At 38.4% G+C, this 72,089-nt stretch overlaps 1 protein-coding gene and 1 long non-coding RNA gene across 4 annotated transcripts; one reads left to right on the top strand and one right to left on the bottom strand.

Annotated features, from left to right (window-relative positions):
• Window positions 1-16,514: 16,514 nt before the first annotated feature.
• LOC137049377 (uncharacterized) lies at window positions 16,515-45,890 on the top strand. Of its 3 annotated transcripts, none has more exons than XM_067427925.1 (12): window positions 16,515-16,602; window positions 18,250-18,315; window positions 22,075-22,110; window positions 22,249-22,348; window positions 22,825-22,899; window positions 23,926-23,954; window positions 26,688-26,759; window positions 28,036-28,113; window positions 43,336-43,410; window positions 43,836-43,907; window positions 44,700-44,756; window positions 44,894-45,890. In XM_067427925.1, exons 1-11 carry the CDS (start codon window positions 16,534-16,536, stop codon window positions 44,742-44,744), a joined length of 717 nt encoding a protein of 238 aa, XP_067284026.1. In that variant the 5' UTR covers window positions 16,515-16,533; the 3' UTR covers window positions 44,745-44,756; window positions 44,894-45,890. The 3 variants fall into 3 exon arrangements, with proteins under 3 accessions (XP_067284026.1, XP_067284025.1, XP_067284027.1); XM_067427924.1 differs by having other exon boundaries at window positions 22,072-22,110; window positions 44,894-45,880; XM_067427926.1 differs by lacking the exon at window positions 28,036-28,113 and having other exon boundaries at window positions 22,072-22,110; window positions 44,894-45,882.
• Window positions 45,891-69,260: 23,370 nt separating this feature from the next.
• LOC137049425 (uncharacterized) lies at window positions 69,261-70,288 on the bottom strand. The gene is made up of 4 exons (XR_010899585.1): window positions 70,013-70,288; window positions 69,845-69,904; window positions 69,596-69,733; window positions 69,261-69,425 (listed from the first exon to the last, which is right to left on the bottom strand). It is a non-coding gene; the product is annotated as an uncharacterized lncRNA (long non-coding RNA).
• Window positions 70,289-72,089: the final 1,801 nt, after the last annotated feature.

Raw genomic sequence — 72,089 nt, 5'->3', positions numbered from 1 at the left:
CCCAGGATAGAGTGTGTGTGTGAATGTGGTCTGGACTGAGTGGATGAGGCTCATTGTGTCTCCAGAGACGCTGTAGAAGGACAGAGTTCCTGCTCTGGGATCCACATACACTCCTGTTCTATAGATATCAGTTAACTTTTCTTTATACTCTCTTCTACTGGGATCAGGATCTCTTCTAATGCTGATGGGCCGTACAGGGAGATCAGTCTCTCTGCTATTGTGCAAGAATGAGTATCTGGAGGGAAAGCAGCCCAAACTCCAGGACTGATCATTACGTCCAAACCGACACTCATGACCCTTCCTGCTGATGCTCTTATATGACACTGATATATACACAACACCTCTCCACTCAATCTCCCAGTAGCAGCGTCCACACACACTCTCTCCACACACACTCTCTCTACACAACACCTGAGGCCACTCATCAAATCTGTCTGGATGATCAGGATACCGCTGATCTGTGTCAGTGTGTGTAATCTTTCTGTTCCTCTTAGACAGACGGAGGAGTCTATTCACTGTGTTCAGATCCAGAGTGAACTTCTGATAATCTGATGAAGAGAAACCATCACAGTCAGGAATTATGAATCTCATCTTATAATGAATTATTGAATATGAATTATTCTTACAGATACTCTCTTGAGTTGAGATCTGACAGTTTCCCCAAACTCATCTCCAGCAGCAGATCTGAGCCTGATTTATGATTCTTATCCTGTCTATAAATCTCATCTCATCTGTAGCTCAGCGCTCGACTCTCAGGTCTGAGCCTGATTTATGATTCTTATCCTGTCTATAAATCTCATCTCATCTGCAGCTCAGTGCTCGACTCTCAGGTCTGAGCCTGATTTATGATTCTTATCCTGTTTATAAATCTCATCTCATCTGTAGCTCAGCGCTCGACAATCAGGTCTGAGCCTGATTTATGATTCTTATCCTGTCTATAAATCTCATCTCATCTGCAGCTCAGTGCTCGACTCTCAGGTCTGAGCCTGATTTATGATTCTTATCCTGTTTATAAATCTCATCTCATCTGTAGCTCAGCGCTCGACTCTCAGGTCTGAGCCTGATTTATGATTCTTATCCTGTGTATAAATCTCATCTCATCTGTAGCTCAGCACTCGACTCTCAGGTCTGAGCCTGATTCATGATTCTTATCCTGTCTATAAATCTCATCTCATCTGCAGCTCAGCGCTCGACTATCAGGTCTGAGCCTGATTTATGATTCTTATCCTGTGTATAAATCTCATCTCATCTGTAGCTCAGCACTCGACTCTCAGGTCTGAGCCTGATTCATGATTCTTATCCTGTCTATAAATCTCATCTCATCTGCAGCTCAGCGCTCGACTCTCAGGTCTGTTGCCTGATTTATGATTCTTATCCTGTGTATAAATCTCATCTCATCTGTAGCTCAGCACTCGATTCTCAGGTCTGAGCCTGATTCATGATTCTTATCCTGTCTATAAATCTCATCTCATCTGCAGCTCAGTGCTCGACTCTCAGGTCTGTTGCCTGATTTATGATTCTTATCCTGTCTATAAATCTCATCTCATCTGTAGCTCAGCACTCTACTCTCAGGTCTGAGCCTGATTCATGATTCTTATCCTGTCTATAAATCTCATCTCATCTGCAGCCCAGTGCTCGACTCTCAGGTCTGTTGCCTGATTTATGATTCTTATCCTGTCTATAAATCTCATCTCATCTGCAGCTCAGTGCTCGACTCTCAGGTCTGAGCCTGATTTATGATTCTTATCCTGTCTATAAATCTCATCTCATCTGTAGCTCAGCGCTCGACTCTCAGGTCTGAGCCTGATTTATGATTCTTATCCTGTCTATATGGCTGCGTCCGAAATCGCGTACTTCCATACTATATAGTATGCGAAAAACAGTACGTGAGCAGAGTAGTATGTCCGAATTCATAGAATTCGAAAAACAGTATGCGAAAAGTACCCGGATGGCCTACTACTTCCGGCGAGATTCTTAAGTGCGCATATGATGGACACTTTACTATCCCATGATGCCACGGGAGAGAGGAGCTGGCGTTATATTTGAAAATGGCGGAAAACGGAGATGCAGCTGTTTTCAAGTGTAAGTACTTTAGAAACAACTTTTTGTTTATTTGTGGTTAAATTGTATTTGTTTAACATCATATAAGTAAACGACTGTCTTGTTAGAAGTTTATATGATGTAAATTAAGGTTGTCCTTTTCCAGCCAATTCAGAAAAATTATAGTTTTATCATTATTAGTAGACTAATGTAAATCAGCTACCGATAGCACTGTTTTCACAAAACGAAGACGTTCGTTGTTTAGCAGTTTAATGAGATAATTACACAACTTCAGTAAATTAAAACGATGTATTTCTCCTTTACCAGTGTTGATATTATCAAAATGTTGTTGGTTACATAGCAAACTACTGTTAACAAGTTTAAATTACCTCAGCTTGTCCATGTAACGTTACCGTTAGCATTAATAGACTGACCATGGTTCATCACATGTTAATCTCTGTGTTGATTTTGCAGGGGCTGATGAACACACCCAACCGTGTTTTAACCGAGAAGTGAGAGAAAGAAAAGATTCCTTCGGCTACTAGAAATAATTGCTAAACAATGGTGTTAATAAAGAAATCAAATGATACAGTGTCTCTCTTCATTTGTTTGTAAATTCACCGTCATGCTGTTTAGCAAGTTATATTACAACACACTTAATTCCTAGGGCTTTATAGTAACGTTAGCTAGATTGTCAGTGGTAAAGTGCTATATGGCCTTGAGTATTTTTTTTAAAGCGTTCTGTATGTGTTTCTGGTTTTTGAAGCAAGCTAATTGCACGTGTACAAAATATGCTGTCTATCTCTGAATACGAGAGCTGCACTGTAGAGAAAAAAACGCACACTCCAGACACCATTAAAATGTATTTGCTTTATTTTTGTCTATTTAACTTTCAAATGGATACGTAGGCTACAAAGCTTAAAATAAAATCACTTAACTTTGGCATAAAGTAGTATAACAGAGCGTAAAACACCACCAAAAGGAAAGGTATTAAAATGTTTTTTATTATAGTGTCATCACGATGAAAGAAGTTTAACTTCAGCAGCTTCGGTAAGGTCACTTTCACAGGTTTCAAAAAGATCTAAAAGGACTTTGATACTAGCAATCTCATTTATAGGGCATCACTTTAAAATAGTTCAATAACGTTAAAGTTATATGTTTCTTTTAAAGCGTGTACAAGATGAAGACTTTACGGTAGATTTTTACGGAAGATCTCGGTAATTTTTGGATTTACTCTTGAAGTAAATAGTTTGTAAAACATGAAGCTCAAATATGTGATATGCAGCTATAATTTCAAATGTTTGGCTCACAAATTCACACTCAGCTTAAGCCATTGTGCCAGTGGTGGCATCTAGGGACCACTGTAGCTCCAATAATAGAGACGAGCACACACATTTGTTTCTGAGGTAATATTTAAAAGCTAAATACATTATAATACTTGCATTGTTTGAGAAATTCCGCACAAGCTCTCGACGTAGGCGTGACCTGCGAGGAGCTGACCGACGCCTCCTCTGGATTGTGAGCTCGAACGATGTAAAAACGCTGATAAAAGCGAAGCAGATCTAAAAACATCGCTGGCGAATGTGTGCAGTCGGTGGAATGGGCTCTTTAAATCTCCGCGCTGTCATGACGGCGTCTATCACGTGACAATTCCATCATGGCGCATGTAGTACGTCCGACTCCATTCATACTACCCGTATTCATACTATATAGAACGTACTTTTTTAACGGTCGCGAAGTACGTTCTAATTCAAATGTAGTACCTACTCACATAGTACGCGATTTCGGACGCACCCTATAAATCTCATCTCATCTGTAGCTCAGCGCTCGACTCTCAGGTCTGTTGCCAAGCAACCAATGATATCAAAATCTATCACAGAAGACATTTATTATGAAAATCTTCATAAAGTGTTTCATTCTTTCATTCTCATTTCATTTCATTCTGTCGTTCTGTGATAGATTGAGTCATAACTGAGGCTCTGACTGAAATCACCATGGTTACCAAACACATCAGATAGCATCATGAAGTATGTGTGTGTGTGTGTGTGTGTGTGTGTGTGTGAGAGAGATAGATTGTGTGTGTGTGTGTGTGTGTTGGGTAGATTTAGGGGTAGGGACAGTGTGTGTTTGTGTGTGTGTGTGTGTGTGTGTGTGTGTTGGGTAGATTTAGGGGTAGGGACAGTGTGTGTTGTGAGTGAGTGGGTGTGTGAGTGTGTGAGTGAGTGAGTGAGTGAGTGTGTGTGTGTGTGTGTGAGTGAGTGAGTGAGTGAGTGAGTGAGTGAGTGAGTGAGTGAGTGTGTGTGAGTGAGTGAGTGAGTGTGTGTGTGAGTGTGTGTGAGTGAGTGAGTGAGTGTGTGTGAGTGAGTGAGTGAGTGAGTGTGTGTGAGTGAGTGAGTGACTGTGTGAGTGAGTGAGTGAGTGGGTGTGTGTGTTGTGAGTGAGTGAGTGGGTGTGTGAGTGTGTGAGTGAGTGAGTGAGTGTGTGTGAGTGAGTGACTGTGTGAGTGAGTGAGTGTGTGAGTGGGTGTGTGTGTGTGTTTGTGTGTATGTGTGTGTGTGTGTGTGAGTGTGTGTGTGTGTGTGTGTGTGTGTGTGGGTGTGTTTTTGCTACCTCCTGGGGACATGGATGTGTTTTTTAACCTTCCAAGTGGGGACACGATGACCAAGTGGGGACAAAATCCGTGTCCCCATAAGGATGAGCATTGGAACTGATAGAAAATAGCATGCTATATAGCCTGTGCAAATTTCATAGTTCCTTACTTGTGACCCCAGAAGGTGGTTTTACCAGTGTTGGAGTGTGAGGGTGTGTATTCGGATTTGCCCCTGGAGCCGGGTCTTGGTACTGCAGTGTGCATATTTAATAAATCTCCGCCTCATATTTACATGTATGGCGGGAAACTTAGAAGACGTGTTTCCCCCTATGGTTCGGTCCTGGCACAGCATTGAGCATAATAAATAAATGCCAGATATTACATATACAATAAATACTACATATTTGGACACAAGGAAGTTATCTCAGGTTAACTGCTCAGCTTTTGATGGAAATCAATCATGTATTGTAGTAAATTAATAAAGTATGATGAATATAGACTATCCTACGCTTTGTCTATAAAAATTGATATCATTTTCAGACAATTTGTATGCTATAGCCTAGTAGGATGTTTAGATCTTGTTCTACAAGCAGCCATATAATATCAAATTGTTTTACCAAAACGTTGAAAAACCAACACCTGCTAAACATAGTAAATTACTAGTAATGAAATCATGTTAGTAGATCGCGTCGCAGATCGCTTAGGCTAGCTAACAATATAGCATCAGTGATTAGCACTACCTAGGTAACGTAACAGCATGTCCACGCACTAACGTTACAATAACCCCACACATTTGTATAGCGGCCAACACAAAGTAATGATAAAGCTATGAAACAACGTAGATTATGCAATTATTGTTATCCTACCTTAGACATGTTGTCCCCCGCACTTTTACTCGGTCTCACTAATCCTACTCGACCCGCTCCGAACGGGACTCGAACCGGCTTTCCTGCGCCGCGGCGGGGACAGGGACGCTAAGAATAGCCTTCTCTAAACTCGGTTGATAGCGCGCCTCTTAAAGTCACGGACAACTGTATTTACATGAAAACTGAAAGCTGAATTTATCATCATTATTCCAGACTTCAATGTCATATGATCCTTCACTAATCATTCTCATATGATGATTTCATAATCAAGAAACATTTATGATTATAATCAAAAAAAAATGTTGAAAACAGTATGTTGTGAAATGTTGTGGAAACTATGACAGGCCTACATTTTATTTTTCAGGATTATTTGATGAATAGAAAGTTCAATGGACAGGAATTATTTGCATTTATTAAATAAATTATTATCTTTTGTATAAATAAGTAAAAGTAATAATTTCTCTATTTTTGAATTTTACCACAAATGTTAGAATGGTATGGTTGTTTTCAAAAAAAATTAAGCAGCAACATGAGCAGCAAAACTTTTAAACACTGATAATAATCATAAATGTTTGTTGAGCATCAAATCCTCATGAGAATGATTAGTGACACTGAAGACTGGAGTAATGATGATAAATGCAGCTTTGATCACAGGAATAAATTGCACATTATTATATATTAAAGAGAACAGCTGATTTACATCAGAATAATATTTTACTGTATTACGTTTTTATATATATATATATATGCTGCATTTATTATTATTATTTTTTTTACATTGCATAAAATCTATGGAGACTTAATGTACAAGTGTTTGAAGTACATAAATACTAAAATTGGCATAAAATATAGGAGAATAATAGATATTAGTGGTTATTGTTCAGCAGTGTATTTGATATCTTACCAAATTAAAAGCAAGTGATGCGATAAATTATATCGGTAAAAAAAATGGTATTACAACATTTCTGTCCCCCTCACTTCTGAAAAGATGGCTACGCCCCTGCAGAAGCTCTTCTTGAGACTGTCACTAATTGACTTTGCACACTGACTAAAAATAGTTACAAAAAATAATTGTAATGAATACACATTTGAAATTATTTGTATGCTTAGATTACATTTAGGTGTGTATATTATAATCACATGGATTTCTTTCATTGGCTTTTCGTTTTTTTTTTTTTTTTTTTATTAAGTCATATACAGTGGAGAGAACAAGTAGGCCTACTTGATAACCTGCAAAATCGCCAGTGTTTCCCACAAAGTATATAGGAGTCTGTATTTTTATCATAGGTACTCTTGAACTCTGAGTGACGGAATCTAAAACAAAAATCCAGAAAATCACATTGTATGATTAAAAAAAAAAATCATTTTGCAGTTTATTTCATGATATAAGTATTTGATACATCAGAAAAGCCAAACTTAATTTTTGGTGCAGAAACCTTTGTTTGCAATTAAAGACATTATACATTCCCTGTAGTTCTTGACCAGGTTTGTACACACTGCAGTAAGAATCTTAAGCTCCCTCCAAACATGCTCTATTGGGTTCAGGTCTGGAGACTGGCTAGGCCACTCCAGGACCTTGAGATGCTTCTTACCACTCTTTACCCACTAAGCAAAGTTATGTCCAAAAGACGTCTTTTCAATGTCTTTGCCACTAGAGACTGACATTGAAAAGGCGTCCACTGAGGAGCCAGAATGAACGCTTTTATGACGTGTGTTTTGGATATGATCTGCACGTCTGATATATATGCTCATGGAACTCAAACACTAGTTCAAATCTGCTCATTGTGGACATATGTTCTATCTGTAATTGCAAATCAAATCACAGACAATGTGTGTTTATCCAAAAATCATAAAAATAAAAGAAACTTCACTCACACCTTTAGACACTTTAGACAACTTATCATCTGTAATTCACACATCTTTGGATCGTGAGAGAAACCAGACCTGAAGGAAAGACTCTCTGGCGCAGGATTCAATCCAGGATCTTCTTGATGTGAGGAGCCAGTGTTTCCCACTGAGACACTGTGCTGCCCTTAATCACAGATATAAGACACACTTTGACTATTTCTGTCAGAGTCAGACAGTGGCATAACTTTGTTTTAAAAAGTGGGTGGGACATAAATTGCATATCATATGCACGCAAAAAAACTGCCTACTATATGCACGCCAAAGCTCATTTTGACGTATAAGGGGCGCTCATCCGTCAACATGAGCTTTGGCGTGCATATGGTAGGCAGTTTTTCGCGTGCATATGATACGCACTATATGGCGTGTTAAGGGGGGAGCATTGCTGATACAATGTTATATCAGATGTAAAATATGTACAATAACCATTGCAGAAAAATTTGTATTAAAATGTCCGGAAATCAATGAAATAGTTCATTTATTGATATAGATCTCGTTTAATTATTGCATCTAAAGTGCAATTGTTGTGCCAAGAATTTTCACGTGAATAAATGCAAATAGATTTGCACACTTGGTCTAGTCTGTTAAACTTGTCAGAAGTTCTCTTTTTTTCTAATCTGCCCTCGTGGTCTATTTTTTCTCTCATCAAACCGAATATCATCAGTACATCAAGAGTAGGGACAGTTTTTGTGCATTTTGTTTTGTGATTTGACCTGAACTAATAGAAAGTCTCTGCAACGGCGTTATTAGCGTTAGATTAAAGCGCTCGTCTGTGTGAAGACTGCATGAGCCGCGAGAGAAATCTGATAACAGCAGCAACGAGCGCCAGATCTTATTTAACAAACGAACAAAATGATAGTGACTACTCTTCTAGTTAACCAGAGATGTTTTGTTTGTATTAGGTTCATCCGTGAAGCAAGATGTTTTCAAAAAAAAAGTGGTGGGGACATGTCCCACCCGCAAATTACGCCTATGGAGTCAGATGACTACAGAAGTGCTTACTGACAATGAACAGATATTTAGATGTTGATAAGTTATGGTTCATTTGAAGTCACCATTGTGGAGGGAAGCGTTTGCTTTAGTTGTGCTCTTGGTCCCCATACGTGTGTTAGTGTTTCTTAGGCTGCTGTAACTGTGTGTGTGAAACACAAGAGTTGAGGCTGAGAAAGCAAAGCTTAAGTGACTTCAGAGGCCTGTTGCATGAAACTAGCTGAACAAACTCTGAGTTTCAGAGTAGGTTTAGAGTTGACAAATCCAGATAAATCCAACCTGGTTTAGATCAAGTTCAACCGTTTCTCAAAGCTCGGTATAAACTTTCTCTGTCAACTCAAGGTTTAATCCAGAGTTAGCGATTAACTCTGAAGCGTGTGCACCTGAAAGTGTGAAGTGCGGCAAACAGCCAATCACAGCGTCTGTGTGATTTACTTCTCTTCTGAAGATTGAGAGATCATTTTGAAAATTATCATGAAATTAATTGCATTTACAAAATAGAAATAAATGAAACACAGAGAAGACAGCTTAAAGAATATCTGACTATATCAATGTATGATGTGAATCAAAGAATATGCCTAATAATTATAGGTTCACAAAGAGCTCAAATGAATACATTAAAATGTATTAAAAGTAATTTGTATAATAAAAATATAATAAATAATTAGCGCCAAAGGATGTGCAGTTTTGATGAGCAAACGTTTTTTTTCACTATAAACTGCAAATTTGGAAGAGATACAGGGGGTGTGGCTTTAGTGCGTCTTTGCTTGCAGCTAATTGGTCCAGTTTGGGTTCGCGATCTCAAACCCAGAATAAAACGGGCTCAGAGCAGGTTAGCCATGTAGTGTCATTTACCATGGTGATGACACATAATAAAACACACAGATAAAAACCTATCCACATTCTTGAGCCCGAAAAAGAGTTTGCTCAAACTAATCTCGAACTTACCTGGGTAACAACTGAAACCAGCTTTGAGGAACAGGCCACAGGTGTTGCAGCTCCTTGTTGATGATCACTAAAATCATCAGAAAGTGAGCATCTGATGTTGTTTTTTGTGTTCTTGTTTGGTACAATAGTAATGTGTTTTTAGCCTCTATAATCTTGTGAATCTGCAGTATTGGCACCAATAGCAATAAAATGGCCACCTATCCTGAAGGATGAGAAAAAAGTATGTGTACCCAATGTTTTGAGAAAATATTTCACATGGTCACACACAGACATCAAGATTTGGCCTATGATTCACAACAACGGTGACAATCAAATCACGCATCAGTTTTGTACTATGAAGCCACCTCATGAAGCCACTGCATGTATTGAGGCATGAAGCTTTTTTTGTCACCGTTGTTGTGAATCATAGGCCAAATCTTGATGTCTGTTTGTGAGCATGGGAAATATTTTCTCAAAATGTTGGGTGCTTACACTTTATCAATCTTCAGGATAGGGCTATTGGTGCCAATACTGCAGATTCACAAAATTATAGTGGCTATAAACAAATTACTATTGTGCCAAACAAGAACACAAAATCAGATGCTCACTTTTTGATGATTTAGTTATCATCAACTGACATAACCTGATGTCACTTAAGCTTTGCTTTCTCAGCCTCAACTCTTGTGTTTCACACACACAGTTACAGCAGCCTAAGAAACACTAACACACATACGGGGACCAAAGCCCAACTAAAGCAAACGCTTCCCTCCACAATGGTGACTTCAAATGAACCATAACTTAATAACATCTAAATATCTGTTCATTTTGTTTTCATGATTTTTGGATAAACACACATTGTCTGTGATTTGCTTTGCAATTACAGATAGAACATATGTCCACAATGAGCAGATTTGAACTAGTGTTTAACCTTGAGGTCCATGAGCGTATATATCAGACGTGCAGATCACGTCCAAAACAGACGTCATAAAAACTTTCATTCTGGCTCCTCAGTGGACGCCTTTTCAACGTCAGCCTCTAGTTGTAAAGACATTGAAAAGCAGCTTTTGGACATAACTTTGCTTAGTGGGCAGTTGTCCTGGCTGTGTGTTTCAGGTCATGCTGGAAGACCCAGTAACAACCCATCTTCAATGCTCTTACTGAGGGAAGGAGATTGTTGGCCAAGATCAGCCTTTTATCTCTTTGTCCCGTTTCTCTTGCCACATTCTGTTTAGAGCAAATTTTATTATTACTTTAACTTCAGTTTTGTTTTACTCAGTGAGACATTAATATCTATTTCAGTGTTTTTTTCAAAGATCTCTTTGCCAACAAATCTACCTCCTCATTTCCCTCTACCCCCACATGCGCTGGAACCCATAAAAAGGAAATGTTTACTCCTATTCCATAAATTATGTATAGATATTGTAGTATCTCATACAATATATCCTGCCAAGATGATGATCTTCCACTGCTTAAACTCATCAAAACTGAAAAGAATCTGAACAAATCACTACATCCGTGGGGTGCACTTCTTCCACCCATTGAAGTGCCATTAAAATTCCAATAATTTCTGCTGTATACTGAAACATGATCTATAATTCTTTTTCCAACGCTGTATTTTAACTGATTTCTCAACCGCACGGTAGACCTTACTTTGAGTGTTAAAAAATGCAGTCAAAAGAAGGAGATGAGACAAAGTTCTTCTACAGCTCTGTTGCTCCACTGATTTTGGGGCATGTCTGATTTTGGCATGGAGGGATTGGACTTTTCAGTCTTCAGGTGACAGTATCCGTTTGCACACTTCAATCGGTCACACAAAAGAATGAGGTTGCTGATCAGTCATCAAATAATGGGATCAAACAAGATATCAGTTGAGTAGGAAATCAAACCATAATAATGTAGTTAGTAGTCTGGAGTCCAAACAATAAAAATATGACAAAATATAAGAAAAATGCATAAACACCTGTTTGCCATATTTTTCCAAAAGTATGTGTGACTATTCGGTTTGATATGTCTGTGAAGGGATAAAATAGCCAGATAGTAGGACAGACTGAAGTGTGACAATAGGGCCTTCTAAGAGTGGATTGTGAGGATGTCCAATGGGATATTTTATTATTTTCAAAAAGCAGACATAGTAAAATATATACATATATACACAATATCAATAATATTTCTCACACATACACCGATCAGGCATAACATTATGACCACTGACAGGTGAAATTAATAAAACTGATTATGTCTTCATCACAGCACTTATTTGTGGGTGAGATATATTAGGCAGCAAGTGGAAATTTTGTCCTCAAAGTTGATGTTTTAGAAGCAGGAAAATGGCATATGTAGCAAGCAAGGTTTTGAGCAAGTTTGACAAGGGCCAAGCTGTGACGGCTAGACGACTGGGTCAGAGCATCTCCAAAACTGCAGCTCTTGTGGGCTGTTCCCGGTCTGCAGTGGTCAGTATCTATCAAAAGTGCTCCAAGAGGAACAGTGGAGAACCGGCCACAGGGTCATGGGCGGCCAAGGCTCATTGATGCACGTGGGGAGCGAAGGCTGGCCCGTGGGGTCCGATCAAACAGACGAGCTACTGGAGCTCAAACTGCTCCAGAAGTTAATGCTGGTTCTGATAGAAAGCTGTCAGAATACACAGAGCAGCTCAGTTTGAGGCGTATGGACCAGTCAGGCTGACCTCTGACCCCTGACCCCGCCAAAAGCACCAACAGTGGCACGTGAGCATCAGAACTGGACCACGGAGCAATGGAAGAAGGTGGCCTGGTCTGAGGAATCACGTGTTCATTTTCATCACGTGGATGGCCGGGTGTGTGTGTGTGTGTGGCTTACCTGGGGAACACATGGCCCCAGGATGCACTATGGGAAGAAGGCGAGCCGGCGGAGGCAGTGTGATGCTTTGGCCAATGTTCTGCTGGGAAACCTTGGGTCCTCCATCCATGTGGATGTTACTTTGACACGCTCCACCTACCTAAGCATTGCTGAGACCATGTTCAGCCTTTGATGGAAACGGTATTCTGGTGGCTGTGGCTCTTCCAGCAGGATAATGCTCCTGACACAAAGCACAAATGCTTCAGGAATGGTTTGAGGAGCACAACGACCAGTTTGAGGCGTCGACTCGGCCTCCAGATTCCCCAGATCTCAATCCAATCGAGCATCTGTGGGATGAGCCGAACAAACAAGTCTAATCCATAGAGACACAACAGTGCAACTTATAGGACTTAAAGGATCTGCTGCTAGCTTCTTGGTGCCAGATACCACAGCACACCTTCAGGGGTCTAGTGGAGTCCATGGCTCGACGGGTCAGGGCTTCTTTGGCAGCAAAATGGGGACCAACACAGCCAACACCAAACCAATCAATGCCTGATTGGTTGTATAGTACATGTACAATAAATGTATACTGTACTGACATTGTTACAAATTTAATTCAACATTCAAAAAACATCATAAACTACTGTAAATGTAAAACAAGATTTACCACAAACGGACATCTGAATTTTAAGAAAAATATTTTTTTCATTAGCTCCTTCCAGGGGTGAGAGTTAAAGGGTTAAAAAGGGGAATGTAAACCGCTGCAGCTGTATGTCCAGAATCTGGATTCTTTGATCCATCTATGAATATTCGAATACTATTAAAATATTCCTGACTTAGGTGCTGCTTTACTACTATATCTTTTGATATTAATATATCCTTTGTTTGTATCTTGTTTTGTATTGTTAGATCTACATCTAGTTCAGGGAAAAGCCAAGGAGGTATTGTTGGTATTACCACTGTGGTACTTAGATCTATCTTATTTATTTTTATATTCTGGGCTTCTTTTTCTACATTCCATCCAAAGTAACGAGTTCAAACCAGTGCAGTTAATAAAAAGGGGAGAAAAGGAGGGCTTCCTAAAGAAAGACTAACAGGTCTGTGAGAGCTGGAATTGTTACTGGTTGGTAGGTGATCAAATACTTATGTCATAAACAATAAACTGCAAAAAGATTTTTCTTTAATATACAATGTGATTTTCTGGATTTTTGTTTTAGGTTCTGTCACTCAGCGTAGAAGAGTATACCCATGAAATATAAAAGTATAAAAATGACAGGCTCTTACATAGTTTGTAGTGGGAACCTGCACAATCCCCAGAGTATCAAATGCTTTTTCTCCCCACTGTAGAGAACTGAGGGGAACACTTATTTTAAAAGTGCCATGTTGACACTGTTTTGGAGCAACACTGAGTTCAAATGACTGCAAACAATCCCATATGATATTCATCTGGTGCCAACTCTAAAGCAAAACTATATTAATTTCAGTAATTAATTTAAAATAACTTTCATATTATCTGTAATCGAATGTGTTCCATCCTACAATTAGTTTATTTTACTAACGTGATTGTTTCTTTTATCAACATGACAAAATATTTTGTCTTTTTTATTTATAATTCAGAGCTTAACTATAGAAACCTACATTTCAGTTGGATAAAGAAGGGTACATTAAATAACCAATATCAAGAGCGTACGTTGGTTGATTTTTGTAAGTTTTTCCATCTTATACACACACACACACTCGAGACCGGCGTATGTCCTGGTTAGAGATACCCCTCGCTGCAGACTGTAGCGCGCTGACGTCACGAATATACGTCACGAATATTACGTATCGCATATCTTTAAAACGCATGCGCAATAACGTGGTGACAGCGCATGCGTGTACTATTTGCGTTATGCGGTGATGTCACATGTTTTGATTTCTTGTTTGACGTCCCACGTCTTTAAAATGCATGAGAAAACTTGACTTAATAGGTTAATAAAATGTTAAAAACGCTAAAGTTATAATAAAAAACAGCAAAACGGAGTACACATATCCTTGGTTTTGACCATGCCATCTGAGGTAAAACAATATAATTATAAAGAATTACAGAGTATACTCTGTAATGGCTGTGTATTTTATTTAAACTAAGTGTAGTTTAGATTACAACTCTTTATTGTCCACGCAGGTGGAAATTCATCTTCACCCTCACAAAAATTATTAATTTGAATTCCCAATTCAATACAGCAAACACACGAAGAAACTTGCAAGAATTACATGCCCCATGCATTACAAACGTATAAACTAATTACGCTAAGACCATAAATAAAATAAGTAATATCACTAAATAAATAAATAACCACCCTTAGTAACATAATGTACATAGATCATTAATTGTATAAAATAATGGCAGATGGTATAAATGTGTTATTTTCACATTATGTTGTAGCCTACATTGTTCTTCTTTATTTTTGTGTATTATATTTTTTGGACAGTTTCTGTTGCTTTGACAATACGGCATGTAAAACATTTATGCCAATAAAGTAGTTTGATGTTAAACTGATTACATACAGTACATTTTCAGTGTCTATATCCCATATTATAACTCATAAGAGTGACAACTTTCTTTTATTTCAAAGCAAAGCAGACATCGCTTTTATCATTATAATTACAGAATTATGTACACATACAGATTATCATACACACATATACAAACATTCAACCCGAGCAATAGCCCTCATCCTCGTTATCTGGATGAAATCACCTCAGGTCTCCCCATCCGCCATCAGGAGCAGACCCGGGTGGGCAGTCCTTCGATAGTGCAGAGCAAGCACAGTGTCAATGAGCAGGGCACCCCAAACTCTTGTTTGTGTTCTGTGGAAAATGCACACCAGTTCTAGACACCTAATTTAGATAAAATATAGAACAAACAATGTTGAATAATTTTGAAGAAAGGCATTAACATCGTACAGGGTCATACCAGGACAATATTTTAAAATGTATTATTGGAAGAAGTTAGACAAAGATATGCTTGAGTGTTATTAGCTTTGTCTGTAAAGTACCTAAGAGACTTATTTTATTAAGAATAAAAACAAGAGAAAAAAATTCTCAAGACAAACTTTAGATTGAAAAAGCCTAGCCTGAAAGTTTGAAATAGTTTCAATAGCTATGAAGTTTGAAGATTCATTAGTTCAAAGTAGTTTACAAACTGAAAGTTTACAGTCTATCAGAAACAAAAACATGATAAATAGATAGACACAGACAGACATAACAGACAAACAATATATATATATATATATATATATATATATATATATATATATATATATATATATATATATGTTTTTTTTTTTTTTTTTTTTTTTTTGGCAAGACAAACATTACAGACAGACACATTACAGACTGGCATGACATGCAGGCAGACAGACACATTACAGACTGGCATGATATGCAGGCAGACAGACACATTACAGACTGGCATGACATGCAGACAGACACACACATTACAGACTGGCATGACATGCAGGCAGACAGACACATTACAGACTGGCATGACATGCAGGCAGACAGACACATTACAGACTGGCATGACATGCAGGCAGACAGACACATTACAGACTGGCATGATATGCAGGCAGACAGACACATTACAGACTGGCATGACATGCAGACAGACACACACATTACAGACTGGCATGACATACAGACAGACACATTACAGACTGGCATGACATGCAGGCAGAGAGACAGATATTTGATTTGTTTTCAACATAAATTCCCATAATTTTATTAATTCTTTTGAGACTCCAATTTACATTTGCATTCCATGTAAATGCATCTCTGTTTAAAGATATTTAAATATCTATTTGGAAAAACAAGACAAAAATTAGGATTTTTATTTTATTTAATTTTTGCAATGCATGCAACAATCAATGACATGACTTCCTTAATTTAAGTCTTTCTGCTCTATTTTAAGACATCTTCAAAGCATTAATTTGTTTAGAGGCACACATGTTAAACATTAATAAATTAAACATTTATGACGCTCTATATGGCATCCCTAACAATTAAAAGCTGTTAACACAAACACACAATTGTAAAAAACAACATAAATACACTGCTTATTGACTTACTGTCATGGAATCCATACCTTTCGAGCGAACGCTAACATCATCCTCAGGTGATTGAAGTTGAAAATGAATGTACGCGCATGCGCGAATACACAAAAGTGACATCATCGGCGCGCATGCGTATTAAATACCGACGAAACGTCACTTTGCGCATGCGCGCTAACACATTCGTGACGCAATATTCGTGACGTCACCGCGCTACAGTCTGCAGCGAGGAGTATTTGCCTGGTTAAGACTATCCGGGTCCCCACACGGTCAACCCTTCCCCCACACCGTTTCGCGCGCTCTGGAGCTAATGATGATCGCATCTCGTGACTGGACGACAGGTGCGAGTGCAGCGTCAATCAACTTGTTCATCTTCAAGGTAAGCTAAACACTTTTATTTCAAACATAATGTGTTTACTGCATAACAAATGCCACAACCATATATTATGGAGAAGGTTATAACAAAGCAGGCCTTGCTAGCGATAAATTTAACTTTGCAGTTTTCTGTTGGAGTCGGGTTAAGTCAGTAACGTTATCATGTTAACGTTAGGTAGTTTGCGGGAAACTATTTAGCTAACTACCACTACCAAGCTAATTGACTTATTAGCTAGGCACAGCTGAAACTTAATGAATGCCATAAATCCCAATTTTTTTTTGCGTGTTGTATAATTTAATTACTTAAACGCCAAGACTTTTGGGGGATTTCCGTCTGGATTTGGCCGACCCAAATGGAAAAGCTTGCCCTACACACACATACAGTGGCCTAAGTTCAAAATGTTGGTGTAATTTTAAAGGAAACCCTTTGAAGTTACATTAAACACTGCTTAAAGTGATAAACAAGTAAGTATATGTTTGTCTAAGCTGTTATAACCACCCCACCCCAAAAATAGGTGCTTTTTGATTATTATTTTTTATAAATTCATTTGTGAAAGTGTGTAACTCAGCTTAGACAACATATACTTACACGTTTATCACTTTTAGCAGTGTTTTATGTAACTTTAAAGGGTTTCCTGTAAAATGACACCAACATTTTGAACCTAGTTTAGTGGGACACTAAAATTATGATCAAAGTTATTCATCTAAATATACAAATAAAATATACGAATTAGGTTATATTTAATTCTATAAACTATAATACTGATCTGCCAACATTGTCTCTCTATGATAAATTAAAATAAGCTGATAACATCACTGTTTACTCCAGAACTACTGTACAGCCAAATCTAATTCTGCTGCAGTATTGTCCTGTTTAACACTGAAGCTGCTCTGACACAATCGTGATTGTAAAAGCGCTATATAAATAAAGTTGATTGATTGATTGTATGTGTGTATGGGAGGCTTTTAAATTTGGGTAGGCCAAATCCAGGCGAAAATGGTACCAGAGTAATTTAGTGTAAATACATTACTTAGTATTAAACAAATGCAAATTATCTTTGGTCCCCTGATGCATATCTCCAGAAAGCAGAGACTCTAAGCTTTCAAATGGTACCACATCCATGGAGTTTAGCAATTATAGAACAATTACTCAGTCACCCTTTGTCGTTTCAAATAACGGCACAACGGCGAGAGCACGTCGAGTACACTTCCCCAAACAGACAAGCAAAGTCATATAATTTCATGATTTTTGATGTTTACAAACATAAACCTCTAAAATTAGAACAACATTAAAAAAAAATCATGAATTCAAAACCCATTTTGAAGTTCGGACCTCTTCATAGATGTAAGATCCTTGGAAAGGGCAATTGTGGCATTTTTATAATTTAATTTGCCTAATGCGCCATCTCTCAACCACAATCGGCCCAGCTCCGCACAGCCATAACCTAGCCAAATCTGGCAACCATTACTGGGCCAGAGCTGGCTCACTTCCAGTGAACCGCTGTCAGTACACAGCCGAGTGCGCTGACACTCAGCCACGATTGGCCCGATTCCACTGGCTGCTTGGGATCTGACAGGATAAGAACTACTTTGTCATACAATTGGCAATGGGTTATTTACTGCATTTAAACGTATGTCTATTGTTACTTAGGTTAATGGTAACTACTTAGGTTTTCACTCATGGAGAGAAGACGACGACTTCGACCAATCCAAGATGGTGAGTACCAGGATTTAACCAGGTAGGCCGATTGAGAACAATTTCTCATTTGCAACAGCCACCTGGGGACCAGCTGGGATTTGAACCCAAGATGTTGTACACACAAAGCTTGCACTCTACAACTGAGCTACCAACTGCTAATTTAATAATCTTTTTAATCAGCACACCTTCACAGTGACGGTTTCATACTTTTCAGCACACCTTCACAGTGACGGTTTCATACTCTTCAGCACACCTTCACAGTGACGGTTTCATACCCTTCAGCACACCTTCACAGTGACGGTTTCATACCCTTCAGCACACCTTCACAGTGACGGTTTCATACTCTTCAGCACACCTTCACAGTGACGGTTTCATACTCTTCAGCACACCTTCACAGTGACGGTTTCATACCCTTCAGCACACCTTCACAGTGACGGTTTCATACCCTTCAGCACACCTTCACAGTGACGGTTTCATACCCTTCAGCACACCTTCACAGTGACGGTTTCATACTCTTCAGCACACCTTCACAGTGACGGTTTCATACTCTTCAGCACACCTTCACAGTGACGGTTTCATACCCTTCAGCACACCTTCACAGTGACGGTTTCATACCCTTCAGCACACCTTCACAGTGACGGTTTCATACTCTTCAGCACACCTTCACAGTGACGGTTTCATACCCTTCAGCACACCTTCACAGTGACGGTTTCATACCCTTCAGCACACCTTCACAGTGACGGTTTCATACCCTTCAGCACACCTTCACAGTGACGGTTTCATACCCTTCAGCACACCTTCACAGTGACGGTTTCATACTCTTCAGCACACCTTCACAGTGACGGTTTCATACTCTTCAGCACACCTTCACAGTGACGGTTTCATACCCTTCAGCACACCTTCACAGTGACGGTTTCATACCCTTCAGCACACCTTCACAGTGACGGTTTCATACCCTTCAGCACACCTTCACAGTGACGGTTTCATACTCTTCAGCACACCTTCACAGTGACGGTTTCATACTCTTCGGCACACCTTCACAGTGACGGTTTCATACCCTTCAGCACACCTTCACAGTGACGGTTTCATACCCTTCAGCACACCTTCACAGTGACGGTTTCATACCCTTCAGCACACCTTCACAGTGACGGTTTCATACCCTTCAGCACACCTTCACAGTGACGGTTTCATACTCTTCAGCACACCTTCACAGTGACGGTTTCATACTCTTCAGCACACCTTCACAGTGACGGTTTCATACTCTTCAGCACACCTTCACAGTGACTGTTTCATACTCTTCAGCACACCTTCACAGTGACGGTTTCATACCCTTCAGCACACCTTCACAGTGACGGTTTCATACTCTTCAGCACACCTTCACAGTGACGGTTTCATACTCTTCAGCACACCTTCACAGTGACGGTTTCATACCCTTCAGCACACCTTCACAGTGACGGTTTCATAGTCTTCAGCACACCTTCACAGTGACGGTTTCATACTCTTCAGCAGACCTTCACAGTGACGGTTTCATACTCTTCAGCACACCTTCACAGTGACGGTTTCATACTCTTCAGCACACCTTCACAGTGACGGTTTCATACTCTTCAGCACACCTTCACAGTGACCGTTTCATACTCTTCAGCACACCTTCACAGTGACGGTTTCATACTCTTCAGCACACCTTCACAGTGACGGTTTCATACTCTTCAGCACACCTTCACAGTGACGGTTTCATACCCTTCAGCACACCTTCACAGTGACGGTTTCATACTCTTCAGCACACCTTCACAGTGACGGTTTCATACCCTTCAGCACACCTTCACAGTGACGGTTTCATACCCTTCAGCACACCTTCACAGTGACGGTTTCATACTCTTCAGCACACCTTCACAGTGACGGTTTCATACCCTTCAGCACACCTTCACAGTGACGGTTTCATACTCTTCAGCACACCTTCACAGTGACGGTTTCATACCCTTCAGCAGACCTTCACAGTGACGGTTTCATACTCTTCAGCACACCTTCACAGTGACGGTTTCATACTCTTCAGCACACCTTCACAGTGACGGTTTCATACCCTTCAGCACACCTTCACAGTGACGGTTTCATACTCTTCAGCACACCTTCACAGTGACCGTTTCATACTCTTCAGCACACCTTCACAGTGACGGTTTCATAGTCTTCAGCACACCTTCACAGTGACGGTTTCATACCCTTCAGCAGACCTTCACAGTGACGGTTTCATACTCTTCAGCACACCTTCACAGTGACGGTTTCATACTCTTCAGCAGACCTTCACAGTGACGGTTTCATACCCTTCAGCACACCTTCACAGTGACGGTTTCATACTCTTCAGCACACCTTCACAGTGACGGTTTCATACCCTTCAGCACACCTTCACAGTGACGGTTTCATACTCTTCAGCACACCTTCACAGTGACGGTTTCATACCCTTCAGCACACCTTCACAGTGACGGTTTCATACCCTTCAGCACACCTTCACAGTGACGGTTTCATAGTCTTCAGCACACCTTCACAGTGACGGTTTCATACCCTTCAGCAGACCTTCACAGTGACGGTTTCATACTCTTCAGCACACCTTCACAGTGACGGTTTCATACTCTTCGGCACACCTTCACAGTGACGGTTTCATACTCTTCAGCAGACCTTCACAGTGACGGTTTCATACTCTTCAGCAGACCTTCACAGTGACGGTTTCATACCCTTCAGCACACCTTCACAGTGACGGTTTCATACCCTTCAGCACACCTTCACAGTGACGGTTTCATACTCTTCGGCACACCTTCACAGTGACGGTTTCATACTCTTCAGCACACCTTCACAGTGACGGTTTCATACTCTTCGGCACACCTTCACAGTGACGGTTTCATACTCTTCAGCACACCTTCACAGTGACGGTTTCATACTCTTCAGCACACCTTCACAGTGACGGTTTCATACCCTTCGGCACACCTTCACAGTGACGGTTTCATACCCTTCAGCACACCTTCACAGTGACGGTTTCATACCCTTCAGCACACCTTCACAGTGACGGTTTCATACCCTTCAGTACACCTTCACAGTGACGGTTTCATACCCTTCAGCACACCTTCACAGTGACGGTTTCATACTCTTCGGCACACCTTCACAGTGACGGTTTCATACTCTTCAGCAGACCTTCACAGTGACGGTTTCATACTCTTCAGCACACCTTCACAGTGACGGTTTCATACTCTTCAGCACACCTTCACAGTGACGGTTTCATACCCTTCAGCACACCTTCACAGTGACGGTTTCATACCCTTCAGCACACCTTCACAGTGACGGTTTCATACCCTTCAGCACACCTTCACAGTGACGGTTTCATACTCTTCAGCACACCTTCACAGTGACGGTTTCATACTCTTCGGCACACCTTCACAGTGACGGTTTCATACCCTTCAGCACACCTTCACAGTGACGGTTTCATACTCTTCAGCACACCTTCACAGTGACGGTTTCATACTCTTCAGCACACCTTCACAGTGACGGTTTCATACCCTTCAGCACACCTTCACAGTGACGGTTTCATACTCTTCAGCACACCTTCACAGTGACCGTTTCATACCCTTCAGCACACCTTCACAGTGACCGTTTCATACTCTTTCATACGTTTTTATTTCTATCTCCAATATGCCACCTTCCTGGAGAAGAGTTTATTTTTCATGCAATTTGTTGCAGACACTCCAAACAAGAAAGTGGTAGTTGAATTTGTTTCTATCTTGGTTTACTTAGCAGGTTAACAAGGATGTACTACCTAGCGTGGAACCTGAGGTAGGAATTTATTAAGCGCATACTGTTTAAATCTTATCAAATGCAAAAATACATGTGAGTTGTTGTGGAACAGCTGTTGAACTTTTAGCTGTGGCCTATGCAATTGCACATTACAACTTGTAACATTTCCCTTTGTAGATTGGGAGTATAAAGTCTGCTGCTGCTATAGTACATGCTGATTCAGTAGAGACTGAACTCACCACAGTCACAACTGCAGACTCACAGCCTGCTGACACAGGTATAGACCACTACAACTCTAAAACCCTTTCCTTAAACGCTGCTCTTTAATTGTTCAGGCCAATTTGTTTTTATGAGATGCATTTCCTATGCCAAAGGTTTGATCACACCAACTGGTTTTTATTTATAGAAATACCTTTATTTCCACAGTTTTAATGAATTGCATTAGGTCAGACGTCATAGTGGATTCTGTTTTGGATTTATCTATTGTATGCACCCATTGTGTACACACAGTTAGAACATGCAAAGTTGTAGAAAAAAGTTAATTTAACTTCTGTTGCACTCATGTATCCATTAAAATGATTGAATTGCATGCTTATATTACAAAGATTAGAACCACGTATGGGGAATAAATGCAGTGGTGCTGTCTGATCAATACCTATCGTCCTCTGCGAGGATGTCCCATGTTTTTGTCAGTGTAAATACCCTCTTACTATATTTCACTTTTATTGCCATCTGTGTGGTTTCCTCTCCTAGCCCCCAAAACACACTTCACTGGCACAGACATGTCCCGTGACATGTTCCAGACATGTTCCAACATGCCCGTCTCAGGTAAAAGCAACTGCCCCCTACCCCATCACACATATAACGGCCGTTTCACACCGCAAGCGTGAGCGGCGCGTGAGCAGCGCGTATTTTTTTCGGCGCCCATGTTAATCAATGAGTGCATTCACACCGGGAGCAGGAGCAGCGCGTGAGCGTCAAGCAGGAGCGTCGCGTGAGCAGCAGGGAAGCGGGGGTTTCGGCTGCGAGCCTATTTTTGCTGCGCTGCTGACGCTTCTGACGCTCAATTAAAGTGAAAGCACACTTTTAAAGGACAAAATAAATGTGATTTCACACAAAAAGTGCCTAAAATGCACACAGGAAGCACGTGTAGTGTATTTGAACAATAACTGGAGTATGTCAGAGAAGAAAACGAAGAATAAAAATATCTGTGGAAGATTTTAGCAATTTAAACTTGTTTTGATTATTCAGTTTGGGTGAAAGTATGGTTATGATTATAAAAAATAAAGTAAACTAGCCAGAAAATATAACAAACTTTCGTTTAGTTTAGTATTTAATACTCAGACAGGTAAAGGCTCTCGGTCTGCAGCTGCAGTCACGGTGCAAAGCGAAAGCACACTTTTGATGGACAAAATAAATATAATATCACAAAAGCGCTCAAAATGCAGAAAAAGAAAACGAAGAATAAAAATCATGTGTAGAAGATTTACCCATTTAAACTTGTTTTAATTATTCAGTTTGGGTGAAAGTATTATAAAAAGTAAAGTAAACTAGGCAGAAAATATAATAATTTATTTTAGTTTAGTATTTAATACTCAGACAGGTATAGGCTCTATCATTGTGGGAGCCGCTGCTGTGACGCTGCACCAACGCTTCCAGTGTGAATACACTCGCGCGTCTGCAGCTGCAGTCACGGTGTAGTTACGCTGGAGTGCAGCTCACGCGCTGCTCACGCTTGCGGTGTGAAACAGGCGTAACTGTTGCAGGTCGCAAAGTCTAGACTGATTGGTTAGTTATTGTGTAAGGGAAGTGAAAAGTATAAATAAGGACTTACAAATTATGTTGTTCTTGCAGATGATAATTTGCAGAGTGAGCGCTCGAAGGTAAGCACATAAGTTCCCCAGACTGGGTCAGTTTGTGGATCTGCACTATGTATTCATGATTGTCAAAGTTTCCAGTGTCTGGTTCCAAAGTGTTCTGAACATTGAATTATACTCTTGCATAGCCCAAAAACGTCACTTCTACAGCTATTTGTTGCTATACTAATACTTAGGGATGGGTATCGTTAAGGTTTTAATGGTATTACTACTCTTATCGATACTGCTTATCGGTCCGGTACTTTAACGGTATTCTTATCGGTACTTTTTGAGATTTTTATATTATATATATATATATATATATATATATATTCTAGTAATCAAATGTAAAATAACACTGCATATTTTATCATATAAAGCCTAAATTAATGCTTATTAAAGCTGAAGTTACTCAATCAAGAGCTGTGAGTGATTTTCTCTCTTTGCATTTGGTTGTTTAATTCGCAGTTATCCGTCAGCATGTTTATTTACACTGCTGCCTCTTTAAGACAGATGTGCAGATCCATGGGCGTCGCTAGGCCCTTTTTAGGGGGGCTTCAGCCCCCCTAAACTTATGCCTCAGCCCCCCTAAAAAATATGTGATTAACCTTTAAAACATATGAAACTGGCGGCAGGCTTCGCCCCGTTTTTTAGTCTGTCTCTCCAATCCGCAGCGGCTCTAAGCAGAGCGCAGCGCACGTCAGAAGCAGAGGTGTGTGTGTGTGTGTGTGTGTGTGTAAATCTGAGCGTCATTGGTCTGTCACCGCTCGTCGATGTCAAAATATTTGATAAAACCAATCAAATCAGAGTAGGCGGGCTTTATGGTCACACAGAAACTGCTGAGGCTGAGCGTAAATTTTAGCAGCGCAAATCGACGTCAAGTAGGCTACTAAGATAATTATATGCTGCTAAACTAAACATTCATGTTTGACAGCTGCTGCTTTAAGTCAGAAATGTTAATCAAAAGAAAAAAATATTTAGGCAAATGAATAAACTTGTTGTGTCTAATTTTTTGACATTTTTAACTGGAAATATGCCAATGTGATTCATAATGTAGGCCTAATTAACGAACAAGAAATATGAACAAAGCCATTTTCATCAGATTAGGCATAAGATTAATAATGAATGTGTATATATTGTAAATTAATATAATTCTATTTGTAACATTCAGTAAATAATAAAAAATAAAAAACTCAGCTTTTTCAGCCTGTATTGAGCATAAGATTAGTAATGATAATGAATGTGTTCATATTGTGATTTTAATAAACTTAAAACTTTGATAAATAGTAAATTAAGTAAATAGATTATTTGAGATAAGAAAGACAAATAATCTGCCCAGTGACATGGTTTTCAAGCTATTGTTATCAATTTTTTTGGCCTTCAGAGCATCTTGAAATGCTCATATGTAGATCATAGAAATCAAAATTTTCTCGGGGGACCATGTTAGAACCCCCTAACATTTGGGATCTTGGTGATTATAAACCTGCCTACATTATTGGGTATGATTAATATGCATGTACAGTATGGCCATGCAGTAAGGTGTTAATATTTGCTTTATAAGGTATGATAAACAGCCAATATCTTAGGGGTATGCATGTTTGTAAGCTATTAATTAATAGCGCAATTTGGACCCTAAACTAAATAGTGTAACCATTTTTTCTACAGGCCTACCTCACTGGGGGCTGAGCCCCCCTAAAATGAAAATCATAGAAACGCCCCTGTGCAGATCTATAAGCGACTGATAATAGGCAGATACACTACACTTTCTCCCGACTATATCCATAATAACAACGTCCATTTTAGACACAAACTGTGTAGTGTTTAAGAGACTCTCCAAGCCGGTCATTTTGACATAGATGTTTGTGAACATTTGATCGTTTAGACGCGAGTGTGAAACCGAAAGTGTATTTTGCTCGTCTCGCTGCGAGCTGTTTCAGAGCGCACTTAGGAACAATCTCTTGCGGACATTTTTATGGTTTTAATCGCTCTTTTTATTATTAAAGGCATCCCACAACCAACAGTAGCTAGACTGAATTTAACAACAATCACTGATCGTGCTGATTCTGTCAAACGTTTGCGTTTTAGGGAGAAATGGCAGCATTGCTGCAAAGGGAATTAAGTTGCGCTAGACATAAATATTATTTTTATAATCTTTGGAAGCCAAAACCTCTCTCTCTCTCTTTCTTTCTCTCTCTCTCTCTCTCTCTCTCTCTCTCTCTCTCTCTCTCTATTTTCAAAAGTACCGACAGCAGAACCGATAACGTCCGAGCTTATCGATACAACGGTCTTTCAAAATGTACCCCCGGGGCCCGTTTAATACCGGTTTTCGGTACCCATCCCTACTTATACTTTCTCTAAAGGTAATTTCGCGTCTGATGCCATGTTGGATCCATAAAACTTCTTCGATGTGTCGCACAGATGTCGTCATTGTCTTGCTGATTCCTCCCTGTTCTGTGATTGGTTCCCTTTTTCAGGGGAAAATTTAGTCCTTGGTGTCCAGGCTTCCTTAGTAGTGTGAATTAAATTGTGTGCAAGGCAGCCTGGGAACACCCAGGCTAAGGTAAACCAGGATTTGCATGAATTGAAAATAAGATTTACTTACTGCTAATAATAGATTTGATGGAACATATTTTAAACATTACTGTTTGTAATTGATAGGCATAAGGGATAGGGAACAACAGTGATTTTATAATTGTATGTACTTTAGTTAAAAATCATTCTACACTTTCTGTAGCATTGACTTTTTTATTTTATTTTTAGCTGGGCCCAGAATCACATCCAGTCACTCCACCAGCAGAAGATTCTGTGATACCCTCACCAACAGACACACAGGTAATAAGACAAGTTGTTTTAGAACCATTTAGTTTCAGAGCTGCACAGTGTACATTATATTGTAGTAATAATTATTTCCCAGCAACAATGTTTATCAGAATAAGTTTGACAGAACGATGCGAGGATGGCATTATTACAGGCTTTGTCCCAACCCTGTTAGTGCATACTGGATTTTTTTGCACACATTTATGATACCTATCTACATTTGTGAGTTATGAATGACAAATCGTAATATAATTATATCGATTTCTACATTTTAAACGACTTACCACAACGATGGATACAAACACTTTCTAAACAAACCTGAAAGTTTGGTCGGCACTATAACCTCATAGGTAGTGATGAGTATTTATGATAAAGTGGGTCCAATTGGCCCAACTCACGCTCAGCCAACATGAAATTGTAGGCTGTTATTTTTGCTGTTGTGCTCATTTATGAATTGAGGATAGAGCGAACAAGCGATGTGTGATGTTATTTGATACCTTCTGGGGACATTGACCTGTATTTTAACTGTCCTTATGGGGACACCTTCTCTTAGTGGGGATTGCATTATATGCATGATACCTTCTGGGGACATTGACCTGTATTTTAACTGTCCTTATGGGGACACTTTGGCTTTGTTTGACACTGTGAAGCTGCTTTGACACAATCGTGATTGTAAAAACGCTATATAAATAAAGTTGGTTGATTGATTGATTAGTGAGGACAGAATCCTAGTCCTCTTAAGGATAACCATTGGAACTGATGTAATTTCTTACTGATATAATTTTTGTATATTTATACTATAATGATCCTGCTACTGTTTTTTTTTAACCATAAGGTGCATCGTAGCAGTTTTCCTATATAGTTTATTGGGTACATCCATCAGTAAAAAACATTATAAATCCTAAAATATTGTTTGTCTAATTACTTTGTCCGCTGAAATTTGGAGACCATGTATTTAAATGGCTACCCTCATACACTGTCCATAAAAGATGGATAGAAACATTCTCTAAACAGAAGTTGGTAATAGCCTCAGGTCTTTATTTCAAATCCACTGTGCTTGTGTACAGAGCAAAACCAATAAAATATGTGTTTGGCCCAATACTTACAGAGCACACTGTAGATGTGTTAACTGGTTCCCGGATTTGAATTTTTGTTCTGTCACTCTAGCAAAAGGAAAAGCTTTGTTTCCCCTTGTTTTTGTTTTTGTTTTGTTAAGACTGTTATTCAGTCTCAAAGTGCCTAATCTTTTTTGTAATTTCATATCCTCAAATGATGATTATTTTTGTTACAGGTATGGTCAGAAATTGACCATGCATCTCCTTCAACCAGTGAATGTGTACCACCACTGGAAAGAACAGAGAGTGTATTTGTAAGTAACAACATTAATTACTTGCCTAAGTCTGTCAATTAGGGTTACATAAAAAATCTACCTTTATTTATTTCTGCACGAATATCACATGGATACAGTACAAGGGGTGGAACGAAGCCCAATTGGGTTTATACAGAGTTCCACTCCACTTACATGAAAAAACAAAAAACACAAGAAAAGACACGCAGACAAATAAATTGAATAAAAAATAAAAAAAGGGTGAAAAACACATTTTCAGAAGCCTGATTATCCTTTTAACTTAAGGTTACAGATGTTGAAGGGTAATGGTAAAGGAGGATCAAAGGAGAAGAGCAGCATATGAAATATACTGCAGGAAACTAAGACAAAAGACTGTCATAGTAAAATTAAAAGATCTTTCAACTGTTTTTTAAAGACGAATAAGGATGACATAGATCTTAGGGACAAACTCAATTTACTCCATAATTGAGGACCCCTAAAACTGAGGTCAGTTTTATGACCTGAAGTTCTAGAGAACGGTAAAACAAGATTTATTTCTCTATGCCTTGTTTGATGGATATGAGTATCTGAAATGAAAGTAAAAAAGTGTTGTAATGTTGGTGGAAGGTCTTCTCTCTTATAAATGAACTTATGAATAAATATGCATGATAAATAAACATTGACTTTCTCAATTGGAAGAATCTTGAATCTAAGAAATAGAGGTGCAGAAGGAGCATATTTAGAAGAGTTGGAGATCATACGCAAGAACTTTTTCTGAATTTTTGAAATTTTTGCGAGATAAGTGGGAAAAGTAGCACCCCAGACAATGTTACAATAATTCATAAAGGGGAATAAAAAACTATAATAGAGTGTTACATGAGCAGATGAGTGAATTGAAGGTAAAACGATTCTTAAAATATTTAACATTTTAGAGGATCTTGTACAAACTAGATCAACATGTTTGGACCAAGTTAAACCTTCGTCAATCAGGACACCGAGAAATTTTGTTGAAGCCACTTGAATAACTGGAGCTCCATCAATTTCTATACAAGCATGTTCTTTGGGATAAAATTTATTAATATTGTGAAATATCATAAAATTACTTTTTTTGACATTGAGCGTTAGCCTGTTAGTACGAAACCAATTAGATAATATTTTTAACTCGTCATTAACACGTTTGATCAGGGTGTCAAAATCCTCGTGCACTGCAATGAGATTGGTGTCATCAGCAAATAATAAGGGTAAGAAATGATTACAACAGAGGAATAAATCATTAATATAAATTAGAAACAATAAAGGACCTAAAATAGAACCCTGAGGAACCCCACATGAAATTTTAGAAGTTTTGGAAAAGAAACCATTAAAGTAAACAAATTGTTCTCTATTAATAAAGTAATTGCAGAACCAAACTAAAGCAATACCCTCCACTCCATATCTATTAAGCTTAGAAATCAAAATATCATGTGAAACAGTATCAAAAGCTTTACTTAAATCAAGAAAAACACCGAGAGCAAATTTTTTATTATCCAGGGCATTTGATATATAATTTACAAGCTGTATTAATGCATGTTCAGTTGAGTGTTTTTTCCGAAATCCGTATTGGTGTTTATATATAATGTTATTAGCAATTAAATGTTTGCTTAATCGTTCGTAGACGAGTTTCTCAAATATTTTAGAGATACAGGGCAAAATGGATATGGGACGATAATTGCTAAACACCTTTATATCACCTGATTTAAAAATGGGAATGACTTTTGCAATTTTAAGAGCTTGAGGAATAATTCCAGATTGAAATGATAAAGAAATTACGTACGTAAGAGGTTGAATAATATGATCAATGGTCTCCTTGAGGAGGATACTCTTAATGCCATCGTGGCCAGGGGCTGAGTTTTTTAAAGAAAAAATAATATCTCGAACCTCCTGCGTAGTTGGATTATCAAGATTAGGGAGGGAAGAGTACCGCCCATTTATTAGGCTACATGGATCATTATCAGTCTTCCGGATATTGTGTACTAAATCAGAACCAATTTTGGTAAAAAAATTATTGAAGCCATCAGCTATATCAGTGGGGTCTGATAGACACCTATCATAGTCCCTCATCTCTGTGGGTGCAGATGCAGCCTTCCTATTACGACACAGTACCTGATTTATAATATTCCAGGTTGATTTAATGTCATTAGAGACACGATTAAACTGGTCTGCATAAAACTTTTTTTTAGTCGACTTAATTAAACTTGTGAATTTGTTCCTATATTTTCTGTATGTTTCTAAGTTATGCGGAGTGGGCTTGGTGACAGACTTGCGATACAACCGATTTTTCTTTCTAGATAGTTTCCTCAATTCACCGGTAAACCAAGGTTTATCTCTAACTCCTCTGGATTTCACAGCTATCAGAGGAAAACTGGATTCCAGAGCAGAATTAAAGAGAGTCAAAAATAAGTCATAGGCTTTAATAGCATCCTGCAACAACATGACCTCATCCCATATGATAGAGCTGATGGCTGATTTGAATATTCCAATATTTTTATGGGAGAAATTTCGATATTTTGCATGCACATTATTATTAGTACACAAATCAGAAACAGAATGTATCATTTGAAACACTGGAAAATGGTCAGACACGTCACACCATAACAGTCCTGATGACACTTTATAGTCACATGAGTTGAACAGAATATTATCTATAAGAGAAGCTGAGTGAGTGGTAACCCTAGTAGGTTTTGTGATTAAAGGGTAAAAATTTACAGAGTATAGGGTATTAAGAAAATCATGTGCAGCAGTGTGATCTGCATGTAAGATATTCAAATTAAAGTCACCGTGTAACAGACAGAGCTTATGTTCCTTTGAAATGATATCTAAGGTTGAATCAAGCGCATCAATGAAAGTATTCATATCTGTAGCAGGCGGTCTATAGATACATCCAATCACAATGCTTTTCCCTTTAAATAAATAACAAGAAGGAATTTCAATAAATAGAGATTCTACTAATGTTAGGTTGAAGTCATTACTTAAATCCTTTCTGAGAATATACTTTAAAAAATCAGACACGTACAGAGAGACTCCTCCTCCTCTTTTCATTTCTCTACAAGAGTGAATAGCATTATAATGTGATAGATTATAGAGGTGTGATGTGTCATTATGGAGCCATGTTTCCGTAAATGCTAAAACTGAAAAGGAGTGTGACAAAGTAGATAAGAAGGTTTTAAAGTGATCGAAGTTTTCTCTGAAGCTACGTGCGTTCACAAGAATCGTAGAAAACGAGGTTTGATCAGAATATGTAGGAGACAAGCAAGACAAGAAATTAAACTGCTGTTCGGTATAATATTCACACGACAAGTTAATAGAGTTCAAATAATTATTATTAGAGTCAGGATTAAAAAAGGTTTCATAAATTCGAGAGTTGTTGTCCATGTTCAGCTCAAATGGATTCAGAGTCCGTGAATCTATTACATGTGCTTTGTGATTCCAATCACTTGTTATGAAACTAGAGTCAATTGTTGTCATAGAAGAAAATGATAAGATAATACCTTATAAGAACGACATCACACCAAAATGACTCACGGTTCACCAACACACCAGGGTTAATCCTTTCACTCAAGAAATCCGAACAATCCATCCATCGGCAACAGTGAAACAAGAGTTCTTGAAGCTGAGATGATTCATTTATATTCATCCAGCTGATTTGATTCCCGTATCTCCAAAACCTTCACATCCTCTGGCCGTAATCCATTCGTCTTGATCCACACTTTGCAGTTCCGGGTCCATGTCGACTGAATCTTTCCATTCTTACGTAGCAATCTAGCGTCCTTAGCAATATCGGCGTTCTTTTTAGTGAGATTTTCATTGAGGTAAACTTTCGTGCCCTTCAATTTCCTCCCTTGTGCCAACAGCGCGACTTTGTGTTTGTGGTTCACAAAGCGCACAATGATGGCAGGAGGCCCAGGAATCCTAGAATGACTCTTCCTAGGTATAAAGTGACAGGCGGAGAAGTTTTCACTCTGAACTTCTATATCTTTGCTCACCAAGAATGAAACAACCTGCTGTTCTAGGGATTGGGTCTCTGGTACACTAGCATCGAGGGCTCCTGCCACTGGATCCGCCACCCTCGCATAGGTACGGTGTTTCGTTTCCAAGCCAGTTATAATGAGGTCGTTCATTCTCGTGTGCTGTTCAAGATCGTCTATTCGTTTCTCCAACATAGCTATTTTCTCATCTTTCTTCATCAGTAGCAACTTAAGCGACTGAATATCAGCTGACAGTTTCTCATTCAGTGCCGTCAAATTTTCCTGTTTAGTTACGTTTCTCAGCGTTAAGCTGATCAATTCCAATTGTTCCTCCACTCTTTTCATCTGTGCAATCGTGGGCCCCCCCATACTTGCTTAGGATGTTTTCAAAAGTGTAATTAATAAATTAATGTGGTAAAATACCAGAAAAGCCAGAGCTCCATTCACCTGTTTGAGCTGTGCTGCGTGCCGCCATCTTTTTTTGCAATTGTTTGCCGATCGATTGGAAACGATTCTTGAGAACTGCTGTCACAGTATCAGCATACTGTTGACTTAACCTGATAACCGTCACGAGGACGAGGACGCACTGAAGGTCTCTTTGTTTAAATTAGCTCAAAATTACTATCAGATGTAAGTAATTACCTTGACAAACTATACATCATTAAAAAGATCTAAGACTAAAGTTTAATTTTTTTACCTCTGTTTTATTCTCAAAGTCTTATAGTGACCGTAATGTGTTAATATGTTCCAGGAGTTATGAATATGATCTTGGGCGTCGCTACCTTTTGATTGTAATATGCGCGTCATTTGCTCCCATTCATAAAAAAATCCTCCTTGGTCGTCATGAAGACACTCGACAAAACAACTTCCCTCAGGGCTTTTACTTCAAAAGTGTGCAGATGTGGAGAAATATTGATAGATTCTCACACGTTTGAGTCAAATTTCTATACAGAGAAGTATTATTTATTCAATCTTTATCCAAAATCCGCGGATGTGTGATTATGAGAGCAGTAGGCTGTGATATGCTGTGTTTTCAATTCATTCTGGCAGCCGGAGGGCGCTGGAAAGCTGTACTACTGAAAATTCACCCCATGGGGAACACATGAAGAACAGACACACCATGTGACATTCAGGAAGTATCTGACATATGGACATATCCACACAGCTCCCTGGGATCGTCAGATCGCTATTTTATGCAGATAGACACGTTTTAAGACAATAAACACACAATCGCGGCAATATATGGTTGGTCTGTGTTCTTTATGCCATGTTGGGTGGTTTCATAATAGATGATATTTATAATGCAATGCTATTCCACATAGCTTTTAGCATTGTATATTTTCTGTCAGATTTTTTGACCCGAAGCTATATGAGATCACCTATTGTTATATAAAACACTCTACATATAAAATATAAAGTGATATGAAGCAAGTTTTGAATAAAACATGATTTTAATCGTATAAATTGTTGTTTTGCTGGTGTGCTAAGCTAACATGCTAGCTTGCCCTAGATGCACCTGCCACTGAGTAAATACTTTATTTTTATGAACATTTTCTAAATGTAAAACTACTGAAATGCTTATTTGGACGAAATGCATTCAATAGAGTCTCAGTGAGGGTAAAGTGAGAGGTTTGATTTAGAAATGAGGTTTGAATAGAACAGTTTGAATAGAGAATCGTTAGTAATTATAATGCAGACAAAAGAATAATAATTGGAGCCATAACCAGTCTGCAGAAGTGTGAATGCCGGGGAGACAAACTGAATGGGGCAGTTTGCACCTCTAAACAATAGAGGCAATACAGCGACTGAAAGCTGACAAGATGTGGCAATAAACATCAGTTGATATTTCAGCGATATCTCAAAATAAAATCACATGAAACGATCTTGTAAAACGTTTAATAAAATGCAGAGTTTTAGACTGATCATCTTCAGATCTGAAATATAACATGGTCAGACTTGTGGCTTTAGCTGTAGTGCATTTCTAGATTTCTCCAAGGCCCACTTCAATTTTATTTTCATAAAGATATATCATACAAATAAATTTCTAATAACTTTACAAAACTTTGAAGCTTATTATAGCTTTTTTTTATTATAAAAAATATTATCATTTTGACTTTACAGTAAACTGCCAGGTGTCTGCTTTCAAATGAGACCATAATTATGCTTTTAGTGCAAAGGATTCACAAACTGTATTTGTTTTAGTCTGAGTATACATTTCTTAGGATTTTTTCAAAATTTAGAAATCAGCTTAACAGGTTAACTCACTATTCTTGAAAGTTTGTGGTCTGAAGATCACATTTAACTGTGACAGGGTTAAAAGTATACGACTCGCCAATAAATATTTTGATTGTGTATTGCTCTGCATACAACTGTATAATGTCTAAATGTTAAACCAATATGTCTCTAATGATCTCTTTGTAAGGGACAAAACCACAGTAAGATTATTTATCGAAATGTCATGATAAGAGTGCATTATACAAGATTGCCCCGACTCGCGCTCAGCCAACATGAAATTGTAGTAGGGCTGTCAACGAATATTCTAAATTCGAATATATATTCGAATAGTTTTTAAAAAACGAATTTTGAAGGTGAAAATGAATATTCGAAAAAAAGAATTTAAAAAAAGCGACGACAAACCCCTGCATATCCGTAGTAGAGCCGCGGCTGTCTGCTTTCCGAGTGGGCGCGCACATTGGGGTTCAGGGACAGGTCACAGGAGTCACTGCTGAAAGTGGACGCGTCTTGCAGTGAAGAGGGCAGAAAATGCAGACCCCAACTCGACCGCAGCAAAGAAAGAGATTTTAACCCTATATAATCTAAAGCCATGTCTGGAAGTACTTTGGATTTTGGTCAGTAGGAGGTAAAATTGTTGAGCTGCAAGATAAAGTTGTATGCAAGCTATGTAATGTAAGATACAGTTAGCATACCATGCCTCATTTTATTTAAAGGTCCCATTCTTTGCGATTCCATCTTTCAAACTTTAGTTAGTGTGTAATGTTGCTGTAAGAGCATAAATAATACCTGTAAAATTATAAAGCTCAAAGTTCAATGCCAAGCGAGATATTTTATTTAACAGAAGTTCCCTTTCAAAGCCGACAGCGAGCGGCCGGTTTGGACTACACCGCTGCACTTCCTGCTTTAATGACGCAACTAAAACCATCTGTTGACGAACCCTCCGCCCACAAGAACACGCAAATTTGGGGGCGTTGTCCTTTTGCTCTCGCAGGTCGAGAATAGGAACGTTGTTTTTGTAGAGTGTATTTGTCGCCATGCCATTGAAACGCTGTTATTTTCATCCCGGAGTCAGATCACCTTTGTTTGGCCTTCCCACGGACGCTGTACGTAGAGATCAATGGCTACAGTTTATGGTTAACTCAGTTCCGGAAAATTATAATCACAATTTAAAACTATGTGCGGCACATTTTGCTGAGGACTGCTTCCTCAATCTCAATCAGTTTAATGCCGGATTCGCAGAAAGATTATTCTTAAAAGATGACGCAGTTCCCTCTTTGTTGTTTATGAGCCACAACCGGTAAGTGTATTTTATTATTTAAGTCGGTCCGTTTAACAGTTTATGTAACTCATGACACAAAGTGCATCGCTGTTTAGCTTTGTTAACTAACGTAAGATGGTAATTGAAACTAATCCGAAAAACTTAGCATATAAAAGTATAGTAATTCATTCAGACACCATCGATTGTTGGTGTTTGTAATGATCAGTTTAAACTCCTGAATAGACAGCTTATTCTGAAACATCCAGCAAAAGCCTTTCCTGAGCAGGTTGTAATCGATCCTCTTCGATATTCTCCGGGTCTGATTCCGGCTCAAACTGATAAGGCAATATAGACATTTTTGCAATAACATTGAGCGCGCGTATCTACCCGTTATGGTAAGAGGCGGGACCTTTCCGGGCAACGTGCGCTAAGCTGCTGTCCAATCACAGCGCGGGAAGCGCTGGCCCAATCAGAACTCTTTACGTGTTTCTGAAGGAGGGACTTCATAGAACAAGGAAATCATCAGGCCGTTTTTAGGACAGAGGAAACAGCGGTATACAGATAAGACAACTTTGTGAAAAATACTGTTTTTTTTTACACGCAAAACATGAACTCATGTTATATTGCACACTGTAAACATAAAGCTTCGAAAACACGCGAAGAATGGGACCTTTAACATTAAACAGAAACATTACTGAAGTGTAGGCTACTGTACTGACTAAAGAGATATTACATGAAGCCTGCTATATTTGGGACGAGTCGCGAGTCTGGCGACTAGGGCTGCCCCCAAATAGTCGACTAAACGTTAGTCGATATGAAGAGGGCTTGGTCGAATAAATTTTCATTAGGTGGTTAGTCGGGGAAAAAAAATCCCCTGAAAAAATTATGCAATCAGGGGCTGTGCAGTCACGCCCGTTTCACACACACTCCGTCTGCAGTGCGTGTGCTGTGCGCATTTGTTCCCGTACCCATGTTAACAGCTTTCAAACTGCACGTGGATGCAGTCCTGCAGCAGTGCGACGATCGTTTTCGTACCCAGTCTATTTTGTGATGCTGTTTTTTAATAGCCTATTGTAAGTTTCTAATTTAAAATGTTTGTTGTTTTTGGCTAAACCTATGTTTAAATGTTTGCCACTTGTGTGAGCTAAATCTAAAGTACTAGGCTATATAAATATAATAAGAATTAATTAATTTAATAAAATGTTGTTTAAATGAAGGCTATACGTTATCCTGACTTCTATGAAAGAGTAAACAAAGAGAATTGTAATTCTGACGAGCCATGTTCAGTAACAACTTTTGGATTTTAAATAAAAATGAATAAATGCTGTTTGTGGTATGCAACAGCGGATCAGTTGCGGACTACAAGCGCAGCATATGGGAAAGCACAACAGGGCGTGCGGATCCTGTACCGCATACACAACGCAACACGCACCGCACACGCACTGCAGACGGGGTATGACATGACATCAAAGCAACGATCGGTCAACGAGACCTCGCGCCTCGCGGTATACCAAAGCGCACTTGTGGGAGAGGTGTCTGGCTGATGCTAATAATAATGTCAGGAAAAAAGTCCAGGGATCATTTTGAAAAGTCGAAGAACGACCCTAAAAGGGCTGTTTGCAAACTCCACAGGCAAACATTTGCCTATCACGCGTCAACATGGAATATGTCTTATCATTTAAAAACATGTAAGTAGTAACGTTTCCTCTTTGTAGTGTTTCTGTTTGCTATACCTGTTTTTATAACGGGTAGGGTAGGCTATACAAATAAATAAATACATATTTTTATTTATTCGTTTTTATAAAATGCAGAAGTTGTTTTTTAATTCTGTAAGAAAAATTAGTCTGATGTTTGCAACTTGTTGTTTCAGTTCAAGACTCATCCGTCGTCTTAATGTCAGTTTGCGCATTGCTCTGATATTTTTGATCTGTATTAGTGTTCTTTAAATTATTTGTTCTGCATTTTGTCTTAAATGTAGTTGTTCTAAACAATTAAATCAAACATTTGTGGGCTGTTGATTTGTTTGCCGCCTTCTTTTTTTTTTATTCTAAGTTTTGGCGTTGTGCGATGTGCCATGTGCATTTATTAAATTATTAGTTTTTGTTAATTTTCCTTTTGAACAATATAAAAAGTATATTAATTTTCCACTGTATTTTTATACCAAACAGCGTTTTAGCTACAGTACTTGTTTTGTACTAGGCCTAAGTTATAATACGTTTATTTAATTTATTTTAAAGAATGAATTTTAGTTTATTTTATTCAAAACCGTTTTTTTTTGGACATGTAACTGTTACAGGTTGCATTTTTGATAATAAATTATTAAAATGCACAGGCAGTCTGATTGCTGTTTTTAATGTTATTTTTAGCCTATAACGTTCCGGCCACTGATTTTTGTGTACGTAAGCGCTGTATACTTTAAACGCTTTACTATTCTGTTTTAAGCGCTTCATTTTTATTTTGAACGCGTTAATATCATGCTTTAGCATTTTCTGTCATAAGGAAGTGTTAAACTTCAACTTGGACTATACCTTTCCTTGTATATACGCAAGTTTTTATATTAATATCATAAATGAATGATTATTCGACTAATCGCTAAAATGCAGTAGTGTTAGTCGACTAGGAATATCTTTAGTCGGGGGCAGCCCTACTGGCGACCTTAAATTGCTTGCACAAAAATCTTGATCAGCACTCAAAGTTTGTTCATTGAGAGAGAGAGAGAGAGCTGCTCTCTGCGGTCTTGGCCATTAGTTAATTTACTTGTTTTTGAGTAAGTAATACATTGTCAAATATGTATAAACTTAAATAGACTACCTATACCATAAGTTATGTTTCTTTGTATTAATTTGTCCTGTTATTGGCGTAATGCGCATCATTGACAAAATGAGCAACCAGATGTTCGAATAGTTCGAATATTTGTGTTTTTTTTTTTTTTTTTTAGAGGGAATATTCGAACGTCATTTTTGAGCAATTTTGACAGCCCTAAATTGTAGGCTGTGATTTTTGCTGTTGTGCTCAGGCCATCCTTAAAAATAATCTTGTTTGCCGTGACCCGACCGACCCTGTCAATTTAGGGCCGACTCAATTTTTTTCTTTATTTTTTTTCTTTTAGTCTTTAGACCTGCCGGTTGTAAATTTGCTTTGAGACCGACCAATTTCTTTTTTTACTCTTCAAACAACTAATACAACAGTAATAAAATAATATGAAATATATTTTAGTAAGTATTATAAATGTATAAATTGCCTGGGCCATACAAACGAAGGCTACGTTCATTCTTTTATAGAAAACCCCGTGACGTCATCTATGTTTACACTATGGTTAACAGATGTCACACTACGGCCTGTGCGTTCGTTTCGGCTCATTCTCTCATTCACTGTAACGTTAGACTATTAAAGCCCTGTCGGAGATTTCGCCGCATTGTGTGACAGGAGTCAGGACCATGGACACGTTACACACACGTTACACACACCAGGCAAGTGCACTGCAGAGGGGACGGCTTTGAGCCCCGGCCCTTTCTGAAAATGAATCAAAAGTGCCCCTCTCAACATTCATCATTACTATATTGTGGCCAATAAAACAGAATTATAATTATAATTAATATAACAACGTGTACAAAACAGTAACAAATGGCAGAAAAGCCGTTTATCTTGTCTCTGTCAGTCTGAAATGTCGTTGTCCTAACGCGTTGCTATGGGTAGTGTGTGTTTTGCTCGACTGCGTGTGGTGGGAGCAGCGGCACTGGTTGTAACTTGAAAAATAATGCTTTATGTGCGGTTCTGTCGATGGATACATGTGCTGGCTCCTCAGTGATAGGCTACACTACAACAGCAATAATAAAAGAAAAACGTGGGCAAAACGGTCTGTCTTTGTAAACTGTGTTCAATGCATGCGAGTGCTGCCGTATGACCAGTCATTTCACCATCATCACCCAGTATATTCACCAGAAGACGCGAATGAGAACTCTGCAGTGAGAAGATCTGTCTCTGTGCTCGTCCAAAAGCACACACACGTCTCACAGCGCGCAAATATTGAGTTCTTCAAGTCTTGCGCTTGAACGGACAAACTCACACAAAAAGTATGTCAACATGTCAATCTTGATGAGTAGCCAAGCAGACATAGTCTGAATATGCCTTAAAAGGACTGTATTCAGTCGAGAAAGACGAGCATATCCCTGCATTAGGTGTTAAAGGGGCAGTAGCCTTTACTGCTGTCTGTCTAACAAAAGATAAGGACATCACTCACTGCTCTTGATTGAATAGCTTTTGTAAGTTTAATAAGGATAAATTTTTTATTTAAACAGTTAAATGTGCAGTTATTTTACATTTGATTAAAAACTAATGTTAGACCTACCTGAAAAATCTGAAAAGCAATGTTTATTTTATTAGTATCTTTGCTCAGTAGTATTTATTTGTGCTGCTGCTTGTATTTAAGTGTTTTGTTCTTATTTTCTTTATTTTAATTTGACAGTAGTTCTTTCTGTCCCTGAGCATGGCAAATACCAAACCGTACTGAAACCGTGAACCTGAAACCGTGATACAAACCGAGGCGTGAGCAATCTGTACCGTTACACCCCTAGCGTAACATATGTACTCAACATTAGAACATTTCCAAAGGGTGCCATGACTGAAAAAAGGTTGGGAAACACTGATTTAGTGAATGGCTGTGGCTCGACGGCAGGAAAAACAATCCAAACAATCACGATTTTAAACCTTTTTCATCATTAACGTTAATCAAAGCTATTATTGTAAATGTAGGCTGTCAAGAAGGAGGAAAGAGGGGCAGTGTCTCTTCAAAACAACTGAGACAAAACATAATATTACAAAAATAAAATAACGTCTGAAAAAAATGCTCTGCCATTGTCTGCGATGTTTGTTTGTTTACTGTAATATTTACCAGTAAAGAGTTGGTTATAGCTGCTTAATTAATTGAATTCAAAAAAACAACTTTTTGCTTTTTAATATTCAAATGCACTAGTCTATATCACCAGATGCGTTGGTCTGGCAACAAGTGCAAGCCACTTCAGAGACACAGATAGTTGCGTGTTCTGAGTTAACACAATCGAGCGTAAAAATAAGAAACATATCACGGGAAAATACTCAAACGGGAAGACCGCGGGAAAAGAGCTAAAATACCTGAGAAACCCGGAAAAAAAGGGAGGGTTGACAGATTTTATGCAATAAACATGTTTTTGACAAATATTTCAATCTGTTTGTGGTCTATAGCCTGCAATTAGCCCATGCGCCTGAAGGCACGGCTTGAAGACCCAGTCAGTGACGTCACGATATGCCAATTTGTTTAAATTCATACCTACGTAATCACCATCATCAAAAATTAACTTTTTTTTTTTTTATTAAAATGGGAAAAAATATATAGACCTACCTACCGTAGGTCGGTTTTTATTTTATTTTATTTTTTACTGTTGCTGCAAACCAAAATATTTTTAAGGATGGCCTCATTTATGAATTGAGGATAGAGCGAACAAGCGATGTGTGATGTTATTTGATACCTTCTGGGGACGTTGACCTGTATTTTAACTATCCTTATGGGGACACCTTCTCTTAGTGGGGATTGCATTATATGCATGATACCTTCTGGGGACATTGACCTGTATTTTAACTGTCCTTATGGGGACACCTTCTCTTAGTGGGGATTGCATTATATGCATGATACCTTCTGGGGACATTGACCTGTATTTTAACTGTCCTTATGGGGACACCTTCTCTTAGTGGGGATTGCATTATATGCATGATACCTTCTGGGGACATTGACCTGTATTTTAACTGTCCTTATGGGGACACCTTCTCTTAGTGGGGATTGCATTATATGCATGATACCTTCTGGGGACATTGACCTGTATTTTAACTGTCCTTATGGGCAGGGCCGTGCACAGACATTTTGAGGGGCAGTGGCCCAAACCAAAAAAGGGGCACTATAAGGGGGTTGAGTATCATCTTAATATAGAGAATGAATACAACTGTTAGGCTTTAGTACTAATTACATTTATGTTGTTCTAATTATTCTTCCAAAAAGTTGATTCTGGGCTAATTTGATCTCTTTTCTATTTTTGTTTTTTATTGGAGATTTAAGTAGCAAATAAGAATCATTTATTGAATATATTTTGAGACAAAGGTCTTGTTTATGATTTATGTAAATCATACGCAACAGTTTTTTAATAACAGATTGTTATTTTATTCATCAAAATAAACAGAAAATAATGCAAACGTTGCTAGATATTTTTTGCACAAGTATGAACTTTTTTTAAAAATAATCACATTTTTCTTAGGGTGTGCTTTAGCCCCATTGTAGGCTACCCTGATACAACTCATATCTATAATAGCCTTTATTACCTTTTTTTTTTAAAAATTGTGTATACAATTAATATGGTCTAAATAAAATATCATAAACATGACATATGTTATAGATACAAGTGTTAACTCACAAAAATGTATTATAATCGGAAATCTATTTTACAGGAGTTAAATAGCCTAGTGACAAACTGTCAGCTATTCAGTATACAGTATATGACGATTTACCCGCTGGCATGCTGGAGCTTTTAATCTATGTTTGAACTGTTGAAAGAAACAAACTAATAATTCCGCGGATCAACCACTGTCTGTAATGTAGACTGTAGTTTGTGATTTACCCATTAATGGGACTACATTCTGAAACTGCCGTCTCCACAGAGAGCGGACCCCGCTGCAGATTGTGAGCGATGCTGCGGAGGGAGCGGGAAAACACGGAACGGATTAGCGGAATTAGTGGATTTTTAGCGGAACAGAGCGCTTTTAATACGCTTTTATGGGAATCCTCTGAGGGTGAGGGAGGGAAGGGGGCAAGAGGGGCACCTTAGCTGATGAGGGCAAAGGGGCAGTGGCTCTAGCCACTAGGCCACCCCCCTGTGCACGGCCCTGCTTATGGGGACACCTTCTCTTAGTGGGGATTGCATTATATGCATGATACCTTCTGGGGACATTGACCTGTATTTTAACTATCCTTATGGGGACACCTTCTCTTAGTGGGGATTGCATTATATGCATGATACCTTCTGGGGACATTGACCTGTATTTTAACTATCCTTATGGGGACACCTTCTCTTAGTGGGGATTGCATTATATGCATGATACCTTCTGGGGACATTGACCTGTATTTTAACTATCCTTATGGGGACACCTTCTCTTAGTGGGGATTGCATTATATGCATGATACCTTCTGGGGACATTGACCTGTATTTTAACTATCCTTATGGGGACACCTTGGCTTAATGGGGATTGCATTATATGTTAGTGCATACTGCCTGTTAGTGCATACTGGATTTTTTTGCACACATTTATGATACCTATCTACATTTGTGAGTTATGAATGACAAATCGTAATATAATTATATCGATTTCTACATTTTAAACGACTTACCACAACGATGGATACAAACACCTTCTAAACAAACCTGAAAGTTTGGTCGGCACTATAACCTCATAGGTAGTGATGAGTATTTATGATAAAGTGGGTCCAATTGGCCCAACTCACGCTCAGCCAACATGAAATTGTAGGCTGTTATTTTTGCTGTTGTGCTCATTTATGAATTGAGGATAGAGCGAACAAGCGATGTGTGATGTTATTTGATACCTTCTGGGGACATTGACCTGTATTTTAACTGTCCTTATGGGGACACCTTCTCTTAGTGGGGATTGCATTATATGCATGATAATATAATTTGTGTAAAATTATCAAAACCTTCTTCCTTTGTATTTGTTATGTTTGACTGATTACAGGTTGCCTTCCAAAACCACATGGACACAGATTCCAGCTCTGCTGAAGATGGGAATGTCTCCCACTCTAATCCCAAGGTAAGAAATTATAGATGATGGCCACAGTTCATAAAAGTTTGGGGAATAGTTAATTTTATCTTTACTGATTTTCGTAACAGTTTTAAAGGCAACACTTTCAGTGTTTGTTTAATACTTTAGACCCATTCATACTTGATAACTTGATTTTTGCAATAAGATATTAAACTAGATTATTAATCTGTTCTGGTCCATGCCTAAATTCTAAAACAGTCACATGGCAATTCAAATAAGTTGGATCATTACTTGAGAAAAGTGACTACTAATTATAAATGTAAAGAACAGAAAATCATTGCATGGACATAACAAAAATTATCACTCTTACTTTTTTTTTTTTTTTTTTTTTTTTGCAGTTTATAATTGTATGTACTTTAGTTAAAAATCATTCTACACTTTCTGTAGCATTGACTTTTTTATTTTATTTTTAGCTGGGCCCAGAATCACATCCAGTCACTCCACCAGCAGAAGATTCTGTGATACCCTCACCAACAGACACACAGGTAATAAGACAAGTTGTTTTAGAACCATTTAGTTTCAGAGCTGCACAGTGTACATTATATTGTAGTAATAATTATTTCCCAGCAACAATGTTTATCAGAATAAGTTTGACAGAACGATGCGAGGATGGCATTATTACAGGCTTTGTCCCAACCCTGTTAGTGCATACTGGATTTTTTTGCACACATTTATGATACCTATCTACATTTGTGAGTTATGAATGACAAAACGTAATATAATTATATCGATTTCTACATTTTAAACGACTTACCACAACGATGGATACAAACACCTTCTAAACAAACCTGAAAGTTTGGTCGGCACTATAACCTCATAGGTAGTGATGAGTATTTATGATAAAGTGGGTCCAATTGGCCCAACTCACGCTCAGCCAACATGAAATTGTAGGCTGTTATTTTTGCTGTTGTGCTCATTTATGAATTGAGGATAGAGCGAACAAGCGATGTGTGATGTTATTTGATACCTTCTGGGGACATTGACCTGTATTTTAACTGTCCTTATGGGGACACCTTCTCTTAGTGGGGATTGCATTATATGCATGATACCTTCTGGGGACATTGACCTGTATTTTAACTGTCCTTATGGGGACACCTTCTCTTAGTGGGGATTGCATTATATGCATGATACCTTCTGGGGACATTGACCTGTATTTTAACTGTCCTTATGGGGACACCTTCTCTTAGTGGGGATTGCATTATATGCATGATAATATAATTTGTGTAAAATTATCAAAACCTTCTTCCTTTGTATTTGTCATGTTTGACTGATTACAGGTTGCCTTCCAAAACCACATGGACACAGATTCCAGGAGGTCATGAAAGTAACATCAGGTAAGGAACCTGTCCAGTAATAGTTTTTTTTTTGCTTTATTTATAAAAGGTCAACAACATAAAGAATAGTATAAAAATAATCCAGTCTTGCTCCTACAACACATGCAGTGCAATTAATGTAATTTTCTTGTCATTAGTTCCTAGGAAGAGAAAGTGGAGTGAGGTGGAGATTGCGGCTGTAGAAGAAAAAATGATGAAATTTATTCACTCGGGAGTTACTCCTGGAAAATTCGACTGCATTGCATGCATTATAGCTGCCCCCAAAGCCCTCGGTGAACGAGACTGGCAGTCGGTAAAGTATTATATAAAAAACAGAATCACAGCATATGAGAGAAAGACCACTAAAAAAGTAAGGTGACATTTGTTTTTTTTTATTCTGTTTTTGCAATTTAATTGAATCATATTATCTGTTTTTTTTTGTGTGGAAACATTAAAATTTAAATAAAGTTTTGAAAGAGTTAAAACGGCTCGATGTTGGTTGTAAATTTGGTGCTTGGACTTCCTTGTACAGTAGCCATACGACAGAGTGCCTATAGTTTTCAATGCCTTTATTCACGCCCCTTTATGTTTCACATTTTTAATTGTGTTGTGGATTTAATTTTAAATTTCACATTTTGTATGGCTCCCTATTTCTGACACACCCATTTTAGGTTTTGAAGTCTCTACTAATGAGCTCATGAGTTGTATCGGGCGTGTTAGATGAGGGGGACACACAAAATGTGCAGAGCTGGTGTAACTCCATGACAGGTTTGAGAACCACTGTTCTAGAGCAATACAATCAGTAAATATTACTTGTTATACATCTTGACATCTGATTGTATTACTTCAGAACACCTGGAATAAATTACTGGATTCACATGCAATATATGTATATATATTGTAGGTTCTGAACCTAATTTAGTTGCATTGTATGGATTGTCTATGAAAACGTCTCTGTTTGTATTCTAGAGAAGAAAGGAAGACAAATGAGTTTGAGACATCAAATAATAATGAATAATTTAATTTTTGGGGAACCACCCCTTTACATATTTCTCACAGAAACGAATAAAATGCATCAATAATTGCTACAACTATCACATACAAATCCTGTTACACCACTTTTTTTTTTTAATAATAAATAATACAATTGATTCAATAATGCATTACTAAAATTAAACACTGCAGTTAGAACAGTTTTAAAAAACAATGAATACTGAGTAAACAAATAAGCATTTATTTTTTTGTTAATCCAAGACTAAGTCTTAAAAATGTTAAATGCCCCATTCCTACAAAGATGTTCTGCATTGCCTCAAATGTATATTTGAATCCTCTTGTATACTCAATATTAAGCATATAGAAGTCCAAAGAGTACCGTGAAAGCAGTGGGAAGGTCAGATAGGTCCTCTGTGACCACAGTTTCCTCCAAGAAGCTGAAGTTTAAACATTTCTTTGTTTACGGTGTGAGGTTGTACTCCATGAAGTCCTAAGAAGTATATGAAAGAAAATAGTTGAATGTGTAAACTTAAATATCAAAACTTAAATACACTACAAACAAAAGATGGCGCATTGTGGTAACCTGATGTAAAGACTTCAGGATTTTTTTTTTTTTTAATATTTACCAACCATTTCATTAAAAATGGAGATCAATGAAAATATGAGAGAAACAAAAGTTGACTTACCAGACAAGTCTTGAATATTGCATCACACGTCCTAAAGGGTAGTCCCTGTAGAACTGTAGTGTATCTGTGTCATAGGACGTCTGTAGGAAAAAATAAATAATTGCATTAATGATTATTTACTTCTGCATGATTACTTCAAATCATAATTGAGTGTCACTGAAAATGTTCAAGGGATAGGAAGAGTATCAGAAATGAAGGGAAAAATTCCACAAAAACTTATATCTCTCTTCAGGTACTTAAGAAGAAATGACTGTCACATTAACCACTAACTCCTAGGCATTCAGATGTATAGTAAAAATCATACCTACTTATCGTAGATTATGATGGAGTCATTTTGTTGTTTTGAGGTCCATATGAAAGTTGAAAAAAAAAAAATCTTAACGGTAAAGTCTAAAAACAACCAAGTTATTTTAATAATGTGCAGCTTAGCTCTGAACTGGGAGGACAAGAATTAGTGTGGAGCCTATGTAGACAAGTTTTCAACATACCTGGTCTATTTAAAGTGCAGGCACACTCAGACACATCAGTGGTACGAGTCGTCCTGGGGGCCAATACAGATGCAAGTTAGTGAGTTACCAACACTGCATGAAATGTGCGCGCAGTGTAGATCTGTATTTACAAAAACCAATGTGAATGATCAGGTTAATAAAGACAAAATTAATGAGAATAATTAAACGTTTAGTTTATATAACGTTACTGCAGCACAGCTTTAAAATTATATAAATAAACATTATCTATTCAAAACTTTCCATAAAGAAATCTAATGTACAATTATAATCCTTTAACATTCAATATTTAAAAATGTTTGAGTGCTGCAGCTGCCCTGTGTATCGTTAGCGTTAATAAGAATTATCAGATGCCCTCAGTTACAGTAAAGATGGAGAGTCGAGTAATAAATCTTACAATGCAACCGAAGTCATATGCACGTCTTCCAAACACACGAGCAGCTCGATTTAACCATTCAGGAACGTTAAAGGAAAGGAAGTAATGTCACATGCAACGTTAACTGTACTGTTATGCATTTTTCATATTGGTAGCCAATATCGACAAACGTAATGTAAAGGAGAACTGACAACAGAGAAAGGAAGAACAACGATCATCAAAAACAAAGGAAGCGCACTCACCATGAAGTTCTTCTGAATTATTGCCCACGTCGTGCTCTCATGAATATTTTCCTCCAGCCATTTGCAGAAACACTCCCCATTAAAAAGTTGATGTAAGTTGACGTTGAATTCAAAAAGTAAGCGTTAATGTCCACAAGGGCCTGGTTAAGCGCAAGATCATTTTTTTTCCATCTTTTTGAAAAAAATTCTACAAATATATATTTTAAAATGTATGTTTTATTGAAATATAATTCAATAAACAGAACGGTCCACTCACGCAAATGTTTTTTGTTCTGTTTGTGCAGGGTATTACACACATGAGAGGATGCTTACTCCTGTTAATGAAACTGCACAGTTAAAATCTTCCTGCTCCCAAGGCTGTGCAATAAGCATGTTTTAATAATAATTTATAATTATTATTAGTAGTAGTAGCTTAAATATTTTTATAAATTATATATTAGGCATAGTTACGTTCTTTTAAAAATAGCAACAATTTTTCTCTTCAATTTTCTTTAGTATACATATTTTTTTAAATCCACAATAGCACTTCACTATATGGGAGGGCAGTTCCTAAATTTGATTGATTTAACTAAAATTAATTAGTTGGCAGGATGTCTTTTGGTAGCCTAGAAATCCTAGCACCCTAGCGGCAGCAAATTTAATCTGCCCGCAAGTGTCGTCTAGCAACTCTCAATACCCTTCTGAGCTGTATTCCCCTAACTCTGGTCAGGCCAATCACGTCGTGTATAGAGTCAGTGGGCGGGGCCATAATGACGACGACCGAGTTGCGTTTGCGTGCTTCTAGTAAACACAGAAACTGGCGAACGGCGGCGGTCTTTCGAATCAGCTTTGACCTCGACTCTGGAAGACTTGAGTTAAGCTTTTACTAAATAGTTTAGCTCCCCGGTACTTAAGCGAGCTCTTAACACATTATACTCCATCACGTCGATTGCGGTCTCAAAACTCTGGCCAGTTGATAATACCTAGAATATCTAAATCAACTGCAGGCGGTCGATCCTTTTCCTATTTAGCTCCTAAACTGTGGAATAGTCTTCCTAGCATTGTTCGGGAAGCAGACACACTCTGTCAGTTTAAATCTAGACTAAAAACACATCTCTTTACTATGGCATACACATAGAACATTTTTAACTTTCATTATTCAATTCAATTGACTGATTGTTAGGCTGCATTAACTAGGTCAGCCGGAACCGGGAACACTTCCCATAACACCTGATGTACTCGTTACATCATAAAAAGAGTGGCATCTACGCTAATGTTGTCTCTCTGTTTATCCCGAGGTTTATCCCGGATCTGGGCCCTGTCCGGATCGGATGGTGGACCTGCCTGGACATGACCAGCTCATCCTGGAGTGTCTGCTGAGCCGTGTCAAGTGGTGTCTCCTCCGAATTTGCCTCACTGGCACGACATGCTCAAAACCCGTCTTCGGCGCAATAATTCGGATCTTTCATGTATTCATACTCTTGTGTAATCGACGCCCCATCCTAAATAAACCCGTCTCTTCCGTGATACCCTGAATATTTTGAATAATCCGATCCAATATGATTTCTGACCTGTAAGGTTGCCAGAATAATAATCTTACACAGTGTGTTAATAGGCCAGAGGAGAACTGGCACCCCGACTGAGTCTGGTTTCTCCCAAGGTTTATTTTTCTCCATCATGCCCTGATGGAGTTTTGGTTCCTTGCCACTGTCGCCTTTGGCTTGGCTTGCTCAGTTGGGGACACTAAAAATATGATTAAAGTTATTCAACTTATTATACAAATAAAATGTATGAATTAGGTCTTATTTAATTGTATAAACTATAATACTGATCTGCCAACATTGTCGCTCTCTGATAAATTAAAATAAGCTGATAACATCACTGTTTACTCCAGTACGACTGTACAGCCAAATCTAATTTTGTCGCAATATTATCCTGTTTGACACTGTGAAGCTGCTTTGACACAATCGCGATTGTAAAAGCGCTATATAAATAAAGTTGATTGATTGATTGATAAGCTTTTCTCTGAGAAAAGAACAAAGAACGGCTCTGAAGTCATTCTTAAGAAGGGAAGATGTGTTCGAGTTTAGCCGACCGGATACGGCGAATGTTTAATCAGTCAGCGAGCTCTGCTTCACCTTCATTGCTCTGGTTGGTGTAGCGCTATCCTATCGCGTGCAGAGGGAGTTTGACTGACAGCCGTTTATCCGTCCCTCAGATTGAGCCGTCAATGGGGAGTAAGAATTGAGATTTAAGAATTGTAGCTCTGATCTACTAACCTTCCCAAATGTGTTATTACTGGTTAACTACAGGATATTTAACTTTACCTCAAACATAATACATACTTTTAACAGTAAGCTTACCACGTATACGTTTAATTGGTTTGGTAATTTTAATTTTTTTTTGTGTATCTACTTGTGTGGTCTGTAGGGTTTTATGGAGGACCAACCCTGCAAAAATTAAAAATAAATAAATCAATGAATGAATAAGTTAATAAATAAATAAATATACACATGTAAATTAATATAAACATAAATAGATAAATAAATGTGATAATAGGAAAATAAATAACAGAATAAATGTCTTGATAAAATAAATGATTCATTTTTAATCAAATACAAGTTTGTATTATCTTTCCCTTAATTTATTTTTTCTGCTTTTATAAAAATATATCTTTAACTTTTATTTATTTGTTAATTAAATTTAACATTTATTTTTACATTTATTTTTTACATTTATTTTTCCCTCATGTATTTATTTTTACATTTATTGATAGATTGATTCATTTCTTTTTCCGTTTGCAACATGTAAATGAGGAGGGCGGTCCTTGTGTAGCTTCAGCGCATCATTGGTTGAGAGCTCACCACAGTCTCTGAAGCTCACGCACGCAGAATCAGACCAGCTGAGGAGGGTTGTCAGTAAATGACGGCCGCATAATGTTAGTTCTTTCACTAAACAAGCGTATCAGTGTTTCCAGCAGTTTGACCCATTGAGAGAGAAGTTCCAGTGGTACTTATCAGAAGAGTGCGATGGTCGTCCCCCCTTACTACCATCTGACTCACGGGTTTTGAATGTGCTGGGACATACAGTGTTTTGCAGCGTGTCTATTAATTATCGCGGCAACATTTCAGTCTTTACTTCCACATCCATATCGGAATATAACCCTCCTAAAACATCGATAAGCACATCTAATTTTAATAACAGTAATTTGATGTGTTGTTTTCAGCTTCATTCGCTAAGCGCAACTCTCTAACTAACGTTAGCTGTTTGTGAAACGTCCCCCATAGTATACACATGCAAGAGCTGAACTTACAACCTGTCGAGTTCAAAATCACTACTATAAGGACCACTGGAACTTCTCTCTCAATGGGTCAAACTGCTGGAAACACTGATACGCTTGTTTAGTGAAAGAACTAACATTATGCGGCCGTCATTTACTCACAACCCTCCTCAGCTGGTCTGATTCTGCGTGCGTGAGCTTCAGAGACTGTGGTGAGCTCTCAACCAATGATGCGCTGAAGTTACACAAGGACCGCCCTCCTCATTTACATGTTGCACAGGGAAAAAGAAATGAATCAATCTATCAATAAATGTAAAAATAAATACATGAGGGAAAAATAAATGTAAAAAATAAATGAACGCATAAATATAAAAATAAATGCACAAATAAATATAAAAATAAATGTTAAATTTAATTAACAAATAAATACAAGTTAAAAAGATATATTTTTATAAAAGCAGAAAATAATAAATTAAGGGAAAGATAATACAAAATTGTATTTGATTAAAAATGAATCATATTTATTTTATCGAGTCGTTTATTCTGCTATTTATTTTCCTATTATCACATTTATTTATCTATTTATGTTTTTATTAATTTACATATGTGTATATTTATTTATTTATTTATTCATTCATTCATTTATTTATTTTTAATTTGTGCAGGGTTGGTCCTCCATATGGTTTAGTGTGGGTGTTTGTAAAAGCACTCTGTGACAACTTTGTTTTAAAGGGCTTTATAATATAAATTAGATTGACTTTGATAAGAGCAGCAAAATCACCTTCAATGTACGGCTCTCTTGTGTCATAATCAGTAAATGTAGCAACCTAAATGTGTAAGAATGAGTTAAATGCAGTATATGAGTGTGGCAGTCTTGGAGACTGAAATGACTTGCAGTTGAAGATTGCATGTTGTTCAAGTTCATTTTTGAAGTGAAGCTGAACTAACTTATTAAACCACCCTATTTTTAACAAACCAATGTAACTTCCTGAAATACCATTATGAATTGGCCAGCTGGCCATATTATGACCTTTCTTTGTCTGTAGATTACACTGGTTTGTCCCCAGATAGGACATCCATGTGTACTTATTGATACACTAGTTGGTCAGGGTTTTGTCCCCAGATGGTACTTCCTGTTAATGCCCATATAAGGAGTTGTCCCTGTGTCCCCACATGTTTCAACCTGACCTGTCCCCAGATTACCACCTACCCTTATTTTAATGAATTAATTACATTTTAAGAGAGGTATTTATTAAACTTATGTTTTTAGATTTTTTGATGTTTTTATCTAGTCTCTAGGATGTCAGGAAAGTGGTGTCCCCAAAATGTGGTAAATAACTGGTGTCCCCACGAGGCACCCCAAACAAGTATGTGTGTGTGTGTGTGTGTGTGTGAGTGCGTGCGTGCGTGCGTGCGTGTTGTTTATCTGTGATTTCAATTTCTTAAAGTCTGTCTTTAATATGAAATATGAACCTCTTGTGCATCCACTGTGGGGGAAAAAACTCCTGTACATTGAAGAAAAACATGGATTGTCCAATAAAAGTATAATTTTTTAAGTTTATTAAGTTTTAAAATGTATTAAGTATAATTTTTCTTATTATTGATTATCCAAAGTTTTTAATTCATACTGAAAGCTAGAGGGCGCCCTTGAGCAGAAAACACCACATTTGCCTCAGAGAAGTAATGACGTTCTGTAAACAGAAGATAGAGACGCTTTGATTAAAGATGACGACAATAAACACGACTGCAGCAAAATGTGGTGTATTTGAGTTCTTCAAGCCGTCAAAGGTATTTTCATAGTAATAAAGTGTATTATAATGCAGTGCTGATTGACATAGAATACTATAAAATAACGCATCGTCTGCCTCACTCTGATGAGAAGCCACATCAGCTCACACACACTCGCCTGACGATATAAAGTGAGGTAAAACATGTTATTAAACGTTGCCTTTTGCTGAACAAGTTTATGAGCGCTTCACTAGTTTGTGAAGATGTTTGACTCGTGTTGCTTTTTCAAACGCACGTTATAACTTAAACGACTCAAACTCGCAGTCTTTCAGACGGAGCAGCGTTTATCACAGAGCTGCTCTTCTCTAACACACTGGGCATTTATTTATTTAATTTAAATCGCAGCCTTTGAGCTTTCATAATCGCACACAAGCCAAATCGCGATTGCGGTTCGATTTCGATTAATCGTGCAGCCCTAATATAAATATATATATATATATATATACATCACTTAAGTGTACATCAAAATTGTTTCTTCAGAATAAGAATATCTGCTGAAGTCTGGAAGCCAAAAAAGAGAAAAATTTCAGATGAGCCCAGAATATGACCGCAACGCGTTTAATTACACATCAAGCGTTTTCCTCCCATAGAAACCCCTCATTAAATAAAAAAAAGCTTAATGTGGCTTAATATAGCGTTGCATTCACATTCTGGGCTCATCTGATTTTTTTGTACATAGTATACTTTATTAGTATTATGTTTCCTGAGTTTGATCTGTTAAGAACACTGTCTTACTACCTTAAGCCACATTAAGCGTTTTCTTTGAAATGAGAAGCACCATTGCCTTTACGTGATGTCACAACACACACAAAGATCGATTTGTCATGTCTGATGACTCTTTAACTTCAAACCAATCAGTGCCAAGCACCGCCCACTACCTGTTGATTGGCATTTGTGAAATGTCCTCTATTATTATGAAAATCTTTGGGAAAATCGTGATTTGGAAATGCATGATTCGTCAAATAGGCCCCATTCGTAAATGCAGCATATTATTATGAAAAACGGCTTTTTGAAAAAGCACATTTAATAATGAAAAAATATATATTTTTAAACATAACCGTAGTGTGTGTGAATTCTGTGAAAGAGGTGATTGTGAAATATATTAAATAATTTCATGTTATTTTACAAAATAAATAGATACATTTATTTATTTAATTATTTAATTAATATTTAATTAAATTAATTATTAAATTAATTATTTAAGTAATTATTTAATTATTATTTTATAATAAACTGATGCATTTAATTGTTGTTTTATTGAATTCATTATTTATTTAATTATTTCATTTTGAGTAATTTGGTCCTCCATATAAACATACTACTTGAATTTCAAGTGCATTTTTTAATAGTATGAGTGTGCAATCTTGGAATGTACGCCAAAATGAGTTTTGGTGTGCATACACGACACAGTTTTTTGCATACATATGATGCGCACTTTATGGCGTGTATATAATACCCTTGGGTAGGATGGGGGCGGGGTTTGAGCATAATACGGCATAAAGTGTGTATTATATTCACACGAAAACTGGGTACCATATGCAAAAACTCATTTTGCTACATTCCAAAACATTGCACACTTGTATTATTTATACGCATTTTTGTGAGAGAGTGCTTTTTAGTAATACAGGTAAACTAAAATGTTCTACAAGGTGTCTGAAAATAGCTCTGCCATAGCACTTCATTGATCTTTCATTTATTATAATGTATTTGTCAAGATAATATGTATGCTGCTGTACTTTTTTAATGTACTCAAGGAATTTATTTTGTAATGTATATGATATAATGTACATTAAAGTTTTCTATATTTCAATGTGTCTGTCTTAACATTTATATTTAATAATTTTGCACTTTTTAAACCATTTTGAATGCTGAAAAAAACAGCATTATAATATACTAGTAATGTAAAAATAATGTATTTCTGATATGCTGAACTGCTATTAAAATGTTCTTGAAGTCCATTAAAATTAATTATTAAAAATATATTTTAAATACATTTTTAAAGAAATGCATTTAAATTGCACTAAATGTACTTAAAGTTGTTCCATTTTAGCACAATTTAATATATTAAAATATATTGCAAATAGCATAAAATTGAACTTAAGCATATCTTAAACTACACTTAATATACTTAAAGTTGTTTCAAAATAATACATTTAATATGCATTTAGTATAGTGTAATTTAAATATAATAAATATGTCCAAAAAAAGCACAATTTATTTATTTTATTTTATTTATTTATTTATTTTTATTTTTATTTTTTATTATGCAAACAGACAAGTACAATATTTACAAAAGAGAAGTAAGATGCAAAATACAAATACAAGGGCCAACAAAACATAACATGCCAGTACGATGAGTGCGTGTGTATGTATGTGTGTGTGTGTGTGTGTGTGTGTGTGTGTTTGTGCGTGTAACTGGTGTGGGAGTGTTAATGTATGAATAAAGAATTATGTAGGGAAGTACAACAGACATAACCAAAAAATATATGTGTATAAATAAGGAAATAAAATGGGGTATGAAGAAGGTGACAACAGCAATAGTAATAGCAATAATAATAATAATAATAACAATAATAATGATAAATCCAATTAATTAGAAATGACAAATAGTATTAATAGTATTATCAGTAGTAGTAATGACAAACATATATACAAATATACTCTTTTCATCCGGAATGAGGGGAAGGTTAAAGGGGTCAGGAAGAGGACAAATAAAAACAATAGTAGTAATAGTAATAATAATATTAATAATGGTAGATATTGATAAAGTCATTAATAGTGATAATAATAGTAGTGGTAACAATGATTTTAATAATAATAACAATAAAAATAATTATAATAATGGTAATATTGATCAGCTATTAATAACAAGGTATTATAAAGCTTTGATACCCCTCATGGCCATGGCATAGGATAGACCTCTGCCAGAGTCGTAATGCAATGGGCTATCAAGGTGAGGTGCTGCCAGGGTCCCGAGATCCATGCCCATCCCCCAGCTGTTCCATAGATGCCACGCTGACCCTATCTTTGTGTTTTTTGTTGTTGTTGTTGTCTGATGTGTTTGTCAACTAGTGTATAATGCATTAAAACAAACATGGCGTGTAGCATGGAACCTGCCCAGTGCAAAGCCCACGCAGGCCGCCATGTCCACGCCACATTTACCCTATATATGTGCCTTTTTTTTTTTTTTTTTCCTGATTTAAACTAGTTTTATGCTCCAAATGAATGTGTGTGCACCTCACCTAATATGTAAAGCATTAAAACAGCGCGACAACTACTAGCTGGAGGGCGAAAGACCAAGGCCCCCGGCCCCACCTCACCCCCACCCACGACTAATCAGAACCGCACATGACAGGGATTAGTATGCCACAACCATCCAGGGTCCACAAGCGCAGAGAGAGATAGAGAGAGAGAGAGAGAGAGAGAGAGACAGAGAGAGAGAGAGACAGAGAGAGAATAGAAAGAGAGAGAATAGAAAGGGAGATAGAGATAGAGAGATAGATAGAGAGAGAGATAGAGACAGAGAGAGATTCCAATATAATCTTATAAGCAATTTTATTTATTTAATAATAGTCTGTGTTGCTACCTCTTCCTGAACTCCCCCCCCCCCCATTATTGATGGTGTATCATTAAGGATGGCTTCAGACAAAGAAGGTGAGTGGATTCATGACTGTTGAAAGTTAAACAGAGCTGACCAAGAAGGGTGTAATTCTGATGTATCATTTTGAGTAGAGGTAGACAAGTTTTCCATGGCGATGTACTCTATTAGTAAATTTTTCCAAGTTGTAATGTGTATGGTGTTTCTTGATTTCCAGTTCATGAGGATAGTTTTCTTGGCGATGGTTAGGGCCACTAGGAGTAACTGACTGTTTGTACTGTCTAAACTGATTATGGATATGTCACCTAATATACAGAGAGAGGGAGATAGTGGGATGTGACAACCCATAAGGTTGGATAGTGAGTCAGTAACGTTCTCCCAAAATGTTTTAACTGAGGTGCAATGCCAAATAGCGTGTAAATAGGTGTCTGGGGTGTTTTGTGTGCAATGTGAGCATGTTTCTGAAGAAAAACCCATTTTAAATAATTTCTGTCCAGTTAGGTGGGATCTATGAAGAACTTTATACTGTATAAGTTGTAGGTTGGCGTTTTTTGTCATGAAGTAAATATTTTTACAAATTTGTGACCAGAAAGCGGCATTGGGAGTAATGGATAAGTCTGATTCCCATTTAGCATTGGGCAGGCTTAATGTGTTGTCTGATTTGGATATTATTTTATATATTTTGGAGAGTAGTTTTTTGGGGGATGTTATATTAATTAGCTCTAAGATTGGAGGAGGAAGATCTAGATTAATTGTCTGAGTGTCGATTTTTGATTGAATAGATGACTTGATTTGTAAATAAAAAAAGCACAATTTAAATATATTTCTTTTTGACCTGGGGCTAGCATGTTCAAAACTTTTTTAAATAGTTTTTGTCTAATTGTGTTAATATTAAGCATTTTGGTTATACTATGTTTACTCAGACTGCTCTTGAGAATACTCAACAAAACGGGCATTTTGGCATAATTGTGTTATTGTTCGTTCAAGCGTGAAAGAGAACTAGATTCTGTCTGTGTGCTTGATCTTTCTGTTTGTCAAGTGTGTGACCAACAGCACATTATCTTTTGACTTGTCATGCCTGAATGTTTGTCATTTTTGTAAAAGCATTTGCTTGAATAAGAGCGTGATCATATGAATGTATTAGAATATATATAAAATGTAAGTGTATATTAAAGTAACGTATAAACCAAAAAGTGTCATTTTAACACAATTACACAAAAACTATTTTAAAATAAGTTTCATCACTAGAATATAATAAAATTATTTTAAAAAAATAAAAATAAAAATAGACAGACATACCACTCAGTCAAATTCCAGAAGAAGTTGTCGATGACTGATTGAGAAGTGACCTTCTCCAGCTGTGGTACAGAGAGTTTTGCAGCTAAACGGATCGCATAGGCCAGTTCTCTGTAATGGTCTGACTGAACTCCAGTATTACAAGCCATTGTAAACGATCATCAAACACCAAATACTGAGGAAGAATGACTTTACACCGAGACTGCAGAAAGCGATGGGCTCCAGGACTCCTGCAGCGTCAGTTATAGTGTGTTCTGACTGTGACATCACAATAGCGATGGGCTCCAGGACTCCTGCAGCGTCAGTTATAGTGTGTTCTGACTGTGACATCACAATAGCGATGGACTCCAGGACTCCTGCAGCGTCAGTTATAGTGTGTTCTGACTGTGACATCACAATAGCGATGGGCTCCAGGACTCCTGCAGCGGCAGTTATAGTGTGTTCTGACTGTGACATCACAATAGCGATGGGCTCCAGGACTCCTGCAGCGTCAGTTATAGTGTGTTCTGACTGTGACATCACAATAGCGATGGGCTCCAGGACTCCTGCAGCGGCAGTTATAGTGTGTTCTGACTGTGACATCACAATAGCGATGGGCTCCAGGACTCCTGCAGCGTCAGTTATAGTGTGTTCTGACTGTGACATCACAATAGCGATGGGCTCCAGGACTCCTGCAGCGGCAGTTATAGTGTGTTCTGACTGTGACATCACAATAGCGATGGGCTCCAGGACTCCTGCAGCGTCAGTTATAGTGTGTTCTGACTGTGACATCACAATAGCGATGGGCTCCAGGACTCCTGCAGCGGCAGTTATAGTGTGTTCTGACTGTGACATCACAATAGCGATGAGCTCCAGGACTCCTGCAGCTTCAGTTATAGTGTGTTCTGACTGTGACATCACAATAGCGATGGGCTCCAGGACTCCTGCAGCGGCAGTTATAGTGTGTTCTGACTGTGACATCACAATAGCGATGGGCTCCAGGACTCCTGCAGCGGCAGTTATAGTGTGTTCTGACTGTGACATCACAATAGCGATGGGCTCCAGGACTCCTGCAGCTTCAGTTATAGTGTGTTCTGACTGTGACATCACAATAGCGATGGGCTCCAGGACTCCTGCAGCGTCAGTTATAGTGTGTTCTGACTGTGACATCACAATAGCGATGGGCTCCAGGACTCCTGCAGCGGCAGTTATAGTGTGTTCTGACTGTGACATCACAATAGCGATGGGCTCCAGGACTCCTGCAGCTTCAGTTATAGTGTGTTCTGACTGTGACATCACAATAGCGATGGGCTCCAGGACTCCTGCAGCTTCAGTTATAGTGTGTTCTGACTGTGACATCACAATAGCGATGGGCTCCAGGACTCCTGCAGCGTCAGTTATAGTGTGTTCTGACTGTGACATCACAATAGCGATGGGCTTCAGGACTCCTGCAGCGTCAGTTATAGTGTGTTCTGACTGTGACATCACAATAGCGATGGGCTTCAGGACTCCTGCAGCGGCAGTTATAGTGTGTTCTGACTGTGACATCACAATAGAGATGGGCTCCAGGACTCCTGCAGCGGCAGTTATAGTGTGTTCTGACTGTGACATCACAATAGAGATGGGCTCCAGGACTCCTGCAGCTTCAGTTATAGTGTGTTCTGACTGTGACATCACAATAGCGATGGACTCCAGGACTCCTGCAGCGTCAGTTATAGTGTGTTCTGACTGTGACATCACAATAGCGATGGGCTCCAGGACTCCTGCAGCGTCAGTTATAGTGTGTTCTGACTGAGACATCACAATAGCGATGGGCTCCAGGACTCCTGCAGCGTCAGTTATAGTGTGTTCTGACTGTGACATCACAATAGCGATGGGCTCCAGGACTCCTGCAGCGGCAGTTATAGTGTGTTCTGACTGTGACATCACAATAGAGATGGGCTCCAGGACTCCTGCAGCGTCAGTTATAGTGTGTTCTGACTGTGACATCACAATAGCGATGGGCTTCAGGACTCCTGCAGCAGCAGTTATAGTGTGTTCTGACTGTGACATCACAATAGCGATGGGCTCCAGGACTCCTGCAGCTTCAGTTATAGTGTGTTCTGACTGTGACATCACAATAGCGATGGGCTTCAGGACTCCTGCAGCAGCAGTTATAGTGTGTTCTGACTGTGACATCACAATAGCGATGGGCTCCAGGACTCCTGCAGCGGCAGTTATAGTGTGTTCTGACTGTGACATCACAATAGCGATGGGCTTCAGGACTCCTGCAGCGTCAGTTATAGTGTGTTCTGACTGTGACATCACAATAGCGATGGGCTTCAGGACTCCTGCAGCGTCAGTTATAGTGTGTTCTGACTGTGACATCACAATAGCGATGGGCTCCAGGACTCCTGCAGCTTCAGTTATAGTGTGTTCTGACTGTGACATCACAATAGCGATGGGCTCCAGGACTCCTGCAGCGTCAGTTATAGTGTGTTCTGACTGTGACATCACAATAGCGATGGGCTCCAGGACTCCTGCAGCGTCAGTTATAGTGTGTTCTGACTGTGACATCACAATAGCGATGGGCTCCAGGACTCCTGCAGCGTCAGTTATAGTGTGTTCTGACTGTGACATCACAATAGCGATGGGCTTCAGGACTCCTGCAGCGGCAGTTATAGTGTGTTCTGACTGTGACATCACAATAGCGATGGGCTCCAGGACTCCTGCAGCGGCAGTTATAGTGTGTTCTGACTGTGACATCACAATAGCGATGGGCTCCAGGACTCCTGCAGCGTCAGTTATAGTGTGTTCTGACTGTGACATCACAATAGCGATGGGCTCCAGGACTCCTGCAGCTTCAGTTATAGTGTGTTCTGACTGTGACATCACAATAGCGATGGGCTCCAGGACTCCTGCAGCGTCAGTTATAGTGTGTTCTGACTGTGACATCACAATAGCGATGGGCTCCAGGACTCCTGCAGCGGCAATTATAGTGTGTTCTGACTGTGACATCACAATAGCGATGGGCTCCAGGACTCCTGCAGCGGCAGTTATAGTGTGTTCTGACTGTGACATCACAATAGCGATGGGCTCCAGGACTCCTGCAGCGGCAGTTATAGTGTGTTCTGACTGTGACATCACAATAGCGATGGGCTCCAGGACTCCTGCAGCGGCAGTTATAGTGTGTTCTGATTGTGACATCACAATAGCGATGGGCTCCAGGACTCCTGCAGCGGCAGTTATAGTGTGTTCTGACTGTGACATCACGATAGCGATGGGCTCCAGGACTCCTGCAGCGGCAGTTATAGTGTGTTCTGACTGTGACATCACAATAGCGATGGGCTCCAGGACTCCTGCAGCGGCAGTTATAGTGTGTTCTGACTGTGACATCACAATAGCGATGGGCTCCAGGACTCCTGCAGCGGCAGTTATAGTGTGTTCTGACTGTGACATCACAATAGCGATGGGCTTCAGGACTCCTGCAGCAGCAGTTATAGTGTGTTCTGACTGTGACATCACAATAGCGATGGGGTCCAGGACTCCTGCAGCGGCAGTTATAGTGTGTTCTGACTGTGACATCACAATAGCGATGGGCTTCAGGACTCCTGCAGCGTCAGTTATAGTGTGTTCTGACTGTGACATCACAATAGCGATGGGCTTCAGGACTCCTGCAGCGTCAGTTATAGTGTGTTCTGACTGTGACATCACAATAGCGATGGGCTCCAGGACTCCTGCAGCTTCAGTTATAGTGTGTTCTGACTGTGACATCACAATAGCGATGGGCTCCAGGACTCCTGCAGCGGCAGTTATAGTGTGTTCTGACTGTGACATCACAATAGCGATGGGCTCCAGGACTCCTGCAGCGTCAGTTATAGTGTGTTCTGACTGTGACATCACAATAGCGATGGGCTTCAGGACTCCTGCAGCTTCAGTTATAGTGTGTTCTGACTGTGACATCACAATAGCGATGGGCTCCAGGACTCCTGCAGCGTCAGTTATAGTGTGTTCTGACTGTGACATCACAATAGCGATGGGCTCCAGGACTCCTGCAGCGTCAGTTATAGTGTGTTCTGACTGTGACATCACAATAGCGATGGGCTCCAGGACTCCTGCAGCGTCAGTTATAGTGTGTTCTGACTGTGACATCACAATAGCGATGGGCTCCAGGACTCCTGCAGCGGCAGTTATAGTGTGTTCTGACTGTGACATCACAATAGCGATGGGCTCCAGGACTCCTGCAGCGTCAGTTATAGTGTGTTCTGACTGTGACATCACAATAGCGATGGGCTCCAGGACTCCTGCAGCTTCAGTTATAGTGTGTTCTGACTGTGACATCACAATAGCGATGGGCTCCAGGACTCCTGCAGCGGCAATTATAGTGTGTTCTGACTGTGACATCACAATAGCGATGGGCTCCAGGACTCCTGCAGCGGCAGTTATAGTGTGTTCTGATTGTGACATCACAATAGCGATGGGCTCCAGGACTCCTGCAGCGGCAGTTATAGTGTGTTCTGACTGTGACATCACAATAGCGATGGGCTCCAGGACTCCTGCAGCGGCAGTTATAGTGTGTTCTGACTGTGACATCACAATAGCGATGGGCTCCAGGACTCCTGCAGCTTCAGTTATAGTGTGTTCTGACTGTGACATCACAATAGCGATGGGCTCCAGGACTCCTGCAGCGACAGTTATAGTGTGTTCTGACTGTGACATCACAATAGCGATGGGCTCCAGGACTCCTGCAGCGACAGTTATAGTGTGTTCTGACTGTGACATCACAATAGCGATGGGCTTCAGGACTCCTGCAGCGTCAGTTATAGTGTGTTCTGACTGTGACATCACAATAGCGATGGGCTCCAGGACTCCTGCAGCGGCAGTTATAGTGTGTTCTGACTGTGACATCACAATAGCAATGGGCTTCAGGACTCCTGCAGCGGCAGTTATAGTGTGTTCTGACTGTGACATCACAATAGCGATGGGCTCCAGGACTCCTGCAGCGTCAGTTATAGTGTGTTCTGACTGTGACATCACAATAGCGATGGGCTCCAGGACTCCTGCAGCGGCAGTTATAGTGTGTTCTGACTGTGACATCACAATAGCGATGGGCTCCAGGACTCCTGCAGCGGCAGTTATAGTGTGTTCTGACTGTGACATCACAATAGCGATGGGCTTCAGGACTCCTGCAGCGTCAGTTATAGTGTGTTCTGACTGTGACATCACAATAGCGATGGGCTTCAGGACTCCTGCAGCGTCAGTTATAGTGTGTTCTGACTGTGACATCACAATAGCGATGGGCTCCAGGACTCCTGCAGCGGCAGTTATAGTGTGTTCTGACTGTGACATCACAATAGCGATGGGCTCCAGGACTCCTGCAGCGGCAGTTATAGTGTGTTCTGACTGTGGCATCACAATAGCGATGGGCTTCAGGACTCCTGCAGCGGCAGTTATAGTGTGTTCTGACTGTGACATCACAATAGCGATGGGCTCCAGGACTCCTGCAGCGGCAGTTATAGTGTGTTCTGACTGACATCACAATAGCGATGGGCTTCAGGACTCCTGCAGCGTCAGTTATAGTGTGTTCTGACTGTGACATCACAATAGCGATGGGCTCCAGGACTACTGCAGCGGAAGTTATAGTGTGTTCTGACTGTGACATCACAATAGCGATGGGCTCCAGGACTCCTGCAGCGTCAGTTATAGTGTGTTCTGACTGTGACATCACAATAGCGATGGGCTCCAGGACTCCTGCAGCTTCAGTTATAGTGTGTTCTGACTGTGACATCACAATAGCGATGGGCTCCAGGACTCCTGCAGCGTCAGTTATAGTGTGTTCTGACTGTGACATCACAATAGCGATGGGCTCCAGGACTCCTGCAGCGTCAGTTATAGTGTGTTCTGACTGTGACATCACGATAGCGATGGGCTCCAGGACTCCTGCAGCGTCAGTTATAGTGTGTTCTGACTGTGACATCACGATAGCGATGGGCTCCAGGACTCCTGCAGCGTCAGTTATAGTGTGTTCTGACTGTGACATCACAATAGAGATGGGCTCCAGGACTCCTGCAGCGTCAGTTATAGTGTGTTCTGACTGTGACATCACAATAGCGATGGACTCCAGGACTCCTGCAGTGTCAGTTATAGTGTGTTCTGACTGTGACATCACAATAGAGATGGGCTCCAGGACTCCTGCAGTGTCAGTTATAGTGTGTTCTGACTGACATCACAATAGAGATGGGCTCCAGGACTCCTGCAGCGGCAGTTATAGTGTGTTCTGACTGTGACATCACAATAGCGATGGGCTCCAGGACTCCTGCAGCGGCAGTTATAGTGTGTTCTGACTGTGACATCACAATAGCGATGGGCTCCAGGACTCCTGCAGCGTCAGTTATAGTGTGTTCTGACTGTGACATCACAATAGCGATGGGCTCCAGGACTCCTGCAGCGTCAGTTATAGTGTGTTCTGACTGTGACATCACAATAGCGATGGGCTCCAGGACTCCTGCAGCGTCAGTTATAGTGTGTTCTGACTGTGACATCACAATAGCGATGGGCTCCAGGACTCCTGCAGCGGCAGTTATAGTGTGTTCTGACTGTGACATCACAATAGAGATGGGCTTCAGGACTCCTGCAGCGGCAGTTATAGTGTGTTCTGACTGTGACATCACAATAGAGATGGGCTTCAGGACTCCTGCAGCGGCAGTTATAGTGTGTTCTGACTGTGACATCACAATAGAGATGGGCTTCAGGACTCCTGCAGCGTCAGTTATAGTGTGTTCTGACTGTGACATCACAATAGCGATGGGCTTCAGGACTCCTGAACATGCTAGCTTGCCCTAGATGCACCTGCCACTGAGTAAATACTTATTTTTATGAACATTTTCTAAATGTAAAACTACTGAAATGCTTATTTGGACGAAATGCATTCGATAGAGTCTCAGTGAGGGTAAAGTAAGAGGTTTGATTTAGAAATGAGGTTTGAATAGAACAGTTTGAATAGAGAATCGTTAATTATAATGCAGACAAAAGAATAATAATTAGAGCCATAACCAGTCCGCAGAAGTGTGAATGTGTGCCGGGGAGACAGACTGAATGGGGCAGTTTGCACCTCTAAACAATAGAGGCAATATAGCGAATGAAAGCTGAGAAGACATGGCAATAAACATCAGTTGATATTTCAGAGATATCTCAAAATAAAATCACATGAAACGATCTTGTAAAACGTTTAATAAAATTCAGAGTTTTAGACTGATCATCTTCAGATCTGAAATATAACATTGTCAGACTTGTGGCTTTAGCTGTAGTGCATTTCTAGATTTCTCCAAGGCCCACTTCAATGTTATTTTCATAAAGATATTTCATACAAATACATTTCTAATAACTTTACAAAACTTTGAAGCTTATAATAGCTTTTTTTGATTATAAAAAATATTATCATTTTGACTTTACAGTAAACTGTCAGGTGTCTGCTTTCAAATGAGACCATAATTATGCTTTTAGTGCAAAAGATTCACAAACTGTATTTGTTTTAGTCTGAGTATGCATTTCTTAGGATTTTTTCAAAATTTGGAAGTCAGCTTAACAGGTTAAGCAGACCATCTCAAATGGAGATTGATAATATGCAGCTTACTTGTTTATTGGTGTTTTCAGTTCATCCGCGTGCTCGAGTGCATATGGTTGCCAGATTGCACATGTTTAGAGAAAACACCTGATAGTAACACAGAAAAGTTCTGATTGGGGGATTTAATTACTGAAATCTGGCAACCGCAAGCACGAAGGCTGAAACTCTCTTCTGTCCCCCCGACAAAACCAAAACCAGTGTTTTTTGTTCAGTTTTTTATTTTTTAAACTACACTGTAAAAAATTATTTGTTGACTTAACTTAATGTATTTTGTTATCTTTTTGCATTGGTTTTTTTAAGTTTCTCTTACTTATTTGGATAAGTTATCTGAACTAATTCCATTTAGTAATAAAAACTTCCCCTTTAGTTTTCTGAACTTAAATGTTCTAGTCATCATAACTTCACTTCAGTTTTCTGAACTTAAATGTTCTAGTCATCATAACTTCACTTCAGTTTTCTGAACTTAAATGTTCCAGTCATCATAACTTCACTTCAGTTTTCTGAACTTAAATGTTCTAGTCATCATAACTTCACTTCAGTTTTCTGAACTTAAATGTTCCAGTCATCATAACTTCACTTCAGTTTTCTGAACTTAAATGTTCTAGTCATCATAACTTCACTTCAGTTTTCTGAACTTAAATGTTCTAGTCATCATAACTTCACTTAAGTTGGTTGCAAAGCTGCTTTAATAAGTATTAATTGCATTACTATATTGATTTGTAAATTACATTTGATTTAGAATAAAACCTATTGCAAATTAAAATCACAGCAACACATATCAGTACACATTTATATTTATTGCAAAAACAAACACCAAAAACAACCACACAAAAGGTCTGAAATGTCCTTTCTTCAGAAAATTGCAAAAAGAAACGGCACAGACTGTTAAACACCTCTGATTTGGCTTTATACCATTTTAATTTAAATTTAATTTAAGTTCATTTTAATTAACAATGTGTAAGCTCTCAAGCTTCAGTACATTTATCAATGAGCATAAACAGCACATATGCACCAGTGTTACCTCACTGCATTTTTTTCAGCTTTGCAGCTCTCCCCAACCATTAAACCTAGATTAAAAATAAAAATAAAATAAAAAGTTGGATAACCTCATAGCTCGAGCCCAAACAGTGTGGCAAAGGCATTTAGGGCATCTTCTGGATCCATGACCACAATCTCCGTCTAGTATGACATCCACATCCACAACATCATCTGGGAAGGCACTATCATGTCTGATGTCCTCACTCATGGTCAAGATGCCCTACATTAACCCCATGAACAATGTCTCTCTCATCATCATCTGGCTGGAAAAAAATGAGACACAGATACAAATTTTAAGTGGTGCTGTCATAAAATATTTATTCAAACATACATTAAATACTAAAGAACAGCAATACAATAACTATGCAATATAGTAAATATACTTTTTCTAGCTGACAGAATATTTTTTCTGAGGTAAATGTGACATGACATTGCTTAAAAGCTATTTATTGACGTTTATTAACGTTTGCGCAGTTGAAACACTGCGATTACATGAGACAATACAGATTTCATACATTGTACTGTATCTTTAAACATATTCTCTGATGTTCATACATGTTTATTTCATGCTGTATCTACTAGTAAAGTGCAATATTCAAATGCAAAAAAGCAACAAAAACAACATTTAAAACCACTGTCATATTAAAGGGTTAGTTCACCCAAAAGTAAGAATTAGCCCATGATTTACTCACCCTCAAGCCATCCTAGGTGTATTACATTCTTGTTTCAGACGAATACAATCACAGGGCTTGACATTAAGCATGTTCATGTGCTTGTCCTTCGGACAAGTAAATCGTTCATTCACTTGGCCAAATAAAAAATGTGCTTGTCCGGAAAAAAGTTTGATATTTTTTTGTTTTTCCGTGCGTGTGTGCGTTGTAAATATAATTTATTCTGAAGCAATATTCTCCCCAGTGTTCAATCAGCTTTGACATATTTAAATATGCATATTTGTGATTTAAAAAAAATTACTGAATCATTTGAAATGTATGATATTTTTACCTTTTATAAAGGGGATTTTCCCCCTAATCTTATTAAATAAAGGCTCTGCTTCTATATTGTTAAATTTGATCAATACATTAAATTAAAATAAGACAATATAAGGGCTGTTACCAATCAAATAAAATAATTTACACTGAAAAATCACAACTACATTAAATAATGTTTTGAGATTTGTAGTTTTGAATAGACAAATACAAATGTTAGAAAGTATGTTTAAACATGAAACTAAACCTCCAGTAGGTGGCAGCAGGTGGCCGTCTTAATGAGTGAGCCATTGAGTCGTTCATTCAAACGATTCATTCAAACACTGAATCGTTCAGTTGCTGTGAGACGCGTTACGGTTCTGCTGTGAACGATTTTCGCTGCTGAAATAGAACAAACACTCAATATTGCATCTAAAATGTAAGTGACTAAGTGAATGTTAATGTAATGTTTATGGAACCGTCATATGAAATCAGAGTCACTTTCTGTCGTGATTGTATTCAGGAAACAGCTTAAATGGCTCTAGTGTTGTAATTTCTCCTCGAGAGGCTGCACGAGTGTCAACAGCGCAAACTTGTTATCGTCATTTCATCATATATTATTATCCACTATCGATCGCCACTTACACTAAATTAATGCACAATCATTCTTGCATTTTGGTGATTCGCTAACGTTAGTTTATTTTTTGTTTTAATCAGGCCCTTGTCCATCGGGCAAGTAAAATTCTCTTTCACTTGTCCCTGACAAGCGTTAATGTCGAGCCCTGAATCAGTTATATTAAAAAAAGTTCTGGCTAATCCAAAAATTATAAATGGCAGTGAATGGCTGCCCAAATTTTGAAGCCCAGAAAAAAAGTGCATCTATCCCAGGGCTCGACATTAACGCTTGTGGATTTTTCGAAGGGACAAGTGAAAGAGAATTTTACTTGCCCGATGGACCTGATTAAAACAAACAATAGCTAGCGAATCACCAAAATGCAAGAATGATTGCATTAATTTAGTGTAAGTGGCGATTGATAGTGGATAATAATATATAATGAACTGACGATAACAAGGTCGCGCTGTTGACACTTGTGCAGACGTTTGAATGAACGACTCAATGACTCACTCATTAAAACGGCCACCTGCTACCACCTACTGGAGGTTTGGTTTGATGTTTAAACATTATTGGTCTATCCAAAAATACAAATTTCAAAACATTATTTAATGCAAATTAAATTTTTCAGTGTAAATGATTTAATGTGATTGGTAACAGCCCTTATAGTGTCTTATTTTAAATTAATGTATAGATCAAATTTTACAATATAAAATGAAACCTGAAGCATAGCCTATATTTAATAAGATTAGAGGGGAAATGCCCTTTATATAAGGTAAAAAATAATAATTAAAAAATTCACAAATATGCAGATTTAAATATGTCAAAGCTGATTGAATATTGGTCAGCATATTGCTTCAAAATAAATTATATTTAAAACACACACACACACACACACACACACACACACACACACACACACACACACACACACACACACACACACACACACAAAATATCAAACTTTTTTCCGGACAAGCACATGAACATGCTTAATGTCAAGCCCTGTATCCATTATAAAAATAATCCAGAAGGCTACGGGGGGTTAATAAAGGCTTCTGGCGGACTTCTGGCGGACCGCCTTCAACTTACGAAATAAGTGTAATGCTTCTCGAAGTTCAAAAGGTTTACGCCACGTCCGACGTCATCGTCGCGGCAATTACGTTTTTTTACACCATGTCCGATGCCGTCGCTGCGCCAGTTGCGTTTTTCTTCCCCTCTACGTCCGACGACATCGCCGTGCCAGTTACACTTATTCCGTAACTTTAATACGGAAGGCCGTCCCGCCAGAAGCTACATATTTTACATTATAACATAGATTTATAATATAGATTTTTTTTTTTTTTACACAAACCCATCGATTCACATCAGAATGTCTTTATTAACCCCCCTGGAGCCATGTGGATTACTTTTATAATGGATGGATGGACTTTTTTCTGGGCTTAAAAATTTGGACTGCCATTCACTGCCATTTATAATGCTTTAGATTTTTTTTTAAATATAACTCCGATTGTATTCGTCTGGAATACACCTTTAATGGCTTGAGGGTGAGTAAATCATGAGGTAATTTTCCTTTTTGGGTGAACTTACCCTTTAATAGTTATTTATTTTACCTGTATCGATTCAAACTCACATTTAATAATTTTCAAGGAGTTTCATGAAACTTATCTGTATCTGATGGCGATCTGAGAGAGACCATGCAGTGAAGCGAGATGTAGTTTCATCCGATCCGTAAACCAGTTCAGTTTCTTGTCAAGGAGCAATAGATAAAAACATTTAAAAAAAAAACATTTTATAGGCTTATTGACAACATGTTGCAATGTTTACACTGTACAATGACTCAATGTGATTTAATTAGGGCTAAATACTTCAAATTTCACAATTTGATATTATTTAAATTCATAAAGTTAATATTTACCAGAAATTGCAGCAAATATAGTGAAACTGCTGTCCACCTGCAACCATTCGAACAAATAGACGGCGCGAGTTGTTGAGAGCTCCATGAACCCCGCGAGGTAAAAGCGTGTAACGTTAGGAACTCTGTATTTCAACGGCTCTGGGAGCACAACACACACACGCACACACACACACACACACACAAATATAATTATAAAACAATATAATGTCATAAATGCACTTTGTAGATGAGGTTAAACACGTAACTTACTTTGTGTTATCTTGGTTAAAAGTAAACTCCATGTCTGCACTGCACGGTGAGTCATGTCCCCTGAGAGAAAAGTTTTGGCTCCTTTAAACGCGCACAGCATATAAGTTACATATTGGTATAAATCAATAAATTATGAAAAACAAATGGTAAATGAGATAAAACACTTACTTTATAATATTTCCCTGTAAAAAAGTTCTCTCGCCTCAAGTCGCCTGTTTCTATCCTCCGCTCTGCACCGCGAGTCAAAGAAGATATCTCTAAGTTTAGGTGCGCACGGACACACACACACACACACACACACACACACACACACACACACACACACATACCATCCTACCACAATATAATGTTATAAACTTCATACTGTTAATGAGATAAAACACTATGCCGGTGTAAACACTACTCATTTGCTCAGCATTGCGATTGAATGGAAATGGCGTCTGGTCTGTCAGTCGGTGGGGGAGGGGATACGGGGGCGCGCGCATACAGCACGTGCATTTCCTGGATGTACGTAATTATCCTCTCCGCCAGATGGCGCTGTTTTCACTAGCCGTGTTAATACAAAAACTCTTTACTCATTGACTCCTTGAATTAAGACTTGTTTTATATGGTGTCGAATGGTACGTATTAAATACGGTAAGTTAAATAAATGTGCTCATATCTATATAATTAGAGTGTTGTATATAAATCAGCTGCACATAGTAGATTAAGTTTAGTTTACTGTAGTTAAATAAATAGACTAAAGTATAATTGGAGTAAAATCCAGAACAGTTCAACTTATGTTTTTAAGTTAAAACAACAATTATACTTGTTCATTCAACAGAAAATCTAGTGTAGTTATTTCAACATATGTTTTTGAGTTAAAACAACAATTATACTTGTTCACTTAACTTTCAGTCTAGTTAAGGACAAGAAAACTTAAAATGCCTTGTTGTCTGGACAATCTAGTTATCTCTACTGAAAAAAAATAGTTGAAATAACAAAATCGCAAAAAATTTTTTTACAGTGTACATTTTAGACTTTAGACATTTTAAACATTTAGTCAACAATATTGCATGTTTATATAACATTAGTCACAATGTAGGCTACGCAGTGACTGTGATGCACTCTGAAATACAAACATGCAAAACATCATACTTCAGTTCTCAAAAATATAAATATACATTTTTTACTAAATGAATGGAAGCCTTGTCAAATGACTATCGTTTTAACTTATATATGGTGGAGAAGGTGACGTTAGCTATTAGGATTGAGTGAGCGTTCTGTAAGCAACTAAACTAACGTAGTATGACATACGTATCTACGGTTGTATTTTCTAATAATACAAAATAATATTAACCTTTGTTTGGTACTTGGAGTTTCCTCTTGTTACTGTACTAGCATCTTGTGTTATCTAGACACTGCTGTCCAGGGGCGTAGCCATCTTTTCAGAAGTGAGGGGGACAGAAATGTCGTAATACCATTTTTATTTTTTGGGACCGATATAATTTATTGCATCTCTTGCTTTTAATTTGGTAAGATATCAAATACACTGCTGAACAATAACCACTAATCTATATAATATTATTCTCCTATTTTTTATGCCAATTTCTTGGTTGGTTTATATAGGCCTACTACAGACATTGGTGCTTTAAGTCTCCATAGATTTTATGCAATGCAAAAAAATAAAAACCAGCTGTTCTCTATGTGAATATATAGTAAAATGTGATTTATTCCTGTGATCAAAGCTGAATTTATCATCATTACTCACTAATCATTCTCATATGAGGATCTGATGATCAACACACATTTATGATTATTATCAGTTGTGCTGCTCATGGTGCTGCTTAAATTTTGTGGAAACCATCCGTGGCCATCCATAAACATTCGTGGTTAACATCCATAAACCATCCATAAACATTCGTGGTAAAATTAAAAAAAGAGAGAAATTAATACTTTTATTGATCACAAGTCATATTTTAATATTACAAAAGATAATCATTTATTTAATAACTGCAAATAAATGCTGTCCATTGAACTTTCTATTCATCAAAGAATCCTGAAATATAAAATGTATCCTGGTTTCCACAACATTTTTAAGCAGCACAACTGTTTTCAACACAGATATTAATCATAAATGTTTCTTGATTATAAAATCATCATATGAGAGTGATTAGTGAAGATCATGTGACACTGAAGACTGGAGTAATGATGATAAATTCAGTTTTGATCACATAGGAAAAAAGCGGTTTTAATTTGTAATAAT

This window comes from Pseudorasbora parva, chromosome 20 (genome assembly GCF_024679245.1).
Source record: "Pseudorasbora parva isolate DD20220531a chromosome 20, ASM2467924v1, whole genome shotgun sequence".
NCBI lineage: Eukaryota > Metazoa > Chordata > Actinopteri > Cypriniformes > Gobionidae > Pseudorasbora > Pseudorasbora parva.
The sequence above is the reverse complement of the archived record's forward strand: the minus strand, read 5'-3'. Positions and strand labels throughout refer to the sequence as shown.

Excerpts from the sequence above, each read along its gene's own strand:
- LOC137049377 (XM_067427924.1), top strand. The coding sequence starts at position 16,534 with ATGATGATCGCATCTCGTGACTGGACGACAGGTGCGAGTGCAGCGTCA. Across the intron at positions 23,955-26,687 it reads TGCAGAGTGAGCGCTCGAAG|CTGGGCCCAGAATCACATCC; the intron begins GTAAGCACATAA and ends TTTTATTTTTAG. Across the intron at positions 26,760-28,035 it reads CCTCACCAACAGACACACAG|GTATGGTCAGAAATTGACCA; the intron begins GTAATAAGACAA and ends TTTTTGTTACAG.